This window comes from Colias croceus, chromosome 16, assembly GCF_905220415.1.
Source record: "Colias croceus chromosome 16, ilColCroc2.1".
Classification (NCBI taxonomy): Eukaryota; Metazoa; Arthropoda; class Insecta; order Lepidoptera; family Pieridae; genus Colias; species Colias croceus.
Window position 1 is genome coordinate 9547882 of NC_059552.1, and position 71546 is coordinate 9619427.

General features: G+C 34.1%; 4 protein-coding genes across 4 annotated transcripts; 3 read left to right on the forward strand and 1 right to left on the reverse strand.

Moving 5' to 3' along the window:
* Positions 1 to 715: 715 nt before the first annotated feature.
* On the forward strand, positions 716 to 14153 carry LOC123698479 (alpha-(1,3)-fucosyltransferase C-like). The gene is made up of 3 exons (XM_045645123.1): positions 716 to 1788; positions 12361 to 12453; positions 13618 to 14153. The coding sequence occupies exons 1-3, from the start codon at positions 869 to 871 to the stop codon at positions 13790 to 13792; spliced, it is 1188 nt and encodes a 395-aa protein (XP_045501079.1). The 5' UTR covers positions 716 to 868; the 3' UTR covers positions 13793 to 14153.
* A 5921-nt stretch (positions 14154 to 20074) lies between these two features.
* On the forward strand, positions 20075 to 37422 carry LOC123698389 (AP-3 complex subunit beta-2). Its single transcript, XM_045644998.1, has 23 exons — positions 20075 to 20346; positions 20719 to 20826; positions 21365 to 21503; positions 22069 to 22229; positions 22545 to 22688; positions 23059 to 23164; positions 23652 to 23850; positions 24379 to 24488; positions 24856 to 25123; positions 26347 to 26455; positions 27098 to 27209; positions 27801 to 28047; positions 29387 to 29535; positions 30802 to 30896; positions 31562 to 31627; positions 32050 to 32164; positions 32560 to 32722; positions 33175 to 33377; positions 33681 to 33819; positions 34615 to 34724; positions 35959 to 36062; positions 36371 to 36532; positions 37372 to 37422. The coding sequence occupies exons 1-22, from the start codon at positions 20240 to 20242 to the stop codon at positions 36516 to 36518; spliced, it is 3102 nt and encodes a 1033-aa protein (XP_045500954.1). The 5' UTR covers positions 20075 to 20239; the 3' UTR covers positions 36519 to 36532; positions 37372 to 37422.
* A 6076-nt stretch (positions 37423 to 43498) lies between these two features.
* Positions 43499 to 47137, reverse strand: LOC123698391 (putative nuclease HARBI1). Its single transcript, XM_045644999.1, has 5 exons — positions 46735 to 47137; positions 46248 to 46444; positions 45547 to 45679; positions 44698 to 44839; positions 43499 to 44265 (listed from the first exon to the last, which is right to left on the reverse strand). The coding sequence occupies exons 1-5, from the start codon at positions 47041 to 47043 to the stop codon at positions 43676 to 43678; spliced, it is 1371 nt and encodes a 456-aa protein (XP_045500955.1). The 5' UTR covers positions 47044 to 47137; the 3' UTR covers positions 43499 to 43675.
* Positions 47138 to 50525: 3388 nt separating this feature from the next.
* On the forward strand, positions 50526 to 63277 carry LOC123698547 (monocarboxylate transporter 14-like). Its single transcript, XM_045645207.1, has 6 exons — positions 50526 to 50631; positions 59081 to 60215; positions 60327 to 60914; positions 60997 to 61212; positions 62154 to 62439; positions 63077 to 63277. The coding sequence occupies exons 2-6, from the start codon at positions 59124 to 59126 to the stop codon at positions 63256 to 63258; spliced, it is 2364 nt and encodes a 787-aa protein (XP_045501163.1). The 5' UTR covers positions 50526 to 50631; positions 59081 to 59123; the 3' UTR covers positions 63259 to 63277.
* Positions 63278 to 71546: the final 8269 nt, after the last annotated feature.

Sequence of the window (71546 nt, forward strand, 5' to 3'; positions counted from 1 at the left end):
TAAAAAAATGTTTGTATGTAAGCGACTCCTTTAGACTCGATTTTGACTAAAACTTTGTACTCTTATCAAGGATCGCTAATAATACAATATTTTTTTCTTATTATAGCGTGTTTTTATATCTTTTGTGTTCGTGTTTACAGTTTATATTTTGTTCTGTATTTTTAATTGTCAGTGCTTAATTAAATGTTTAGTAGGTACTTATTTAAACGTTCTAGTAATTTTCATAATTAGTAGAACGTTGGAATTATCAATATATTTTTTTCCTTGTGATTGTAAATTTCCTGTTAATGTAAAGTATGTTACGGTTAAAGTGGCTGATTATGTTTATTGATAAATATCGTCATGTATAGATCTTTCTCGGAAATTCTACATACATATTTATTACCTACTTTTTCTATCAAATAAGTAAAGAAATATTTGCTCTACCTCTATTTTGGTATTTCTTCAAAATGGCTTCAATACCTTTTGGGTTTATCCATTTCAAACAGGCGCAAAATTTAGTCCTATTTTTGCTAAACGGTAAAGCCTATTATATTGTATCCTTACTTACTAAGCAAGATCGATGGCAAATGTGTCACAAGTTATACGCAAAAATATTTAAAATACTACCGCTTTGTTATCGAGACGTTTGTTTTCCCTCCTCTTGAATAAACAAAACACCCATGACATCAGTTTAACCGTAACATGTAATGTAGGCGATAACAGTTTACCATTGAATGCGCGCGCGCACCGACGCCTTGACGCCAAAATGTTAATAATAAAACGCGTGTCGTGCTTCTAAAAATACATTAAAGTGATTAACATTCATAAATAATGTGAACATGAAATAATATGACGCGTTCCCTCGGTGAGAATTACCTTTGAAACGATGTTAAAAATATTGACCTGGCCAATTAGAAGCTTTTCAAGGATACTCATATTTCTGATACTTATCTACGCTTGGTCGCTTCTAAGTCTATACAACACTAAGCTGTATGACATTAGAGCTAAGCGGAAAGAAATACTTTCATTCACAAATCACAGGGATTTTAAATATATTCTCCAATGGACGCGCCGGTTCAGCGCCCCTTTCGATTACCTGAGCGAGGGCAACGCTGCCTTTATAAAAAACAAATGCAAGCACAAAAACTGTTATGTCACAGATGATAAAAACTATTTCCTCGATCAAAGGGAATTCGACGCTATCGTTTTCAACGGTAGAGATGTGATAAACCTGTGGCCGTTCCAAATGCCGGCACAAAGGTCCCCGAAACAGAAGTATATATTCGGCGCTATGGAATCTCCGGATAATTTTCCGGCGTGCGACGAAAACTTAGATGGATTCTTTAATTGGACGTGGACGTACAAATTGGATTCGGATTTCCGATGGGGTTACATAACGATATTCGATTTGAATGGGACGATAGTTGGGCCGAATATTGGGATGGAGTGGCCGGAGCGTATGCAAGAAATTAGTGATGAATTGAAGACCAAATTGTCGAGCAAAACGAAAGCGGTGGCTTGGTTCGTGTCCCATTGCTCTACGAAGAGTGGTAGAGAGAATTTTGTGTCTGATTTGGATGATGAGCTGAATAGATATGGATTATCAGTTGATGTTTATGGTAGTTGTGGGAAATTGAGCTGTCCCCGCAGTGACGAGCGTTCGTGCTTCAAGATGATTGAGGACAAATACCATTTTTATTTGTCGTTCGAGAATTCCTTCTCAGAGGACTACGTGACTGAGAAACTGTTGACTGCTTTGAACAATTACGCAGTGCCCATTGTTTTTGGTGCCGCGAACTACACGAGGTAATACCTAATAGATTGTAGTTTATGTAAATCACCTCATAATAAGGAAGATTAGGAAGCTTATAAAACTTAGGGTGCAGGGGTCATTGATATCGTGTTTAAGGTATTTAATTGGAGGCAGATTAGGTTAACACTAGTAAACTATAATAGGTAGGTACTTAATATAACCTTAAACATTTTTTTTTATTTACTTAAACATCTTATTTAAATTGTGTTGTGTACGTAGGTACTTATTTTTCTCTTTTCAGTTCATTAATATTTTTATCAAGCTCGTTCGGAAAGCAATTTTATTATAGAAAGAGCCCGGCAAAAAAAGTACATAATTAGGTAGGCTACTCTTTTGAAATCATATCATTTTTGTACAATTTTTAATAAAAAATAATAATGATGCCAAAGCCTTCTTTATAGAGAACGACGTAAAATATTTTATATTCGTAAGAAAAATTAATCCTTTGACCTCTTGAGTATTTTTTTATAAAGATAATAAATTCTATATCCACGTGTACGAAGGCGCGACAGAACTTGATTTGTTCATCGCGTTTAGAAAACTTAAAAAACCTGCCTTCTATTTCCAATAGTGAATCTTCAAAACAATAACCTCTTCTATGTGACAACTGACAAAGTATGGTCAGTGGTCACCTTCTTGCTTATTAATGTTCGTTGTTTTCAATTATACTTATTCGTAACGAATTGAAATCAATCAGTGATACAAATTAAAAATTAATCTCTCCAAACACCCGGAAAACGAAAAGGAACGATAAATTATACTTAGTGCTTACCGAAATAGCTATACTTTTCTTTGTTATTGACTTCATAATAATTAACATGAACTATTATTACAAATATGCCTTTCTTTTTTTTTAAGTGGGGAAATCTTCCAAAGATACCCACGGCCCCCGGGGAAGGAGCCGGATGTCGGATTCTTACCGAATAAAACCCCACTGTGTTCCGTTGAGCCGCTTTAATGATGGGACCGAGGGTATTGGTTGGAATTCTTCCGCGACTATTACAAATACGCCTGCTCTATCAGCTCGCCAAAACTATATAAGGGTTTGATGAAACTGGGCAAAATTATTATTTTTTCGTTTTCAAATGCTAGAATCTAGTTTTCAAGATGACAAAACTTCAACTTACAATGATATAATATATAGGTCGTCTAGCGCCATCCCATTCACACACTGGTAATAATACTGCTAAAAGACATGGTACCTCAAAACCGAACGTGTTCTATGTATTACCTATTTAAGAGTGAAAAGAAACTATTTTATGCGTCAATAGAGGTCATAGATCTTTATTAGCATTAAATTCCTTCATTTGCATCAACACAGCTTTTAGCAATCGTGAATTTAATACATTCTCACACTTAGAAACAATACTCATAACATGTAATAAACCTGTGTAATAAACATTTTACATTTAACTTCGAAGAACAGTTTAAAGTAAGCATTAACACAGAATATAATATAACAGAATATAATAATAGTACTGCATTAATGGGAACCATTGTTCTTTATATTAATCACCAATTATAATAAATAAAATAAATAAAATAAAATAAATCTTTATTTCACCTTTAAAATATACAATATTGATTATGAGGCTCTGGCTCTCTTGCTAGGCATAGCCTGTGTTAAGAAAGCCAGTCCCTTCCCTTAATACATTGTGGTCTAGATAAAGGTTAAAACAAAAAGAAAATTTATACAAAGGCAAAAATTAAAAATAAAAGGGGGATAGCCAACCCAATGAATGTGTGGTGTGAGTGTTTGTGTGTGTGTGTGTGTGTGTGTGTGTGTTTGTGTGTGTGTACGTGTGTGTGTATGTGCATGTATATGAGTGAGTGTGGGTGGATGTGTGTTTGAGTTTTTGTGGGAGTGTGTGTTTAAATTATTTGGGTAACGAGTGAACATGTTGTGTAATCTGTATTATTATGGTGAGTTGAGTTACATTAATAATTTATTTAACTTATGAGATAAGGAGATTTTCTATGCCATCGTAATCATAGTCGTCTAGCCATGATAAAACCGTTTTCTTGAAGGCGTTCCTATTTAGCTTTTTAGCATTAATATTGTTCAACTTGTTGTATATACGAGGAGCTAGTACCCTGTATGATTTGTTAGCAAATTTACTTTTAATAGCAGGTACAGGGCATCGATCTATCCGTTTATTCGTTACTTGAAGCGTGGGTACAGTATTGATATGGCATCTCTGTAGAATATTTAAGAAAAATAATTTGCGGACACTAAGCACCTGTGCTTCTTTGAGAACTGCAGTGGTAGGACATCTAAATGGAAGTTTCAAGGCAACTTTAATGAGACAGCGTTGCGCTCGTTCAACTTGAATTAAATGCGTTTTTGCCATACCACCCCAAGTGCATATGCAGTAGCGAAGCAGACTTTCGCACAACGCTTTGTAGGCCAGAATCAAGATGTTCTTGTTGGCCACAGCATTAAGTGACTTAAAAATATACACCAGGCGCCGCATTTTTGTTGCTAAATAATTCGCTTGCGGTATCCATCTTAGGTTATGGTCTATTTGAATGCCTAAATATTTACAGTGCTCTACACGCGTTAAATTTATACAAGCACAACTACTGATATAGTGATGATGTCTGTTACACGGATAGGTATGCAATTTAATATTAAAATCACTGGTAGGCAATCCAAAAAGGTATAATTTATAAAGTTGTGGTGTGTAGTAATGGTTTTGTATAAATTATAACAATATCATTAACGCCATTCAATGAAACAAAAACTCTTTCAAAATATAACAAACAGAGGACTAATGAAGAAACATATTTATTACATTTGAATATAAGAATATTGAAATAATTTATTTTAAATTGATAGTCTGATAATAATTAAACTTTTTAAACATCTGATAACGCATTCGATAGTGCATCCGCGCGCCAATCTTTTAGAAGAAAATGAAACTTCTTAAGGCGCGTTGAGAGTAATTTCAAGGTGGTGTCATAGCAATACCGTTGAATCTTGCCAAAGAAGTTCCACTTCTGAAACGTGTGCTCGGCACTCACGCTGAAAGACATAAAAAAATAATATATTTGTTATTTAGCATAATATCTAAGTAAGTACCCATTTCCGAGATATTTCTACCATACAAATGATGAAACACACTATGTTTACACACGCACGTCTCGAGAGCAACTGAATAGCGACGAACACACTGGTGGCTTGGAAGTCACCTGAGTGGCGACAAGGTCACGCGTCGACTTCTAGTGTCTTGTTATTTAGATTTCTATGGCATCTAAGTATATTATGTTGTAGGTATTATGCGATCCAACTAAGAATAGGATTAATTCAGAGTCCATGTCAGCGTCATATTGTGAAGTCAAGATGTCAATATTGCCTGACAAATGGCAATCTGTAAAAGGCATCCAAAATGGCGTAATTTATGTTTTTCAAATGACATTTTACTAAGTCATTGACGTTTCTATTCTTAGTTAAAGCCGGCTACTCACATACCTGCCGCAGGGGAAATATTGGAATTGCATCATTAATAATTATTGTGATGTGTGTAGGCAAGCAAGGGCAATTAGAGAACAACTGAAATTGGTCCGATCGCCGTGCATCCGAGATTGTTCAAATATTGCCCCTGCGGCAGGCACGTGAGTAGCCGGCTTTAGAATTATTGCACACTTAATTGGCTCCTTAATTGTAATGCTTATAGCTGATAAGCAGCGGCAATTTTTAAATTGGACTCTTTGTCTGACTCTCGACTGTCGTGCAACCGGTATTGTCCCTTCGGCAGTTAGGTGAGTAGCTTGCTTTATGTGGTAGAATCCTTGACTCTAGTACAACACTAGTACCCTCTAGTCTACATACTCTCTAAGAATCTCGAAAGTCTTGTTTTATACAACAACTAATATAACAATAATCAATACCTTTGGTTAAAACGTCAAGTTAGGTTTAGTAATTAATATCACTTATTTGAAGTAGGTACTTACGGCACATTGTTTAAAATCTTATTGTTATCTGGGAATAATAATTAATACATTTTAGTCAATTAGTACACCTTTTTAGCACAGTTAATATGAAATGAATATAGAAATTGATAAATAAATTTTACAGACCTAATAATTTCTTGACAATATTTACCACACCAAAGAATTAACCATAAAATCTTTCTCTTCCTCTATTTGCGCTTCGTTTTTCAAAACAACGTTGAAAAGAATGCCGCATTCTATTTCCTTGAAACACGATACCTCAACTACGTATAAAAATACCAAGCAAGGGATATTTAGACACAAAGCTTTTCACAATATATATATGTATATACATAATATATGTATGCACTCTTTGCAAATCGGACTATGTGTTTTTTTAAATCATTGATTAGCAATTTGTTGGGTTCCGTAATCCGTATCCAAAGGGCAAAATGCACCTTATAAACAGACCTCGCTATTTGTCTGTCCGTCCGTTTTTCACCGCTTTATCTCATAGACCGTGATAAGTAGGTAAACAGCACAGATATAGACTGTAAATTTTAGGTATAAAGTATTCCTGTTTGCGCTATAACAACAAATAATAGGTAATCAAGGTAAAGCAACGATCATGGGTTGGATATTAGCAATTTTTTGCAGTTGCTCTTTTATAATTTATTTTTACGGAACCCTTAGTTCCGCGAGTCCCTCGCACTTAGCCGATTTTCATTCCATCTATTATCGAGAAAAAGGATTATGCAACCATAAAAAAGGAATAAGGTTAACCCAAAAGGTTTGCCCTTGTACTAAATTACGCGAAAACTTTTGACACCCATCAAAACTTCGTAGAATAACCGTACTATCTTAACCCTTAAATGCATGATTTTTCCTTTTTAAATACCATAAATTGAAACAGGTAGGTAATTAAACATAGATAAAGGGAAAAATAAAGAAAAAAATATTTATTTTGCAAAAAGTATATTTTTATAAAAAAAACTTACTGATGTAGATCTACATCACTATGCATTACAGTTAATAATAATAATGTAGCCTAAGTACTATGCTATTAGAATTAGAATTAGCCTAATTATGGAATTAGGCTTACTGCAGTGAATGAAAATCTTTGAAACAGTTGTTTCTCTGATTTAGACACAACGGTACATTACATTTGGTACACGACCATTGTGTGGTGCCCTTACAATTGGGCATCTTGCACCGTAATCGATTCGCAAATACAGGCCAATGTTCGAATCCATCTACGCGCACATCTTTTGACGGGAGCGGATGTTGCGGACCTTTCTGCCTTTTTATTTGAAGGTCGCGTTCTAGAGAGGAAGTACTAGGGCGCCCTCTTTTACTACCTCCAGACATACCTATATTACACAGTGTGTCAGCCAAACAATTACGAAACTCCCCAAGATTAGGCAGCTGCTTTTTTGTGACACCTTTAGCAATTAGATTTTTTTTCATAAGCACCCATGAGTTGATTGTAGTGAGGTCCAGTAGATGATAAAATAAGCGTAAATACCATTTCCGGCTCTTTACTCGAATTCGATAGCGTCCTAAAAAGCTGTCCATTAGATCGACTCCTCCCATATGCATATTGTACTCTTGCACAATTTTGGGACAAGCGATTTCAATTTTTTGTTTAGCTTTCTTGTCGTATCTTGATACTTTTCCAACAGGCTCGGCGCCAACGTAAGTCGATAAAAGAGTGACGACTTTATTATCTTTCCACACAGTGGCCGAAAAGTCTACTCCATTTGAATGGGCAACGCGTTCATAATATGTGCCTCTCGGAACAGAAGTTTTCATAAGTTCCTTTTTATCAGGGAGTCGACAATTCGGTAGCCTGTTTTGCTGAATAGTTCCGACACATTGTATACCCTGTTTATTCAAATAATTTACCAAAGGCAGGGACGTGTAAAAGTTATCGAAGAATACAATATGATTGTTCATCCTTGGTATAGCTCTCGCCAAACGTATAACGACGTTATTTGTTATTCCTAGATCAGGTTCATCGGCTGGTTTGTCTTTTTTTTCTTCTTGTCCAGAATAGATCTCAAATCTGTAAGCATATCCCATAAGATTACAGAGAACAAAAAGCTTATAGCCCCATTTGTGAGGCTTATTTGGTAAATATTGCTTGAGGAAATGTGCAATTTTAGTGGAACACATCTGCTCATCAATAGAAAGTCGTTGGTCTATTGCAACTGATGAAAATGTCGTATTTAGCTGTTCTATCACCGGCCGAATCTTATGAAGGCGATCGTGATCGGAATCGTCTCGCGGAAGATGTTTATTATTATCGTTGAAATGTAAGTAGCTCCTAATCATCTCAAACCGATTTACAGGCATCGCGCTCTTTACAGGATCGTACCCAAACTTGGAATGCCAGTATGAGCGTACACTAGGGAATTGCTCCACTGACATAAATAAAAGAATACCTATGAATTTTTTTAACTCCCCAACAGTAATATTGAAAGATACTGCAGGGTTTTTCTGTACTGCATATAAGTTAGTTTCATCAACAATTTTTTGAAGAAACTCAGGTGTGAAGTAGTGCAAAAAACATTTATATGGTGTATCAAGTTCAGTTATAGCAGAGTCTGTTGTGCTTGGTTGGTGAATTATTTTCGATTCGTCAAACAACAAACTGTCTTTTTTCCAAACGAGTTTCCTCTTATCAAACTCTACATATTGTTGATGACCTTCTTGCATGGGTAATGAAATAATAGTTTGACTTGATGGGCCAGGCAAATCTTGTACTAGTGGTGGATCACTATAGGTAGGATCTTCATGGTCCTCTGCATCCTCGTCTTCCAACTCTTGAATAATTTCTCTTGCATTAGCGAAAAAGGTTTCTTCATCTTCACTTTCATCTTCCAAGCCATCCTCAGAAATATTTCCATCTTCTAAAGCTGCCAGAAGTTGTTCTATGTCTTTATCTGCCACTTTACGGGACATTCTGGATAAAAAATCATAAAATTCGTATGAATATATTATGTATCTGTATACAAATAAGTCAAAAATAAAAAATATTTTAAAAATAAAAAATATTTTAAATTTTAAAAATACATATTTTAAAATATGTATTATCTATACCTACTACCCATTTTATAGCACTAGTATATAATTAAGTACCTATGTATTATTTATTTCTATTATCGTTATTTATTTTGTGCCTTCGCGTTCACGTTCAACATTCCGTGCCAACAGGGTTGCCTGGAAGAGATTGCTTTAAAGCAATAAGGCCGCCTTTTCGTACATATGTGCCTTTGTGTTAGTTTCTTTTGTTTTGAATTATTGTATCTTTTCTCTGTCTGGTATATATGTACAATAAAGTATAAATAAATAAATAAATAAAATAAAATATATATTATACCGTCAATAAAAATTTTTGTTGCCGATTTTGCATACTGATGTATTTCTACATCACAATTATGCCGCTGATATTTACAAAAACTGTGATTGTATTCTAAAAAAAAAATGGAACGGGATCTCCTTACCTTTATCCTCTCGTAAATCACTTTTATCACGTAATAATACTATTTAGTATCCACTAAAATAACATTTCAATTTGACCGCCAAAGTGTGTATTAGAAAATGTGGCACCAAGCTGTCAATTTATGATAAGTAAAAAAGTGAACTGTCATATTGTGAAAGCTTGCGTTCAAAAACTAAGATAAATATTTTTAACACCTATTAAAAGTAAAAAATACTGTATTTGAGTTACCGTTTAGAAATTATTTAAGGACGAAAACACCGATGTATATATTATTCTAGGAGGTAGCAACGTTGACAAGTGAGCATTTTAGTATAGTTGGTTCTTTGATATGCTGTTCCTCTTGCTATTTCGGTTACAGTCCGGGCTGTCTGGCTGGCCGCAGTGGTTGCGTTTATTAGTGCGCATCTTATCTGCACAGGAAAATATCCTTAATTTAAAGTCATTTTTTAACGCGTAATTTTTAATCGTTTGCCTTTAGATAGATCCATTAGACATACATTTTTTATTGCAAGACACGTTTTTCGTTGTTAAATAGGTGCCAGACGCAATTTTTATTTCAAAATAATTAAAATATCATCAAAATAAGTGAAATTCCATCAACATGAGTCGCAGTGAAGGATAAGTAATCACTGTGTTACTTATACTATATATAATATTCATTTTACTATTTACAGTTTTTTTTGCAACAATCTACCATATCGCCTCCTTTTTCCCAACGAACCTCAAATAGGACGTTAATGTAAACTTGATAAAAACCAAATATCATCAAGAAATTAAAGACTTTTTAACGGATTTTAAACGCGATTTATTCATTGTATTATTTTCCCAAGTCTTTAATTTCAAAATGTATAATACTCGCGTAAAATCAAACACTAGAAAATACAAATATCATCAAATTCATATTTATACCCAAAAGTGTAATAAATATGAAACCATCTATTAAAAATATTAGTTTACTAATTATTCAATATAAGTATTAAAAAAGGATAATATAACATAAATAATAAAGTTATTACTTACCTTTTAAGCGGACTCATGTTGATGTAATTTCACTTATTTCGATGACATTTTAGTTATTTTGAAATAAAAATTGCGTATGGCACCTATTTTACAACGAAAAAAACGTCTTGCAATAAAAAAATTATGTCTGATGGATCTATCTAAAGGCAAAAGATTAAAAATTACGCGTTAAAAAATGACTTTAAATTAGGGATATTTTCCTGTGCAGATAAGATGCGCACTAATAAACGCAACCACTGCGGCCAGCCAGACAGCCCGGACTCTAACCGAAATAGCAAGAGAAACAGTATATCAAAAACCCAACTATACTAAAATGACTTTTTTTTAAACGTTGCTAGCTCCCGTACTAATACATCATCATGCATTTAAGGGTTAAAAACGCAACCAAATCCTACATAAGTAATATATTTTATGTAAATTGAAATATGCATAGATTATAACCTACCTATATTTTAGTGCTATTTATTATTGATTTTTGATACGATTTTTGGGAAAAGGTAGGATTAAGGCCTTTCTTATACTGGTGTATCTATAGAAAATAAAATAAAAATAATATACAATACTAGCCGCGCTCCGCGGTTTCACCCGCGTGGCTCTGCTCCTGTTGGTCTTAGCGTGATGATAATATATATAACCTTCCTAGATGAATGGGCTATCTAACACCGAAAGAATTTTTCAAATCGGACCAGAAGTTCCTGAGATTAGCGCGTTCAAACAAACAAACAAACTCTTCAGCTTTATAATATTAGTATAGATTTACTGTACAAGATGACTTGTTTAAGATATATATTTTGTACCTACTTAATAAGTTATTAGTGAAAAATATGTTTTTTATTTATATTGTTATTTTACTACTAGATACTAATACTTGGTATATTAAGCAATTGTTCATGATGTAGGTATGTACGAGCTTTGAAAATTTTAGACACAATTCGCTAAAGCAATTAACTTTCTGTCCAAATTACGAAAAGACCCAATGAAGCTTGCTACAGGAATTTCCCCTGACCTATCTCTTTGTCCGGTGCTGCAATTTTGCCTGTATTAACATGGTATTAACCTTGTCTTATAACAAAGCCCAAAGGAATTGTAAGAAGCCTATACAAAAGTGATTGAGTGAATATGAAACAATATACCTACTTACAGAGTGGTTTTTATTTAACTTTTGCTTAGGCTGAGCTACTTAGCTAACTAAGCTACTTAGCTATCTTTTTCAAAATTACTGATCAGAAACTTCCGAGTATAATGTCTATTACAAACAAAAACAAATCTTTCTTTTTGGAATAGTTAAGTAGTCTAGAGAAATCTCTAGACTATAGATTATCTATACAATATGAGTAGTCATTGTATAGATAATCTATACTAAATTACTTATATTATAAAGCTGAAGAGTTTGTTTGTTTGTTTGAACGCGCTAATCTCAAGAACTACTGGTCCGATTTGAAAAATGATTTTAGTGTAAGATAGCCCATTTATCGAGGAAAGCTATAGGCTATAATATATCATCACGCTAACACCAACAGAAGCGGAGCCACGCGGGTGAAATCGCGGAGCGCAGCTAGTATATAATATAGACTACATAGTATAATATATTATTGTAGATAGAAGGTAATAGATAGACCTATTTTCTTTTAATTACTGCAGGGTCTATCAAACCTTAAAGCAATTTATGAATGAGTGTGACCTCGCTCCCGTGTGTAGGTTTTATTAAAATATATTTCTAACCTATTTTCCTACCAATACAATATCATAATACCTATACAAGCTAATTCACAGAACTTCATATATTCTTATAAGGATTAAAATATAATATTTGCTCACTTTTGTAAAAAAAATACACGTACGGTCTACATCTATACAGCTTGGTTTGGCGCTCTAATTGTCGTAGATTTATGCTGAACAAAATTGTATCTTTTTACTATTTAGATGCCTTGATAAATGGACTGTCCACTGGACTGGATAATAAGTTCAGTTTTAAGGATATTTTGGTCAGCTTTCACGCAAAAATGGCTGATCCGATCTGAATAAAATTTGACATAGAGCTAAATTATTACCGAAGGCTCTACTGTGCATATTATTTGTGATTAAAGCTAGTTTACTATTCTTTCAGATTTGTACCGGAAGGCAGTTACCTCAACGCAAGGGAACTGGGGCCAAGGAAACTTGCGAAAGCTATTAGTGACATTATCGCAAATAAAAACAGGTGAAGAACAGTCTTAATGCCTATTTAATTTCACTTTGTAATGCCAATATAAGTTTCATATATTGTAATATTTACATGATTTTAAAAGAGCAACTATGGAGTTTCTTGCCGATTCTTCTCCATAGATCACTGCTTTCCGAATCGGTGGTAAATGTTAAAATAATTATGTAATGACGATTCGAAAGTGCTACTAAATAGTAGTCTAATTGAATAAATGAATGTTTGAGTTTGAGTTTGAGTTTGGAATTTATTTGTGAAATATGGAGATCATTTTCACAATTATTTCATAAAAAACTTTGTTTAAATCGTTAAATTCGTTGTGATATTTCAATAAACACACAGTAGGTATTTTTAAAAGGGTCTTATCGTACATTTTTATAATTTGTTAGGTAATATATTAGGTAGTTTAGAGCTGTGGTTTAGAGTAGGTATCTAATGAAAATCCCGCAAAACGAGTCGAAATTTTATTTATATAGACTGCTTGACACATAGAGCGAGGTAATGCAATTTTAAACTTTAATCATCGGAAAATGGATGAACATTGAACAACTGTGGATTGGTTTTCCCATTTTAAATCACGAAACATTTAAGAAAATATTTAACAAACTATAAGATGGCTTAATAATTATTGTCTTATGTTCATTAATCTTACTTTAGTTGTTTTAGGATACACAGAAAACCAAAATAACCCTTATTGCCTTACTGGATCCTGTTTGAGTTAGCTTATTTACTCACAACCACTACCATTCTGTTGTTAACTTAGATTTTGTAGGGAGAAATACTTATCTATACTAATATTATAAAGCTGAAGAGTTTATTTGTTTGAACGCGGTAATCTCGGGAACTACGGGTCCGATTTGAAAAATTATTTCGGTGTTAGATAGCTCATTTATCGAGGAAGGCAGGCTATATATTATATCATCACGTTAAGACCAACAGGTGAGGAGCCACAGGGGTGAAACCGCGCAGAGCAGCTAGTTACTAATAATTTGGCTCCAAAAAATAACCTATTTTACATTGTTTCCAAAAAGATTTTATGAAATCAGTTCAGTAATTATTATTACCTTTAATAGTCGTTCAAAAATTCAAAAATAAAAATATTCTTATATAAATAGTATATAATATATTATTATAATGTATTATTATATTTATATAATGTTTCAGATACTACGACTTCTTTCGATGGCGCAACTATTTTGTGTATAAAGAAACAGATGAAGTAGATGTTTGCCATCTCTGTGACATGCTGAATAACGAACAAAAAGTAAATGAAATGACTGTGTGGCAGGACTTCCGAATCTGGTGGAATGGAGCTAGATATAAGGAAAACTGTTTTTAATAACATAACCTAAACAACAAACCTAAAATTCACACAATATCCGCGGGTAATCCACGGATGGATGCTGAGGAATGAATTTCAGTTCAGTTGAGTCAATTAGCCAGCAACCAAGATCCAGGCTTCTCACAAAGACTAACTTGAATTAAGTACCAACCTATGCTGATTGCCAAAAAAATCAAAATACCTGTATAGGTAATGGAGAAAGCCAATGCAATTTAAAAAAGTTACGATTATCAAGTAAAACATGAAAACTTAATTCAAAATAATTAATTAAGTCGTTACTTACCTTATTATAACTGTTATGAATTGTACCTATAATATTGTATATTTTTTTTAATTATTAAAAAAAGAATAACTTGCATGTATGTCATTTTATTTTATAGTAAATAGTAAATTAATGTACAGCCTACCTACCTGCCTATAGCACAGATTACTTAATGACAAAGAGTATACCGGGTGTAATCGTATAATCGTGTGCATAAGCGATTATTTCGTTACTATTGCATAATTTATATCAAAAAACTTAAAAAAAAACGCATTCACAAATTAGATTAGGTATAGAACGCATAGGTACATTTAGTTTTACCTAACCTTCCTTTTCTATGAAGAAAAATTTTTCCCGAAAAAATACAGTTTTGTAACATCGTTCATCGTAAAACAAAAAAAAAACGATCCTTTGACGTATGATGCAAAGAGGCTTCAAAGAACGGATTAATAGGGATTTTAATTGAAAAATTGCTGTATGTATGCAGAATTTTTATTTTTCACCGTATTCGTTTCATTTTGATGTCGATCACACGTCGAGCAGATTTTTTTTTATTTATTATCAGAAACTAAAAAAGGTTTACAGACATATTAGTGTACAGTTGTGAATTAAAAAACCACTGAGGTTTAGTAGGTTAGTAGGTTAGTAAAACCTTTAAATCTCTTCAGAGTTTATTTTTAAGCTATTGCATAGCTTTTATCTCAGACTTTGAGCGTGGCGACCGAATGTAAAAATTCACCCACTCCCAACCGGCAAAGCGATGCGATGCTACGCGATGCTATGCTTTACCGAGGAAGTCCTCGAGTGCCACACGTATTTTATTTTTTTAGTTTTAAATGCTCTTTACTTACCGCCACACTTATTAATATTTTACCTGCATAATTTAGTTATGGCAGCCCCGTATACAATAGTAGTCTTTGATGGTAGCCTAGCAAAGACACTAATCTTCGTAATCACATCTTAACATAAGTCACAGATAAAATTAAGAATAATAACTAGTAGTTAGCTAGTTTAGGTAGGTATAGAAAGTGTTTCAGAAAAAAATATCGATGACTTACAGCCAAAAAGGGATAAGCGCCATTTTTTGGAGAACGGACTTATATATACCGCTGAATTGCTCTTTTTTTTCTGCGTCGTTTGGTCTAGTTCACAAATCTCTAGGTTAAACTTTAAGTCGGTTAGGCGGTAGTAAAATCAAAGACTAAGGCCAAATTTCTTCGTCTTAAACGACAGATTTTTTTGTGTGGAATGCATTTTGGTAGTTAATCAAAAATATTTCAATACAAACAACCTTTATACTTTTTGGGCTTCCTGTAAAATTTTAATATTTTAACGTTAAACCATTTTGCCTGAAGGCAAGTATAAAAAAAATATTCGTTTAAGATAATTTGCTTCGCTGTAATTTTTTGTTAAATTTCATTTAGTACTTTACGCTCGTGCCTTCAAAAAACAAAATTGTCGTTTGATATAGAAAGGCAACATTTTTGAGACTTAATTTGGTGTTTAGCATTTTTTTTCCGGTTAGTCTTTAAACACTTAAATGGCGGATACTACATTTGTCCCTACAAATATTTAATAATAGTTTGTCGCTTATACTTTTTTTCCCTCCCGAAACAGAAGAAATTTTGACGCTTAGGATAAAATAGCAGAAATGAAAAATACGTTTATGCTAATTTGTTTTCATCCTATTTGTCGTTTATCTGTTTAAAAACAGTTTGGAATGGTGGTTATCGGTATCGTTTCCCCAAACCTACGAGCCCAAGCGGCTTCGCGATGAGAAGACTGATTTCATTAATCTTAATTAATGTTAAGAAAACTTTGTTTGTTAAAGTTGCAGTTCTTTTTTTTAAATTTTGTAATGTTTTCTATGAGAAATACCTACACAGAACAAAATTAAATATACATAAAAATTACAAAACGTTGAATTCTATTTAAAAAATCTAGTTATATTGGTGCACTTGGCGATAGACTAGCGCGACTTCCTTCGGGAACAAGGGCGTTTTGGTCCCTCGCCAAGGCCATCCAAGGTAACTTTTGTCGTTCATCCTTTCCACCTTTGCACAAGGACGAAGACTCTCTGGCCCATTCCGCTAAATAGAAAGCCGAACTCTTGGGCGCTCTCTTTGCTAGGAACTCGACACTTGATGACAGGGGAATGACACCGCCGACCATCCCGCGGTGCAACCATTCAATGGCGGATATACGCTTCACACAACGTGCCGTTCGAAACGCTCTCTTTTCCCTTGACATCCATAAGTCGACTGGGCCGGATGGAGTCTCCCCTATTGTGCTTAGGACATGTGCTCCTGAGTTGGCACCGGTTGTAACGCGTCTTTTTCGGCTCTCTTACGCCAAAGGCATTGTCCCGAATTCGTGGAACACTGCTCTTGTCCACCCAATCCCTAAAAAAGCCGATCGCTCAAATCCGTCTAACTACAGACCGATCGCCATCACTTCTTTACTCTCCAAAATAATGGAATCCATTATTAACTGCCAGCTCATGAGGTATCTGGAGGAGAACCAGTTGTTAAGCGACCGGCAATACGGTTTCCGTAGTGGTCGCTCGACTGGTGATCTTTTGGTGTACCTCACTCACAGATGGGCGGAGGCGGTTGAGAGTAAAAGGGAGGCATTGGCTGTAAGTTTGGATGTAGCGAAAGCCTTCGATCGGGTCTGGCACAAGGCACTTCTAGCGAAATTACCATCTTTCGGACTTCCTGCAAGGTTATGCGATTGGGTTGCCAGCTTCCTGGAAGAGAGGAGCATTAAGGTCGTCATCGACGGTTCTTCCTCTAAGCCTCTTCATGTTAACGCTGGTGTCCCACAAGGCTGCGTGCTATCTCCTACACTGTTCCTTCTGCATATCAATGATTTGTTACAAATCAGTAACATTCATTGCTATGCAGACGACAGTACGGGGGATGCTCTTTATCCCGGCCGTGCAAACACCTCAAAGGAAAGCCTCAATGAGAGTCGAAACTAACTTGTGTCTGAAGTCGAGTCTTCTCTCCAAGAAGTCTCGGAGTGGGGCGAACTTAATCTTGTCGAGTTCAATCCCCTAAAGACACAGGTTTGCGCGTTTACCGCTAAAAAGACCCCATTTGTCGTAGAACCTCGGTTTAAGAGTACTCCCCTTAGTATATCGCCGAAAATCGGAATCCTCGGAGTTGAAATCTCGAGTGTCCGCAGTCATTTGGAAGCGAAAGCTAAATTAGCCTCGAAAAAACTTGGTTTGCTCAGTAGATCGAGACAGTACTTCAAGCCGGCCCACCGACTTCAGCTGTACAAGGCTCAGGTGCGACCGCATATGGAGTACTGTTCTCATCTCTGGGCCGGAGCCCCACAGTATCAACTCCTTCCACTTGACCGCATCCAACGTCGAGCAGCTCGAATTGTCGATGACCGTAGGCTTTCCGATAGGCTCGATCCACTGTCAGTGCGGAGAGACGTTGCGTCTCTCTGTATACTGTACAGAATCTACTACGGGGAGTGCTCTGAGGAATTGTTCCACCTTATACCAGCCGCACAGTTCCACCACCGGACCACACGCCGTAAAAACCAGTTCCATCCGCACCATCTGGATGGTTGGCGCTCCACCACTGTCCGCTTTACCCGTAACTTCCTTCCGCGTACGGTGAAACTGTGGAACGATCTGCCACCTGCGGTGTTCCCGAACAACTACGACATTGGGGCCTTCAAGAAAAGAGCTTATTTGTACATTAAAGGCCGGCAAAGCACCTGTAACACTCCTTGTGTTACAAGTGTTTATGGGCGGTGGTGACCACTTAACATCAGGTGGCCCACCTGCTCCTTTGCTTGCTCTGACATAAAAAAAAAAAAAAAATTACCTTTGTTATTTTTAAGTTAATTTGAGCTCGGCTATGTAAGAGCCATTCGTCGGAGATGCTTTTTTTTATTTTGTTTTTGATTTTGTGATGCTTATGTTATGTGCTATTAATACGTCAAATAAAGACTGATTTGATAAATATTGATGTCTTCTAATTATTTACATCCCTAAAGCAAAATTTGGGGCAAAGCAAGTTTCAGTATCTTATGCAAAATATTTCCGTTACAAAATTTAACTTTATACAGTTTTGCATACAGTTAATTTTTATTCGGTAGCTCCTTACACAGTATTTACCGATATTTTTTCCCTAAAACTTTTGCTTGTGACATTTTTCTTCGATGTATATAACATTTAAATTAGAATTACGTCATTTATGCTCAAGCAAAAAATTCAAGTATTTACACTTATGCCATTTTTCCTGTTTACAAAATAAAAACCATTTGAGGATAAGTGACAGTAAATTGTATTTTGCGCTATATAATGGAAAAATAAAAACGTCATTTAATAAGTACTAAATTCAATGCTATATTGAATTCATCTCCAGCTTTTTGGGGTCTATACAATTTTTTTTATGAATTTTTTTTTTTATATTTTGCACTTTAAACCACTCTCATGAACAATTTTATAGGTGGCGGTTATCCTTTATTGGCTGTAAAGCATCGATATTTATGTAGGTAGGTTTTTAAAAACTTCAATACTAAATGAAGCAGGTAGGCATGGGCGTAGCCACGGTGGGGCAGGGTGGGGCGCTTGCCCCACTCTAGCTTTGACCTGGAAGGTAGGTAGATACCTAACCAAATCTAAAAATTGAAGTACCTACTAACTACTAAGCTTAATATCCGCAAGAAAATTCACACTCGATTCTCGAAAGTCTACAGGCGACACAGAAAATGCGACCTTTATAATTTTATTAGTATTATTTACCTCTAAATTGACTGACTAACAACTAACAAGTGTCATACGCCCAGCGACCAAACGGCTGATGATTTTTGGATCTATTTCGTGGTGTGGTAGGTGAACAATAAGGTGTTTTGAATAAGAATAATTCGAACAACGAATTACACACGAAAAAAGAAAATAGCTGAGGCTACATGAACATGAACTGTAAGAAAAATAAGTATAGTACCCCAATTATAGTTACCCCACTAACTTATCCAATTTCACTTTTGTTGTGTTACACGTTCTACAACTCACTGATACTTTTTACTTTACACTTTTTTTTTTTAGTGCCTACACTAGAAAAAATGCATTCGTGAATGCCTGCGCGAATGCCATCGCAAATGCCTTCGCAAATGCCTTCGCGAATGCCTTCGCAAATGCCTTCGCGAATGCCTTCGCCAATGCCTTCGCGAATGCCTTCGCAAATGCCTTCGCAAATGCCTTCGCAAATGCCTTCGCGAATGCCTTCGCGAATGCCATCGCGAATGCCTTCGCGAATGCCTTCGCAAATGCCTTCGCAAATGTCTTCGCAAATGCCTTCGCGAATGCCTTCGCGAATGCCTTCGCTAATGCCATCGCGAATGTCTTCACAAATGCCTTCGCAAATGCCTTCGCGAATGCCATCGTAAATGCCTTCGCGAATGCCTTCGCGAATGCCTTCGCGAATGCCTTCGCGAGTGCCTTCGCGAATGCCTTCGCAAATGCCGGCGGTACGGTCGCCGGCATTTGAAGACCTGGATATAACTTTGGGTACATACTTGGTACATACAGTTGCTAGTTATATATTATTTTTTATTGTTGCCCCACCTTGAGCCCATGGCTAGCTACGCCCATGCAGGTAGGTAACGTAGCCCATAGGCTATAACATGCCACAAACTTATAACACCCTAAAGGTCTAAAGTATGGAACCGAAATTGCAAATGTAATATAATGCAAGAAATATTCGTAAATTTCTAACTTACGTACCAACTTCAATGTATATCTCAAACAGTCAACACGTGCGGTTTGCGCAAACATAATATATTAGTGCAAACTTTTGCTGTTGTGTGGACCCGCCGTAATGTACTTTTATAAATTTAATTTTTTATAGAATTGAAACAAAATTATATTGAATTTTATGCAACCCAAGCTTCTTTTTCTATTACTCTCATACCAGCGATGATATTTTCAATTTCAAACATAGAACGAATAATAACGAAATAGCTACTATTAATTAGTATTCTGTGACGAAACGTTAATATTTATTTCTAAACGTGACTGTCAGCTGTCAAAACAAAAAAGATTGTCAAATGTCAGCACGGAACACGTCAAAAGTCAAAACTCGAAACTCAAATTTTCGGATGTTATAAAAGAGAAATTCTTTCTAATATTAATTGTTGTTAAGCAAAGTGTGACAATGGCTACAACACCGTCGTATAATAATGATAAAGTTGTTACCGGTGAGGTGGAGTATCCTGCGGGTGATCCAGCCTCTGGAGCTTTCTTTCAACCGGATTATAAAAAGTAAGATCGATACACATATACTTTCTATTCCATGTACCTATTTGATACGAAAATTCAAACTTGTAACTCATAATTCAATTATAAATAGATGCCTAATGTATCAGGTATTGCCTTTTGAATGTCTCACTTCTAGGCAAGTTAGCAGTTTTATGAAGTAATCCAATAGGATTATAAAAGCTTCTATCTGAAAGTATTATTTATTTAGAAATTAGAAATACATATATCAAGCCAATTATAGAAAATAGTTACTGTATTGTATTTGGGCTTCAAATACACTATGTCTAGTATTGTGTAGTGTGTGTTTGAATCATTATTGTTGATATGAACTAGAGATTAATTTTGAATACTTACAAAAGGTCACTGTTATTTTAGAAATGAAGATCTGAAATTGATGCTGGATGGATCAAAAGATTCTCTCAAATTGGAAGCTATGAAGAGGATCATCGGAATGATTGCTAAAGGAAGGGATGCTTCGGATTTGTAAGTTATATGTTATATTTATTCAAAACTTGTACTTAGAATTAACGATCATAAATAAAATATTGAAGTTTTATTAAGTTACTAGCTGTTCCCCGTGGTTTCACCCGCATTTCTCCGTTCCTGTTGATCTTAGCGTGATGATATATAGCCTATAGCCATCCTCGATAAATGGGCTATCTAACCGGACCATTAGTTCCTGAGATTAGCGTGTTCAAACAAAAAAACAAACAAATTCTTTAGTTTTATAATATTAGTATAAATTATCTTGGTTATCTTCTGTTATTTTACAACTTAAAAATTGGAATTGATAAATATTCTTTATTATGCTCATCTTGGTATTAACCAAGATCATGAAGTATTAACTTAATTCATCAACATCATTTATCAAGTAATCAATTCATCAGTCATCATCATCAAGTTTGTCAATTTTAAAATTATTTATTTTATCATAAATATTTTACAATTCTATCATTCACTCTGAATTGTTTATATTTTAAAAATGCACTTACCATTTTTATTAACCACGCCAAATTTTCAGATTTCCAGCAGTAGTAAAGAATGTGGTGTCAAAGAACATAGAAGTGAAGAAGTTAGTGTATGTGTACCTTGTTAGATATGCTGAAGAACAACAGGATCTAGCTCTACTGTCTATTAGTACTTTCCAAAGAGCTCTAAAGGTAAGCTTGTTTGATAATCTACTGTAAACCATTATACAAAAAGAATAATAAAAATGAGCGTGTGCCGAGTGCACGTGTCAGAAGTGAAACTTCTTTGGCAAGATTTAGCATGTTCGTTGTTAAGTAGCTTTAAAATACATAAGTTGTTAATTCATAATGTTGCCTACGTGTTAATAATAAGTTTTTGAAGAAAAACTTCGCCTTGCGAGTAAATTTTCTAGGTCACGTCATGGTAATACCATCACGTCATGGAGTAAGGCGACGATTTTGGTATATTTGAATCTTGCCAAAGAAGTCACTTCTGACGCGTGTGCTCAGCAGATGCGCTCTTTTTTTAAGCTATTGCATAGCTTCTATCGCGGGCCTTAAGTGTGGGGACCGAATCGAGAACTTCCGTAACGAAAAAACCTCAGGCTCCCCGCTCCGACTGGCTCGGAGGTGTGGCCTGAAGGCATGCTATGCAATAGCTTTACCGCGGCAGTCCCCGAGTGCCACACGTCTTTTAATGTTATGTGTACATAACACAATAAAGTGCAATAAACAAAAATAAAAAAATGTATTCCAGGATCCGAACCAACTAATTAGAGCTAGTGCTTTACGTGTCCTATCTTCTATTCGAGTACCAATGATAGTGCCGATCGTAATGTTGGCGATCAGAGACTCGGCGAGTGACATGAGTCCGTATGTGAGGAAGACAGCCGCACACGCTATACCTAAGTTGTACAGGTGAGAGAGGGATAGATATAGTTTTGGTTGTGTGGATTTGAATTTTATGTATCTTATCCCATTTGTACAAGAAAATGTACAACAAAGGTGAACATCTTGTAAGATGTGTTTGCCTTTGTATAATATTATGCATATGGTTGCTTTTGAAAACTTACATTACAATAAAAAAATATATTTCCTTCAAATTCGATAGATCTACAGCGTAAATAAAAAGAAATAAAAAGTAGTTTACATTAAAAACATATACATTATGGATATGTTTTATTATTGTTTTTTGTAATCGATAAACTAACACATAAATATTCTCTTCAACAGCCTAGATCCAGAGCAAAAGGAGGAATTAGTGGCAATCATAGATAAGTTATTATCGGACAAAGCACCTTTAGTAGTGGGATCTGCAGCCATGGCATTCTCTGAAGTGTGCGGAGATAGAATGAGTCTTATACATAGGAGTTACAGGTATACCACTATTTTTACTAGTAGGTGCTACTAATTAAATAAATGTTTATTATAATATTTTTATTGGGGTAATATTTTATAACTAAAGGTATATGTTTCTTCATATACTTCATATGAAACTTCATGATGCTAAGTTAAGAGAGATGTGCCTTGTGACTTTTTTCTGGTTGATTTTACTCTCAAAATTTGAACCGTAAACAGAGTATCAACATAATTATTTTATAATGTTATTGATTTAATCCGTGATCCAGCCAGAGCAATGGTATTTATTCTAATATTTCGGATTTTTATTATTTTCATAAAAACGAAATATCAAAGTCGATACTTTGTGTAAGTATATCGATATATACATTTTATTTCCCTTCTACAGAAAACTATGCGCATTACTAGCTGATGTCGACGAGTGGGGTCAACTAGCGTTGCTCAACGTTCTCACAGTGTACGCCAAAACTTGCTTTCCCGATCCTAATAATGATGTGAGTATTTTATTTCATCATTTCTGTTTTGGTCTTGTCATTTAGTAAACTTTATTTATTTATTTAAAGATGTATCCTTATAGTACATAAATGATAGTATAGTATCTTATAATAAACAACTAGACTCACAGGCAAGCTCAAAAACTGTCCCAACCAAAACTCTGCCTATGTGTCTTTTAGGTAGAGTTTTCTAATGAGAGACATTAAACATTACTGTAATTGTTGTAGAAATGTTAAAAGTGCTGATTTGTATGAAAATGTTATACAACGTCGGTTGGTTATTTTTTGACGAGCAAAATTGGCGATTGCATCTTGTAATAGTTTATAGTACGTAAAAAATTGTTAAACACTGTATTTGTAAATCTTAGGACTAATAAATGCTTACGATTTGTTCAAATTTTTTTATGGTTATACAATTTTGTTTTTTTAAACGAAAAAATATTTTCTATTAATAATGTGTGTATTTTCTATTAATAAACTCTTTCAGAACTATTCAAGCGAGAGTGAAGAAGAGAAACCGTTCTACGATTCAGACTCAGATGCAAGTAATCCAAAAAGGACATCATCTTCACCTACTGTAGATCCTGATCTAAGGTTGTTGCTTCGAGCTGCAAAGCCACTATTACAGAGTAGGAATGCTGGTGTTGTGATGGCAGTAGCACAACTGTTCTATCATTGTGGACCTGGTGAGTTTTTGTATACTGTGGCGATTTTATTGGTCCCTTTGTATATGTTCTCTGACTATTGCGTAGAGTTGTGAAGCCATTGATACAGAGCAGGAAAGCTGGTGTGGTGATGGCAGTAGCACAACTTTTTTATCATTATGGACCTGGTGAGTTTTTGTACTCTGTGGCAATAAGGTATCCTATTTCTAACTGTCGCATCAAGACGCTAAGTGACTGCTACATAGCAGGAACGCTAGTGTAGAATACGATTATTTGAGTATAAGTGGCTTAAGCTTTTTTTTCAGACCTCCACACAACTACAAAAAAGTTGTGTGGTGGTCTGAAAAAAAAAGACTACTATAGAGAATATTTCTACAATTTTGGAAATAAATGGTACTTCATTACAAGTTTAAAATATTGTACACTCTCTGACTTTATCTTCATAATGTTTAGATCAGAAAGATACATGCATTTCCAGATTTTGTCAATCTGAACATCATAACGAAAAATTATCTTAGTAAAAAATAACACAACAAAATTTGATTCCAGTACAAGAACTACCGCCAGTAGCGAAAGCGATGGTGCGTTTACTTCGAGCTCATGTGGAAGTGCAGAGTGTTGTTCTGAATTCTATCGCTGCACTTACTGTGTCTAAACGGGTAAGTTTTTACATAATTTTAATAAACATTGAGAAAAAAATTAACAAAGAATTAGCAATTTTTTTTATTGATTCGAATTCAGGGTTTTTTCCTTATAAATAATATCAAAGTTCTTAGGTTAAAAAATCACGATACAAAGTACACAGTATAGAACAGCACAGGAAATATTAAAAAAAATTGTCAGTTTTTATTGCAGAAATACTACTTAGTACAACTGTAAATTGTATTTATCACTTAAATTCAAAAGTAAAAATTTTTTTTCATTTCATCACTCCCCCCCTCCCCCCCATGTAAAAAAAACATTTCGATCAAACCACCAAAAGTTTTGAAAAAAAGCATTTTTATATACCTACCATGTCCCTTACAGGCGCTTTTCGAACCGTTCCTCAAGTCGTTTTTCGTGCGCAACTCCGACCCCACTCACATAAAACTGCTAAAACTGGAGATATTAACCAACTTGGCAACGGAGGGTACTGCTCCAACGGTATTAAGAGAATATCAGACATATGTGACGTCGAATGATAGAGCCTTCGTAGCGGCCACTATACAAGCTATAGGGAGATTGGCTGTCGCAATAAGTACTGAAACGGAGACGTGCTTGAATGGGTTACTACATTTGCTTTCGAGTAAAGATGGTGAGTGTTGAATATGTTCTTTAGATAATGTTATATCCTACTAGGTTTGCGCAGTCAAAGAAAAACCCGCATAGTTCCCGCTCCCGTGGGATTTCCGAGATTGCGTCATTTTCCCGGGATAAAAAGTAGCCTATGTCCTTTCTCGGGTATCAAAATATCTCATTACCAAATTTCATGACAATTGGTTCAGTAGTTTAGGCGTGATTGAGTAACAGACAGACAGACAGACAGAGTTACTTTCGCATTTATAATATTAGTATAGATTAATATTGTAAATGCGTGTGTATGTTTGTTACTCTTTCACGCAAATACTACTGAATCGATTACTAACAATGAAATGAAGCACACATATAGAGGGTAACTTGGATTAACACATAGGATAGGATTTATCCCGGATATCCCACGGGAACGGGAACTATGCGGGTTTTTCTTTAAAAACGCGGTTGAAGCAGCGGGCGGAAAGCTAGTTGACTATAATGCAAAAAATAACTTTTTTTTGTATTCCGTTAAAATGAGTAAATTGTTTAAGTACATTTTTTTTTTCGAGTTTTCAAATTAGTAAACTTGCTTTGCTAAATGATGCGATTGATCATTGAATTTTGTTTTTTTCTAGTGTTTGAGATTCGAGGCCTTACGAGGCCTTACGAATTGAACTACCGTTACTAAAGTAACGATATAGAAGATATGAGCTTTCCACCCGCGGCTTCGCCCGCGTTTTCAAAGAAAAACCCGTTCCCGTAGGATTTCCGGGATAAAACTTATCCTATGTCCTTTCTCGAGTATCAAAATATCTCTATACCAAATTTCATGCAAATTGGTTCAGTAGTTAAGGCGTGATTGAGTAACAGACAAACAGACAGACAGAGTTACTTTCGCATTTATAATATTAGTATGGATTGTGTAGTTAGATATAAGTTACATAATAAGTAATATTGACATAATTATAAAAGAGCAACTATGGAGTTTCTTGCTGATTCTTCTCCATAGATACTGATTTCCGAATCGGTGGTAAATGTTAAAAATACTTATGTAATGACGATTCGAAAGTGCTACTAAATAGTAGTCTAATTGAATAAATTAATGTTTGAGTTTGAGTTTGAGTAACGGTAGTTCAATTCGTAAGGCCTGTGATCGTATATTAAAACTGACTAGAATTAATAATTTTGCTTGACAGAAACTTAAATAATTTTACATATAATAAAATATTATGTATATTTTAACAGAGTGGGTGGTATGCGAAGCAGTGGTAGTGGTTAAAAGAGTGGTGGGTGGTGGCGCTAGTTCCGCGCGTGCTGCTGTATCTAGAGCCGCTAAACTGCTGCGCTCGGATCGGTGAGATTTTTGTCAAATTATAACTTGAGTTAAAAAATTGGATAGAATGTTTTTTATATATGTATTAATTAGAAAAATCTTTTTATTTCTTTTGCAATGCCCCATAAAAAAGGAAGTTTTGTTTGGCATCCGTTACCTCCCCGCGCGTTACCTATTGGTTACCTCGGAACTTGTGACTGGGTGAATCGATTTTGATGATTTATTTTATTTGAAAGCCTTTCCGTTGGTACTATTGAAATTTTGTTCACTTGAAAGCGATTTAGTTTTTTTTAACCGACTTCAAAAAAAAGGAAGAGGTTATCAATTCGGCCGGTATGTTTTTTTTTTATTTTTTATGTACGTACACCGATTACTCCGAGGTTTCTGAACCGATTTACGTGATTCTTTTTTTGTTCGATGCGGGATGGTGTCGAATTGGTCCCACAAAAATTTTATTCGGATAGGCCCAGTAGTTTTTATTTTATGAGCATTTTTGTCTATAGGTATTTGTGAATGTTGCAAGTGCAAGTTTGAAGTCGGTTGTTTTTAACGCAGTTATCACTTGTTTGAAAGCCTTCCCGTTGGTCCCATTGAAATTTTGTCCACTTGAAAGCGATTTAGTTTTTTGCGAATTAAATCAATTTTTTTTTGTTTGGTGTCCAGTCTGGCGGGCAACGCCCGAGCGGCGGCCGTGTGGCTGGTGGCGGAGCACGGGGCGAAGCACCCGCGGGCCGCCGCCATACTCGCGCACATGCTCGCTAGCTTCGCCGAACAGGTAGGGGCTGGGCCTTGGGGACACTTACTGACACACTCAGTACTCACTTCACTCACTCATTAACGCACACACATTTTATATTGTTACTAGCTGCTCCACGCGGTTTCACCCGCATTGTTCCGCTTCTGTTGGCCTTAGCGTGATGATATAATATAGCCTATAGCCTTCCTCGATAAATGGGCTATATAATATTAGTATAGATTTCATTCATGGGCACACTGATCTAGTAAAACACTTGTACACACACACATTTTTTTATAAGTTAGTTTCAATTTTTTGTCAACCTCACTGAGTTATTTACACGTACACTTTTTTATCGGGGTCGGAAAAAAAATTAGTGTAACATTTTTTCGTTACGCGTGAAATTTTTTCGTTACGCGTGACATTTTTCCGTTACGCGCCATCTTTTTCTTATCACTGCCATGCGTGATTCGACGTATTTCTGTAAAGTTGCATATAGTAAGTAAATTATTTTTTGAAAAATAAGGTCATAAAGAAGTTTCACTTCTTACCTACGTGTGTACACTAGTATACGCACACATTTTTTTTTATAAGCTATATTAATGTTTTTATAAAACTTTTCCCTTCCAGGACGAGCTAGTAAAGCTACAGCTTCTTTCTCTAGCCGTAAAGCTTTCAATAACGCAATCAGACACACTACCAATGTGCCGCTACGTGCTAAACCTCGCGCGCTACGACGCGAGCTACGACGTGAGAGATCGTGCGAGAATGCTACGAAAGTTTATTGAACCCGGTGATAATTCGTTACTGGCGCAGTATGCCGCGCATATTTTCTGCCCAGACAAGCCAAAACCAACCGTATTGGCCAGTTTTAAGGGTGAGTTTTGTTTGAATTAAGAATTTTTTAAGTATTTCTCGTTTATGCGCTACGATATCTCGCTACGTGCTACACTTAGTGTGCTACGCGTGAGGATGAAACCGACCGTATTGACAAGGATTAAGGGTGAGTTTTGTATGACAGATGTTTGTAATTTGAAAAGCGTAGCTGATTTAATGTTTATGCGCTACGCCGTGCTGCTACATGTGCTACGATGTGAGGGACCGCGCGAGAATGCTACAAAGTTCATTGAACCTGGTGATAATTCGTTATTGGCGCAGTATGCCGCGCATATCTTCTGTCCTGATAAGCCGAAACCGACCGTATTGACCAGTTTTAAGGGTAAGTTTTGTGTGACTGATTTTCCAACAGCATAACGGACTTTTTGGGTTATGATACAAGTGATTTTTAGGATAAGATTTAATGATTTAAGGTTTGTTTTAAATTGATATAATATATTGGTATTCTATTTGGATAATGTTCAAACTGACTGCACTGACGATTAGAGACGCTAATACAGTGCCACAATCTTAACTGACCCGGTGGCAAAAAATGGAAATACGTGCCACAGTTTTGAATTGTCACATTTTCACAGACTTTTCATACGGAATATTTTGTATAAATAAAAAGTTACTTATTAATGTTAATTTACACCATTGGCAATGACATTATATTTACCCTTGCATCCGGGGAAATACTATTTAGCGGCACTAAAATCGACATCAGTGACACCGTCACCGGGTCAGTTAAGTTTGTGGCACTGTACTTAATTTTCCCAATACCAAAAGCTACCATTCTTACAAAAGTGTTGCTTTTAAAAAACCATGTTGGTTCACAGACCGTGAATAATACACATTGGGCTCGCTGTCCCAATACATAGGAGTAGCGGCGAACTCATACCGCGCGCTACCAGCAGCCCCACCGCGTGCACAGCACTCCGACCTTACTTGCCAATCTTTAAGCGACTATAACAACCACACAGCTTGTTAAGCCAAAAACAACCCTACCACCCACACATAAGATCCATTCTCGCTTACAGACCGCGTTCATGTAGGCTCGCTGTCTAAATGCTCCATTCTAATAGCGACCCTACCACCCACAAATAATGTCCATTATCGTTCATTAATCGTGAGCAATACACACTACATAAAGTCTCCCGTTACCACCGAACTTGCCATTCTAAAAACAAGCCTACCTTCCTGACTATAAGACTCATTCTCGTTCACAGACCGTGAACAATACACAGTCGGCTTGCCAATCTATAAGCGACTATAACAACGACACAGCTTGTTAAGCCAAAAACAACCCTACCACCCACTCACAAGGTCCACTTTTGCAGATCGTGAACAGTACACACTGGGGTCGCTATCCCAATACATAGGGGTCGCAGCGAATTCATACCGCGCGCTACCCGCCGCCCCCCCACGCTCGCAGCACGCCGACTTGCGCGAGCCGCTTGCGCAAGTGCCGCAGCCTGTGGATACGCCGGTATGTGGAGATCTGAATATGATATAATATGAATATAATATATATTGAACATGCTTCCTGAATCTGTGTTCCCCGATGAGTACAATTTGGAGGTCTTCAAGGGGAGAGTGAACAGGTACATTCTAGGGAAGCGCACTCCATCTTAGGCCACATCTCAGCTAACCATCAGGCGAGATTGTGGCCAAGCGCTCCCCTATCGTACAATAAAATAATAATAGTTTAAAAAAACTAAAAAACACGCTTTTTATAGAAAACCGAACTAAAAAATAGAAAATTTTATCAAATTAGTGTATTGTCATCGGTCCTCAATAAATCTACAAAGTTTGAACGAAATCTGGCCGTTTAAAGTGGGTCAAAATCGCGCCCAAAGAAGTCGGTTACAAACATACAAACATACAGGTGAAGCTAATATAAAGCGTGTAAAAAAAGAAATACACTAATATTATAAAGCTGAAGAGTCTGTTTGTTTGTTTGAACGCGCTAATCTCGGGAACTACTGGTCCGATTTGAAAAATTCTTTCGGTGTTAGATAGCCCATTTATCGAGGAAGGCTATAGGCTATATATCATCACGCTGAGACCAACAGGAGCGGAGCCACGCGAGTGAAACCGTGGAGCTTATATTAGCTTGTTTATTCATTATTCATTTTTCGGAAGATCGACAAATCTTAGGTCTATTGTCCACGTGATAACTAATACGCACGTCAAGCGCTTTCGTGAATTGATGATTGCAAAACGAATGCTTGCATCTTGCGTCTAAACAAAACAAAACTGTTCGAGGAGTGGCAACGTCGCGGTAGCCGCTCGTCATTCGGAGCGGCAACGTCGCGTCAGACAAACTTACTACATGATTGTGTTGGTCGTGCGGCCATACGTATTATGTTGACAATTATTGACTTTACTCTTAAAAGTAACATCTATATATCATATTGACAATATTGACGTGACAACGTTTTATAATTCGATAGAGCCGGCTGCACGCACGAAAAACATGACTCATGCGGCGTTACCTCGCTCTGAGGCGTTCCATGTAAGGCTTGAAGTGCAAGCGAGAGCGCGGAAAGAACGACAAAGAAGCACAATCGGACGTTGTCACGTTCAACTATCGTCAGAAAACCCACTTTACAGACAACCAATTTTTATAATCTTCTGCTTAAATATTAATGCACGCACTCGTTTACAGTTTTTTGCGTATAATTAGAATTTTTATTTTTGTCTATGATTCTTTCAAATTTTCGTCGATGTAAATTTTTATCGAACGTTCCAGAAAAATAAAACGTTCTACTCGGAGCCGGAAAGCCATTCAGGGTCTTCGTCTTCAGGCTCGTCATCTTCCAGTGGTTCTGAAGAGTCGTCTGACGAGTAAGCTTTCTAATTTTAACATAAAGAGTATGAAAATTAGAGAGAAATGTTTTATGAAAAATAGTTGCGTAAATAAATTTTAAGCTATTGCATAGCTTCTATCGCGGGCCTTGAGCGCGGGGACCGAATCGAGAAATTCCGTAACGAAAAACCTCACGCTCCCCACTCCTTGGGGCGGAGGTGTGGCTTGAAGGCATAGCATGCAATAGCGCAACCGCCCCAGTCCCCGAGTTACACACGTCCTTTTTTCTGTATTTTAACGATTCAAAAGTGCTTTTAAACGAAGTCTAGTTGAATAAATAAATGTTTGTTTGTTTGTTAAGAATTAATTTTGTTTAAGCAGATACAAAAAGATTAAAATTGAAGTCAAAATCTTCTGTCATTTAATGTGTCACTTTTAAGAAATATTTTAAAACTAGCTTTCCACCCGTGGCATCGCCTGCGCAGTCAAAGAAAAACCCGCATAGTCCCCGTTCCCGTAAGATTTCCGGGATAAAACCTATCCTATGTGCTTTCTCGGGTATCATAATATCTATATACCAAATTTCATGCAAATTGGTTCAGTAGTTAAGGCATGATTGAGTAACAGACAGACGGACAGAGTTACTTTCGCATTTATAATATTAGAATGGATTAACTAAAAAATTATCTTTTAACTGTTTTAGAGAGGGAGATAATGAAAATGAAAACGACAACGAACAAGAGAAATCAAAGGAAACTAATAACTATAAGTAAGTTATTATAATTATTTTTTACATTGTTCTAAACAAAGCATGTGCTCCGAGCACACGTTTCAGAAGTGAAACTTCTTTGCAAGATTCAAAGATACCAAAATCGTCGCCTTACTCCATGACGAGACGGTATTGCCATGACGCGACCTTGAAATATTTTGAGAAATATTTTTAAGGGCCGATTTATCAATGCTTGGATAAAACTTATTCGTCGAATAATGTATAAAACTGCCATTTTAAAAACGTATTCTAATTGCCCGTATTTGACAGTTTACGTGACATTTTAATACTATCGTGTAATACTTTATTGGACGGATAAGTTTTATACAAGCATTGAAAAATCGGCCCTTAAAAATATTTCTTCTTAAAATTAGGTGTAAAACTATAATTTATTTATTTTCGATCATTTTGTCACAAATCAGGTCGAATTCTGAGACATCGGACAGTGAGTCAGATAGTGAGTCGTCCAGTTCTGAAGCGAGTGAGAGTGACAGCAGTGCGGAGGGTACGGACAAACAGACTAAACAGGAACGGAAGGTAAGGAAACACACGTTTTGATACTAGAATTTTATTTTTATTTTTTATTATTAAATTAAAATTAAAAACGAATATTGTCCTGCTTTATATTCCAAAAAACCGTAATAAAGTTTGAATGTATGTTTGTAATATCAAAATAACCGCTTTTTACTAAATGCGTATGGATCTAAACGCGGACATATACCTAAATTGTTGTCTGTCTGTTATTTCCGGCTAATATCAGGAACGGCTGGATCGATTGTGACGGACTGTTCACTGGCAGATAGCTGATATTATAAGGAGTAACTTATGCTTTTTATACTGATATTCCCATCGGATCATTAGGATTATAACCAACAAACACATTTACGCGGGTTAAACCGCGGGACGCAAGTAGTTTGGTATATTTTTTTCAGCCACAAGACTTACCAAAACAAGATGCACAAAAGAAAAACGAGAAATCGAACCTGGAACTCCTGCTAGAGCTGGACGAAGTGGCGAGCACTTTACCGACCATGACCCCCACGTGTGGGGGCTTTCTGTCACCGCCCACTAATAAACATGGCGGTTTTAATGATGGTGAGTGTGATTTTTTTTATTTTTTGTGTTTTTTTTTGAGAATTTTTTCGGGAAGGATGTTTTTTATTGTTTCGACATTGTTATACGTATGGTCGACACCGTTATAAACGACAATATTATACAATTTTCCTGCGACATAATATTATGTATGTGTTTTTGTCATCTAAGAATGAATTATACGTATTATATTATTTACTAGCTGCGCAGAGCGCAGCTTCACATTGCTTTTTCTTCTTAATTGATAATTTTTAGGAAAAGGTCTTTTTTAATTACCCTATGAAAAGTCTGTGTTTTTTTATGGTTTGCGAATAACAAAATGATGGATTACTATAAAATTTTCAAACTCATTAAAATCACGTACTAGAGAACACATTACTAACCACAAAGCAAAGTAAAAACATAACTATTTAAATCTATTATTATTAGTATAGATATATTAATTTCCCCCACAGAGGACACAATAACCCCCATAGGGGCTAGCATAATCCCCACGCGGGGAACCGAAGTAGTGTCCCGCGTGATGTCCGGTGGCCTGGCTGTGAGCAGCCACTGGACTCGAACCCCGCACCTCGCGGGGGCCAAGCTGTGCGGGGTCAGGTTGGAGCTGGTGAACCACACCGCTGATGATGTACTGGATCTGAGGGTTGGGAGGATGGTGAGTGATTTAAATTAATCCAGGCGAAAATTGTTTGGTAATAATCAACTAGCAGAAATGTGAAATAGCTCAACGAAAAATGAAAAGAATTCATTTTTAATATGTTATTTAAATATCATTGACGTTTAAAAATTGTCCACAACAAAACTCTGCCTATGCGTCTAGGAGGCAGAGTTTTCTAATGAGCGTATACAACATAAAGTAAAGTTGGAACATTAGTTTTAATTGTAATGAATATTTTATGCAACGCCTTAATGTGCGATTGTGTTTATTATCCTAATTAATTATTTATACATTTCCCAGTCCCTTTCGGGTGCTCGAAGTATACACCCGTTCCCATCGATCCCGTGCCTCGGTCCGGGGGCCACAACCACTGTGCTGTTGGGTGTAGACTTCGCGGATTCGATACAACCCGTCGAGTTCACTATCGTTAGCTCTTTGGGTAAGTGTGATAAAAGTATTTGGATGCCATGAAACCAAAATATCAAATTCAATATTATTGACTAAAGAGGTGGTTGGTTATATTTGTTTGTCATATATTTTGTAATATTGAATGATTAAAAAGAAATGGTATGCATATAGCGGAACCCATTGTGTATTTTTTGATCTCATTATATATCATAGAAAAAATATTAATTTGGAATGTGGACGTGTAAAAATATCTTCGTAGATAAAATAAATAACGTTCAAATATGACATTTAATATCCTACTCACAAAGTAAAATATGATGTAATAAACAACATTCGTATATTGTTAGCTAAAGTTAAAAATTCATTTATGGGCCAAGGTATACTTTTTTACAACAGGATTCCTCATAGTATCAAAGAGTTTAGTAGTACAAAATTTAAAAATTATGTCAAAAACGTATTAGTTCAGAGAGCCTATTACAGCATTAAGGAATATATGGAAGATAAAAACCCATGGAGGGTTGTCGCGTGAGAACCGCAGGACAGTTCTTTGGCATATTATGATAATATATACGTACAGTTACTTACATATTTTGTAAAATTAAATTGTAATACTGAAATGATTTTTTAAATCATAGTTCTCTTTTAGAGCAACTATGGAGTTTCTTGCCGATTCTTCTCCATAAGTAGATACTGCTTTCCAAATCGATGGTAAATGTTAAAAATATGTATTGACGTTTCAAAAGTGCTTCTCGAAGAAGTCTAATTGAATAAATAAATGTTTGAGTTTGAGTTTGTGTTTATTCTGAATAAACGGTTTCTATTCCAGGTGAAGTGTCCGTAGTGCTAACGCCTCCAGTTGGCGAATTGGTTCGAGCCGTCACAATGTCGGACACACGCTGGATCAGCGAGCAAAGGAAATTACGCGGCATGACTGAGGTATACACACAGGCTTTATAACTAACATTTTTAAATAAATAATAATAATAATAAAAATTCTTTATTGACAAAAGATTTTACATGTTGAAATATTGAAGTCTCTGACTCCCAAACTAAGTAAAAACCTGTATGTCAGGAGTCAGCGCCCTCTTCCAAAGAGTATTCAAGAAATAAAAATGTGTTATTAAACTAGCTGTGCCCCGCGGTTTCACCCGCATTGCTCCGCTCCTGTTGGTCTTAGCGTAGCCAATAACCTTCCTCGATGAATGGGCTATATAATACCGAAAGAATTTTTCAAATCGGACCAGTAGTTCCTGAAATTAGCGCATTCAAATAAACAAACTCATAAGCTTTATAATATTAGTATAGATGACATAATATACACAGACACACACACATGTACGCACTTAAATCACACGCACACATATTAGCTTTATAACTTACATACACACTTTATACATAGCTTTATAAATTTACTAGCTTTCCGCCCGCGGCTTCGCCCGCGTTTTCAAAGAAAAACCCGCATAGTTCCCTTTCCCGAGGGATTTCCGGGATAAAACCTATCCTATCTCTCAAGTTGGATCGAACTGCACATGGTGTGCGAATTTTATTATAATCGGTTAAGTGGTTTAGGAGACCATTGAGGACAAACATTGTGACACGAGATTTATATATATTAAGATTACGGCCATTTTACTCACTAGGTTAAGTACTTTCGATATCAGTTTAAAGTTTTTGATATCTGTAATAGTTACGGAATAATCGCCTGTGCACACTTAACGATTACACCCTGTATACATCTATAAATTAGAGATTTTAACTCCCTGTGACCAAGCTCGCTGCAGTGTGCGTAACGTCGGGAAAATAAAAATAATAAAAAATAATAAATAATATTATGAATAATTCGCGTTAAAACCAATCAAAATATTTAATTTCTAATATATATAAATCTCGTGTCACAATGTTTGTCCTCAATGGACTCCTAAACCACTTAACCGATTATAATAAAATTCACACACCATGTGCAGTTCGATCCAACTTGAGAGATAGGATAGTTTAAACATGTAAATAGGTACCACGGGCGAAGCCGGGGCGGACCGCTAGTTTCTATATAAATAACTGTATTTGTGCAAAGTTTTGTATATGACGAATTCAATACTAAGAAAATAATAATAGAGATTTTTTTTATTTTTTACATTTATTATGTAGATTAATATATTTATATGTATTACAGTGCGACAAAAAGGCGCCAAAAATGCCAGACGACCTGCTCGTGTGTCAGCGAGTGTTCGAAACAGCGAATGTCGGTTCCGTCGATTCTCCGGCTAATTTCCCCAAGTAATTACAACTATTTTTATTGTTAACTACAATTATTATTATTATCCCTTTTTTAATATTATCTAAAAAATAACTTCATTTCATAACACGCATTAAAATAAAAATAATAAACTCGAAATTTAGTCGTAACATCCTTGCAAATTGCATTCAATTAAGAATATTTAATTAATTTTTTTTTTTTTTCATTATTTGGTAATGAGAAGTGGTCTACTACATTAAAACAATGAAAACGATGTTATTTTTCTTAAATATTACTTTGAAAAAATCCTGTAAGTTTTAAAAATTTAAATACCTAACTTATTTTTCAGATTTGCCGGTCGCCTCTTATCATCTCAAGACTTAGTGCTCATATCAGTTAAAATCCAAAATGACCATAACGTGGTCACTGTGAATTGCCAAAACATGGCGATAGCGTCTATGCTTGCTAACGCAATCGCTAATTCTTTTTGTAAATAAATATTCAAATATATGTTATAAGCTTAGATTATGGATTGGTCTCCGCGCGCTACGACTAGATACCGCCGGCGTACTCGAAAAATGCGGCAACTAAAAGTACGCCGAAATCGGCGTACCCGAGCCAGTCGTGTCACAAGCTTTGTGTGGAGAGGGCGTACCGATAGTTTCTAAAGATTTTGGACAAAACCTGAAGTAAAATGCCTGTTTGTGCCATAAAACTGTTTAAAAAAAATACAACAAATAATAAGAAAGACACTGGGATCACGTACCATCAGAAATAATCGTATTATTCGATATTTCACCTGTACTTTGAAAATGTTGTTTACGAAAATACGACGCCATTTAGTGTTGCCGTACCCATATCCCAAAAACACACTTTTAATTTGAACTTATTTTATTCATAATGTTTTTTTTTCAATACTATTACTAACGCATATTATAAAAAAAATGATAATAACAATAATTTATTTCTGTTTAACCTTGTTTAACTGACTCATATAATATATGTTATTTTTTTATTACCGCTTTTTTACTTTTAAAAAACCTTTGTGATAGTATAGTGGCATCGCAAGTGGATTTGAGTCACATGTTCATGGGTTCGATTCCCGGCAAGGCCAAAATGAAATAAAAATATTCTTCAAACTTCTTTCCAAGATAGCCCATTTCCCATTTATGGGGTAAAATTTATGTAGCTGGCAGTACAATTCTTCACACACACTAGCGTCACCTAGCGTCCTTACAAATTGCCTTACACACACTACAGAACTGAGTTGCCGCACTCACGGAGCTATTGTTTTTAGGTGGAGCGGTATCTAGTCGTAGCGCGCGCGCGGAGACCAATCCTTAATCTAAGGTTATAAGTATATTCCATTTATCTATCGAATAAAGACTATATTGATCGAAATTTGTGTTTTATTTATACTCTGAATGGTTAATATAATGTTTGCATATAAAGAACTATGTAACGAAACTCATCTCTATATCTAATACTAAGGCCCGGCGCAGATATGGCGAAGGGCAGCGCAGCGCATTTTTCATTGTCAAATTATTTTCGACATTGTATTCATTGAAATAAAATTCAAAATCAAATAACAATTTATTTTGGGGAGCATCGAAGCGTCATACGCGAAAGGTAGCGCGCTGCGCTTTTTTGAACGTTAGTTAAGGACAATGCAAATGTCGATAATAGTTTGACAATTAAAAGTGCACTGCGCTGCGCTTGGTCATGTGGGCGCCGGCCTTTATAGCCTTCGAACTTAAAACTACAATCTATCCTCAAATGTGTTTGTAAAAATCTAATTGAAAAAACGAACGTAACAGCAAAATAAAGCTTTACATCATAATTTTAGTGTATTTAGAAAACGCGCCAACAGCAATATAATTTTTGCGACCTAAGCACAGAATACATAATAGTAGCTAGTGGCTAAACTAAGTTAGCCGGCAATCAAGAAATAAATTCAATCTTATTCGATCCGATAAATTATAGTTGGACTTGGACAATTAAAAGGCAAAAACACTTTATTAGTCATAATTATCCACTTAACATTTTCGCATTAGATTGATTGATTCAATAAAAACATATAATATTGAAATTATTTATTGGACTTGGACAATTAAAAGGCAAAAACACTTTATTAGTCATAATTATCCACTTAACATTTTCGCATTAGATTGATTGATTCAATAAAAACATATAATATTGAAATTATTTATTTTCCTGAGTAGTCCGAGTAGTAAGTAGTAAATCGAGTAGTAAACCTTATCACAAATACTGACCAAATAGTAAAATATATCTGATGTAATATTAATTTATTATTGTTCTTAAAATGTATTAACTAGTTTAAAGCTAAAATGTTGTATTTGTGATTAAATGTATTCTTCTTTCTCTCAAAATTAATTATCTCCGAAAATTTTGTGACTATTACATTGTGCTACCACGGTTCAGATACAAACAGACAGCAGTCCCGTTCCACCCAACCACTACAACAAGCACGTTTTTTTTTCACATTTCTTGAATCTATGCCGCTCTGATATAAATAACACTATATTGGTCCCGCAGGCGGCAGGACAGGCTTCGCTTAGTGCGGGAACCAATGAATTTTATAATTATATTAATATCAATTTATTAAATTAATTAATATAACACCATTTGTGCGAATAAAATAGGAAATGTTTTATTTGGGTAAGAATTATATTAAAGGTATCAATGGATGTTTTTGAGTTCATTCACAACATTACATAAAAATATAAATCTTACCTCTTGATATATTTATTTTTAGGGATGTAACGATACATGATTTTGCCGATACGATACCGATACCGATATTTGTAGTAATGTATCGGCGATACCGATACCGATACCGATATCGATGGCTTGGTAGAAAAATAAATAGTGAATTATTCATAAACAGTTACCAACATTTAACAGAGACTCAACTGTTAATCGTATTCTTTTAAATAAAAATGCCAAATTAAAAAAACAACAAAACCATTTATTTTAGTAGGTATTATTATTTTACAAAGTCAAAAACTTTAAGTAATACACATACAATCAGTACCTTATAAAAGTTTACTATTGGTAGATTTTTTCAGAAAACAAAGTGCGCACGCGCGGGGGTCCTCCCGCATCGTTAAGTGGGCGCGGTTTTTTTAATTGTTTGATATCGGTATCGGTTGTTTTATTATCGGCGATACCGATATATCGGCTTGCCGATTATATCGGCCGATGTATCGGTATCGGTATGGGTATCGTTACATCCCTATTTATTTTATTATTCTGTAAAATTGATACAGAATTATATTATAAATTTCGGAATAGCAGTTTCCGGATCAAAATGAGTCATGATTCTGCAAAAAGTTATAAAGTCGGTTTATAATTTTGTTAGATCGCCAATGGAATGTAATTTGAAAGTTATACTATACTGGTTTTGGTTTATAGTAGATTTATAAAATCGTCTCTTTATTCTTCATTGCAAAAGTTATTTTAAAATAAAACAAATATTCTTACATCAAATAATTTTATTATGATATTCACATTTTCATAATTCCATAATATAGTACCTATATCATATTTAGTTTCTTAAATAATATAATCCCATATATTTCTCATAATTTTGAGATTCATGTACGTAATAAAATGGACCTTCATCCTAAAAAATGCTTCTTATTAAGATTTGCACGCAAGATAAATCTGATACGCCACAAATATCTTATAAAATCTGAGATTGTTCAAGAGCAGGAGCAAAGAGACTTAGGTATCATTTTCGATAGTAAATTAACTTTCGTACCACAACATACACACCATATCGCTACACGTGCGGCCAAAATGTTGGGCTTTTTGATTCGCAACATGAAAGATCTACAAAACGATCTATACATATAATAAATCTGTAGAAGGGTCAATTCTGTACATTGAAAATATTGAAAAAATAAATAGCAGGGGGTGTTACTGGATCGATACTAAGCCCAAATATGTGATTAAAAAAATTTTTGTCTGTCTGAATGTGAAGACATCACGTGAAAACTAACGGTTCGATTTCGATGAAACTTGGTATAATTATACCTTATTATCCTGGGCGTAAAATAGGATACTTTTTATCCTGGAAAAATACGTAGAAAAAAAATTATCTTAATTTTTCAGTTTTATCCATAGACGTTGTTCTCTAGAACGTGTGTTCCCGACACACGTTGCGTATTATTATAGGTCGAGCCGTATTTGGTCTTTATAATAATTATTTATGTATATTTATAATGTCATTGTCAGAGTTACTCAAAATGGAGAAATAAACCATCCACACGAAGACCGACATCCGCGCGGACGGAGTCGCGGGCGGAAGCTAGTCAAAAATATATTTATTTAACAGCCTTGTCCGTAGCATATTGGAATAGCTTATGCTGATGCACTGATGCTGTGGAGTCTCCGAAAAAAAGAGTTGAAAAAAGAAAGAAAGGAGACGAGGAAAATATCGGCAGAACTGGCGTTAATGTGAATAATGATACAAATTAATATCGTGAAGTTGTTATGTCTGATGCTGTGGAATCTCCGGAAAAAAGAGTTGAAAAAAGAAAGAAAGGAGACGAGGAAAATATCGGCAGAACTGGCGTTAATGTGAATAATGATACAAATTAATATCGTGAAGTTGTTATGTCTGATGCTGTGGAATCTCCGGAAAAAAGAGTTGAAAAAAGAAAGAAAGGAGACGAGGAAAATATCGGCAGAACTGGCGTTAATGTGAATAATGATACAAATTAATATCGTGAAGTTGTTATGTCTGATGCTGTGGAATCTCCGGAAAAAAGAGTTGAAAAAAGAAAGATTGGAGACCACGAAAAGATCAGCAGGACCGGCGTTAAAATCAAGAATGCTAAAATTGTACTGAAAAGATTGTTCTGAAAGCTGTAAATTTTGATTGGGCCGATTTATGGGAGAATCCGGTAGAACATAACACTAACGCCACATGGTTAACAAAAACTGCAGATACAACTCACATCACATAAATGGAGTTTGATAACCTTCCCATAGACACTTTCCTTCAAGTTATCAATCGCACTCACAACTGAAAAGCCCATGGCACTGACTACATACACAACTACTGGTACAAGAAACTCACATGCACATTTTGTTAAGTAGTAAGTTAACTTGACTTACTACTTAAGCTAACTTCCGCACCACTTATAATACTGTTAAAATATACACAGAGATACTAAATAAGTCGTAACAATCAAACAATAGATAGGATCAAATCATGGCTATTTTCTTGAGAAATACACTCTGTTATCTCAAAGAAATACATCTAAATTGTCATGAGACATAATGGAAACAAAAATTGTAGAAAATTGTAAATCACGTATGCTTTTCTTAACACAATAAAACCAATTATGTCACTAAAATAAGCATTCTAGTTGTTTGTCACCCATTTGAATGGGTGATTGTTAAAACCACAAGTAACAGGCAGGCAGCACCCAAAAAGCGAAATATTATTAAAAAGGCCCGAGTATCTGGTGAGGCGTACGTTGCTCATAATGGCAGACAAGTTCCAAGGGTATCACATGGATCTGGTTGCAGGTACGTTATATTACTACACTTAATATGCTTAGTACAATAATTATTATATCATTACATTATTTTTGTTGGAAGGCATGGATCACATTTGTTTGTTACAGGTGCAAACGATAGTGCTATTCAAATTAACAAGAATTTGAAAGTATTGACATATTTACTCAGTTTCACGAATTATCTACGAAAAACGAACAAGATATATTTTTACAGCAGAATATTCTTCAGCTCAATGTCGCAAGAAGGCAGAAAAATGGTAATTTGTCAGTTTCAAAGAAGAAACCTCGAACTGCAACTTTCAAATATTTTGTAAGTACAGCTAAACACGGAAAAGTAGAAATATGTAAAGAAGCATTTTTGAGTTTGTATGGAGTTACTTCGGAAAGAATAAGATTGTGTAATCTATTAAAGCAGAAAAAGTTGCCTAGAGATCAAAGAGGAAAACATCCATGTAAGCATGCAATTTCAGGGGAAATTTGTAAACAAATAGAAGATCATATAAAAAGTTTTCCATTAAAAATAACTCATTATGGTTCGAAACAAGTATGTTACTTAAATGAGAGATTGGATGTCAAGCAAATGCATCGACTTTTTAAGAGTAAGTTTCCTGGCACAAATGTAAAATATGAATTCTATTTGAAAAGGGCATTGAAACTTTCTGGCATATCGACCCGCCGCCATTTTGATTTTTTTTTCAAAATCGCGGCGCACGATTCAAGTGGTATGTATGGATAGAGGACACGTATAGACGAACAAAAAATGTCATAACATAGTACCCTAAAGCGTCATGAAATGAAATTCCACCTAATAAAAAACATCTTTTATTATTTAGTGACAGTTGTGGAGGGCAGAACAAAAATCATACATTACTTAGGTATTTATCTGCCCTGGTGGAATTGAAAAAATTTGAAACAATCGAACAGTTCTACCCAGTCCAGGGCCACTCGTTTTTACCATGCGACCGGGCTTTTGGCTGTGTCAAGAGGAAATTAAAAAAAGTAGATAGGATCTATTCATTGAGGCAAATCATAAAAATTATTATTAGCAGCTCTCCATCAAAATTTCTTGTCCATCTTGTACAACCAAGTGACATAATCAACTTTAAAATATGGTGGAAGACATGGTTTAAAAAATCTTGTTTGTCAGATTGTTCTTATGGGAGAAATGTACCCAAAACTCAAAAGATAAATTTTTTAATCTCAAAGTATTCTCATTTCAATCACACTGCAGATCACAATCCTGGAAAAATTAAAGCCTTGGAATATATTGACAATACAATGAATGCTTTAAACTTCCATTTGAGAATGTCCAAAAAAAGTTGTTTGCCTGAACAGCTTACCCTTCCCATCAACCTTGCTTATTCAACAAAAAAGCCAATAAATTTTATGAAGATCTTCTACAATGGCCCACTACTAATTTAGAATGTACAAACGACATGAACAGTGATTGCGAGTAACTATTAGTGTTACTCGCAATCACTTTCCATGGTAATTTAAAGGTATTTCAATAAAATTGTTAAGCAATCCGCTGTGTTTCATTAACTTTTCCCGCTTTAACTGCCTTGATTTATTCCAGTTGTGTGTTAAAACAACACATGTAACACGTTGATTGTAAAAACAACACAAGTGAAAAACAAAACTGTTTCAAATAACTAGTATACTAAACAAATTTAAAAATTTTAAAAAAGTAAGCTATGGCTTGTTATATAAAAGAACTATAACATATAGGAATTATAAACATGTATATATAGTATATATTTAAATAAATAGATTGTAGTATCTCCTGAAAAATTTACTCAAAGTTACTTGTGGGGTTTTAACAAGCACCGATTCATTTATTAACACAAGAAAAAAAACATCAAAGATTCAATGAAGAAGACTGACAATGTAACCAGGCTAGCTGCCTTATTATAAATAAATTTTTTAAATGGTAAATCACAATTAATCAGGCAAAGTTATTTGCCAGTAGGCTAATATTGACTGATGCTCTGCTCAGATTAGTCACAGCAATGTCATATTATAGCCGATTCGAACCCGCAACTACTTCTTCTCTTCTACTACATCTTCAATTTTATACAATCAGTATATTATTATTTCTAAACTCAGTGTTGTGGATAATGTCCCCACCCGGGCGCCATCCCCACTCCCAAGCTGTACGGATTATTCATCATAATCCTGGCCCTCTTACTGGGGTCCTCTTGCATTTGCTGCGGCATCTGCATCGGCTGAGTTTCCCTCTCCTTCCTGGCCATTCTCTTTTTCGGAGGAGCACAATCAGCTACGGTTCGTTCATTCCATAGTCTCTCTATTAACAAGTTCCTAGCTGCTATTCCGTTTGGATCCTCTACTTTTTTCTTCGATATCGGTGCGTTTGCGACCTTCTGCTTCATGACTTCTAATCTCTCTTCAGCTTGCCCCATTTGTGGTGCGGCTAAACCTCTCTTATTGCAAATGTTGTGCAAGACGCAACACGCTACGATGATCATAGATACTGTTTCTGGATCAAACTGCTTGTTACAAGTAGCTTGTAAGCATTTCCACCGTGATTTCAACTGTTTGATTGTATCTGTGACGGCTGTGTGTGTTTGCGTGTGTAAGTCCGTGTAGTACTTTTCTGGTGATATTGGCGTCTTTTTGGTTATTTTCGGTAGCGGCGTCATTAGGTACCGTTTTACAGTGTAATGTGGACCACCTGTAATAAATAGAAAGTAATGAGAAATAAATATTTTCCAAACTCAAAACTCAAACTGAAACATTTATTTATATAATTAGACTTCTTCTAGAAGCACTTTTGAATCGTCATAACATATTATTATTTTTGACATTTACCACCGATTCGGAAAGCAGTATATATGGAGAAGAACCGACAAGAAACTCCATAATTGTTTTACTGAATTTCAGTGAAGGTACTAATATTATGTAGATGAAAAATTTGTTTGTATGGATGTATGCTACAATTTCATGTCCAATCAACTTTTGATGAACAAATTTTGATTTGGCAATGATGTAGCTTAAGTTCCAGATACTCAAGAAATATTTTTTTTATTGCATAGCACAGCTAGTTCTTCAAGCTCAAATGACATTTTTTATATGAATACATACAGTCAGACATTAAATATCTCACCAATAAGCCAGCACACAGCCCTTGAAAGATTAAGGCTCTCCAGATCATTCCTAACTGCGTGTTTATTCAAAATGGCATCGTGTGACAACGAGCCACCCGGTGATGCGTCTACGCTTATTATATTTTGGTCACTGTCGCATATCTGTAAGGAATAAGATAATTTTCTTATCTTTTTATAATCACTTTTAGTGTACAGTCACACCCCGGACACTCCATACAAAATTAGCGTTTTGACAGTCAAACTGTAGAGACTGCAAATGTGTGTGTTAACGTTTTATGGTTGGCACATATTTTGTAACTAGCGTAAAGAAATTCGCGTTTTTCTGATGAAATACATCCGTAAACAGCACAATATCTACGATAATCACAATTCCAAAATAATAATATTACTTTAAGTCAATTCGATTAATGTTGTCAATCTGCGTTGCGTATCGTCCTTGCAGTAAAATGCGGGCAATCTTTAGCGTGATCGTGCGGGGTGAGGTAAGTGTTTAATTTTGGCGGGAGGCAGAGAGTGTCCGTTCTGTAGCGTTTAGCTACTATCATGTATTCTGTACTACAGTGCTAAAAGTGTGTTCTCAAACTACTGAAACAATTTCATACTGGCTTATAGGATCCATGAGTGGAAAAAAAAATGAAATTGAAATACTGACAAACAATTGAAATATAACATTATACACTTAACATATATTTACCATATCACCATAAATGTTAAATTTATGCCAAATTCATGCCATACTGTGGCATAAAAAAATTCGCAAATCTCAACTTTTGGTTATTTTTTTTATTCTTTAAAAAATTTATCATACTACATGAAATAACTTATAGAATACTACTATGTCCACTCACAATTTGTACTTTTTTAGAATGATAAGACTTATTGAAGTGCCGTTTGTGGTCCTCCTGGTCTGGGCGAGCGATCGGCACATGCATGCAGTCCACACACCCCACTACATTTGGTATCCTATACTTCATGTAGAACCTGGAATAATACATTATCTAGTTAAAATAAGTCAGCTTGAAATGGTCAAAATGTGGTCAAACAGTCAAAACGGTCACTGATAAAAAATATTAACTGAATAAAATAATATGTAGTGAAAATTCTAAACATTTTTAAATAATATATCTATACTAATATTATAAAGCTGAAGAGTTTGTTTGTTTGAATGTGCTAATCTAGTACCCGACTACTGATTCAATTTGAAAAATTATTTTGGTGTTAGATAGCCCATTTATCGAGGAAGGTTATATGCTATAAATCATCACGTTACAACCATCAGGAGTGGAGCCACAGGGGTAAAACCGCGCGGAGCAGCTAGTTTATTATGTGAAGTGAAGCATCTATCAAGACTTTGTTGCATAAATTATAAATGCATACTGTAAAGCAGAAAATGTGAGTTTAAATATTGCTAAAACTGAATATTTTTGGCTTTCTTGCATTTTAAATGAATACCTATAATTACATTATAAAAAATTATTAATTTTAGGTAGGTTTGATATGCATAAAAATAAACAGAACATTTCCAATTAAAACTATTAACATATTCTACCTGCTTTTAATAACTTCTCTTTCATTTCTCAGATGTGGAAAATGTATGTATTTCTTCACAATAGTTGGATGATTCAAAGCCTCTGTGACTTGAGTTACTGCGGTGGCTACAAAATACTGTGTCACGGTTGGGTCTGTTTTACCCGCAATTGACTTTTGATATTTTCCTGTAGCATAGAAGGAAAGGGTTGCTAGAACCTAGAATAGAAGTTAAATTAACATAAGAAACAGTTTTTACAAATTTTTTGGGTTGCTAACACCTTTAAAGTATGATGAAATGATATAAGAAACATATTGATTTCTTTTTTTCTTTTATTCTGATGGCGATAATTATTATTCGTGTGTTTATTGATAGTTCGTTTTATTTACAATTATTATATTTACCCATTTATTAATCAGTGAAAATGAAAGTAACAATAAAAAATCACTTTAAAAGTTAGTACGTGCAATGAAGTAGGTAATTGTATCCAAAGTACAATTTTATATACCTTGCTCTCCACGGAAAACTCAATAGATTTAATAGAATCGGGCATTACTGGCTTCAATTCTTCACAAAGACTTCGCGCTATATCTTTTGGAACGCGATATGCCTCAATAAAAGCGGGATCATTCAAATCAAACGGATCTTCTTCATCTCTCGCTTGTGGCATAGTTTTCTCAGGACTTTTTGCTCTTTCCAAACTCCGAACCTCATGTTGTTTATGTGATTGATTCGAATCCCACTTCAATAACGCGAAAAATTCCGGATCCTCATCAACTACAGATATATACCCCTCTTCTGGTGGTTTTTCAGCCATTGTTATTGCAGTTTTATGTAAATAATTTTACAATTTAACTCCAATTTTTAATAAAGCAAGCGCAGCTTGGTTTTGCAAAACGTTTGGATGACGTCACTTATGTCATATTGTTGACATCACGTTGACATAACAAAAAATGTTGCTAGTTGTCAAATATGTACATATTTATTTTTCAAATTAAAAAATATGAACTCCTCATTATTATACCTATTAAAAATACAACTATTTTAACTGAATAAGCTGCTTAAACCAATATTAGATGCACTTATACATCTAATATAGTTGCAAATTTTGTTTGATTGAACACATTATGAGACCAAAGAGTATAATATAATTACGTCATATATGGTCATATACTTTAGATAATAATAATTTATACTACGGAACGTACGGAACCTTACTTTTCTGTGTACGGAACATCTATGGAACATATTTTATCGTACGTCTAGAGTACGACATAACGTCTTTCTCTGTGGAGTTTGATAAACCGGCTACCGGCTCCAAACTTCCCGTTGCGGAATCAAATGTAACAAACTAACACACTGTGACACTTCTCACACGTAGTATTATTTTGTATTCTCTTTGCTTCTCCTCACCTATAATTATTATTTCTAATATGAAAATGATATCAGCTGTAGTAATAAACAATGAAACTATTCGTATTTTTAAATTATGTTTAAGTAAGTAAGTAGGTAGCTATATTATATTAATTAATAAATTCTTTGAATTGGTATAATTTGCATGATTGTAAAAACAACAAAACTTGTTAAACAAATAGTTACCTATCTATTTTACCCACAATATGAACATATTATTTTCATTATCAGGTTAATCCCCTGTCAGTTCCAAATTCAAGATAAACAAAAAATGCCAAAAAATTGCAAGGCTGAAACAAATCAATTGCATCTTACCTATCTGTTATCTAAATTTACATTCTACACTGATAGACAGGGATACGTTAAAATCTGAGAAGATTTCGGTGTTTGAGATAGGAATATTATGCTAAATTTAGTGCACAATATCACAGTAAAAAAATACGAACAGTAGCGAAACTTCCTACAAAACGTTCGAAACTGGTCACTCACACAAATATACTAATATTATGCATCGACTTGTATCACAATAGACAAATCTATCTACTGAACTTATAACCGCGTATAATTAGTACTAGTAGGTACCTACCTAGGAGTTTAGACGATACGTATATTTTTGTGAGTGAGCCGTTTCCAGCGTATTGTTGCGCCACTGTTCGTGTTCTGTTTACTGTGACTATATTGTGTAGGTATTTATTTTCCGTCCACACCTTTGTTTTTCCAAAGAACCTTATCACGCGATGGCAGTTACCATGCAAATTGCAAACAACGTTAACATCCCTTATATACCTACATTAACGTTTTCACAATAAAATATTATTACATATCTACTACATTCAATATAATATGTGTTAGTACCTACCTACATACTTTCATTAATAATTATACTTTATTAATTGAGAGAGGATAATATTGGGTATACCGGTAGCAGTAATCTGTGCTAATGGTACCTACGTAGTGTAGGTAAATTCAAAGCGGTAAGATTTTAAAAGTTGATTAGGTACCTACATTTATTTTCTGTGATGGGCCGTCGTCTTTAGAAACGTCGAACAAAGAAAAACTTATTCAGGTAATCAATGTTTGGAAAATGATATTTTACGCCCCGGTTCCACCCGGACGTATTTAAGTAAGTTTTTCAAAATGTGAATAGTTATTAGTTAACTTATTTAACGTTATTTTTCTTATACAAACGAAAACAAATCCAACTACCTAACCATTATATCGTGTACTTTCCATATTTCAAGTAGGTATTTAAAACACAATATTCTTCCTAGGTATAAATAAAATATAATGTAATGCCTAGCTTTTCCCATGTTTCTCCATAAATGTTTGATCTTTATTTAGATAATAGACGGCGCAGTGTAATATGCCGTTTTTTTTTCTAATTTAATTATGAATATGTACAAGGAACAGGTATAATAGGCCACCCACGAGTCATATTTCACATAATAGGATAAAAATTACTCTCTTTAAAAGAAAAATATTAATATTTCATACATTTTAATCCTAATCACTTCAGTTACCTTGTTACATTTTCTTTTGTGATTTATTTTTAGTAAACTATCTATTGAATGCATGAATGCTTTTGAATGGATCCAAATGTTTATTTTTAATGGGACCAAATTATTTATACTATCACCTATAAAACAATGAAATATTGAATTGTTTTTTTCGTGCATTATTAGGTATCCTCTTGAAGTGCAGTATCTATTGATAAGATACAGTTTTTATAAGGAGCTGTAGAAAGAGTCGAATGATGTAGGTATTATTTAATAGAAGCATTGTGATTAAATTCACTACCTTTAGAAGCAGTATGTAGTTCTTTTATTATTTACCTTACATACGAGATTAACAACGAAATAATTTACAACCGCATGACCAGAAGATGTATAGAGTTTATTCAATCCACCATTCGATTTATTTATATCTCTAATTCCTGTACCTATAGCACAAAATACTAATTATTAGTAAGTAGCTAACCTATACTTGAGATTATGGATGTTGGTATGACTTTCTATTATGTAATTGAAAAGTATTGAAGAAACTTCTTGACAATCTGAAGGTTCTAACTGAAAACTCGGAAGAGATAGTATAGAGCTGTTATAGTAATGTTAAATATAATTATTTATTTATTTTACTAATGATAGCCAACAATTGTTAACACTTATTATAGACATATTTATGGGTCTTTTTAGCTATGACTCTCTTCAAGTACTCTTTATCCTTAATTCTAGGAAACTGTACAATACATCCATGGTTTACAATGTGTTTACTAGATTGCAAAATAACGGAAACTTTCAATACAATAAAAATAATAACTTAAGTAATGATAAAGATAATATTTTACAAGAGATAAACCTTTGTAGAATTAAATATTTCACCAGCTTTTGTATTGTATTATTAACAACAAATATTATAACAACAAGCATTGCCAGCAGCCAGGACGATTGATTTGTATTTAATACCGGTATAGAGAATATACATAATTATTTAGACTCATTCAAGTACCTACCTATTCGAAGGTATATAATGAGTTGTGAGTGTTTTAAAGTGAAACTTTTATTACATCGTCTCAAACTGTTTGGTCTGTGTAGCGCATGTCGCGTGACGCACGATACGTACGATAATTATCGTACAAATACGATAATTTTTGGTTTTAGTCTTATGTCTATAGTGTGAAAAAAGTTTCACTTTTACCGTGGTTTCATAAAACCACACAACATTTTTTTTAACAGAATAAAATACTTAGTGGTTTATTGAAAATGGTAGGTATTTAAATGTAAAAAGTGCGTGCCAAAAATTTTCGTGTTATCAGACAGCATAGTCACCCTACACAGAATCCAAATTCAGCAACAGCTGTATATAAGATGATGATGTTTTCCGTTAGTACACACACAGACTCCAAAGCAAACAGACGCAGGGTCAGCGTGTGATCAATATTTACAATTCATATAAAACCTTTGTAGTGCATATGATAACTTATTTACTTCGCGTGGTGAGTGATTTATAATTCAATTTTAGAACGCTTTGAAATGTGAAATTCCAATTTTAAAATGCGCGCGGTTTTCTTCTTTTTTTTGTCGGCGAGCAGTAGTGACTGAAATATGACAAAACATGACATTTTTCATTGGCTATGGAAATAATTAGAACAATGACTCATTGATAAAACTTTTGTTATGACTGACTGACCACCATTGTTATTAGAGCGATTCTTACGCGTTTTAAAACAATTTATTTATTCATAACTTAGTTAAATTATTTATTGAATTTTAATAAATTATGTGTTTTAGTAGAATAATTATTATTAAAATTAATATTTATACATTATAATGTTTGTGATGTTTTATGGTAAGTAAACTTTAATTATTTTCAAAATTCTGCACTTAAAATTGGTATTTGGTCCATATTTATTATATTGCGGTTTTTAGAATAGTTACCTAGGAATATTGTGGTTTTTAATAAAATAATTATTGTCGGTCTCTATATTTAGTCGTACAATACAAAAACTTTTAGTAACTTTTATATCCGTAACAGTTGAATAAATAATTTGACTAATTTATAATAACTAAGTAAAATGAGGCAAAACCAATTAGTTAGGTATCAAAATTATCAGAATCAAATTTCGATATCGGTAACCTCGGGTCAATTTTAATACATAATATTGTATTTTTTTTAAATAAGAAACTACCTAAGTACATAGGAATAATAAAAAAAATAATAATTAAATACAGTTGACTGACTAAATTTTTAAAATATATACCTAGAGTTTTTAGTTTATGTAAAAAACCTACTAAAAGAAAAGTATAGTTAAATAAATAAATGGATCGGTTCGAATCAGTTTTTAATTTTTATGTACCTACCTAGCTTCACAAGTGACTGCTGCCTTTTTTTTTTTTTTTTTTTTAGTGGGGAAATCTTGCATAGATACCCACGGCCTCCGGGGAAGAGGCCGTGGGTTATGTCGGATTCCTACCGACCAAAACCCCACTGTGTTCCGTCAAGCCGCATCAGCGACAGGGCCACGGGTATGTGTAGAATTCATCCGTGACCCCATCAGCAAGTGACTGCTGCCTAATAAATTCTCCTCATATCTCTATTAATTTTTACAAAGCATTGCAACAAACCTTCGAATTAATTTATATAATTTTATTTATAGCATTTGTGGAATTTCACTGTACAATATCGAACTAAGAAAATATATGATTATATGATGTGTACTTAAACTAGCTGTGCTCCGCGGTTTTACCCGCAGTGCTCCGCTCCTGTTGGACTTAGCGTGATGATAATTATTAATTACCTATAGCCTAGTCTTCCTCGATAAAATGGGCTATCTAACACCGAAGGAATTTTTCAAATCGGACCAGTAGTACCTGAGCTTAGCGCATTCAAACAAACAAACTCTTCAGCTTTTTAATATTAGTATAGATAATATAAATACCAATCATCTGTTTTATTTTTAATTGAATTATATTACTAATGGAAATAATAATTATCCATTTAAATTACTTCTAATACGCGCACAGTTGCGTTTTCAAGTGTTACTGACCTATATAAAAGTATTTTTGGACAAAAATGTATTCTCTGAAGACAGTTGAAACACACGGCGGAATCGCGTGTGGTAGAACGGTTAATAATACAATTATGTTTGACATAAACGTAAATATTCATAAATGTTGATGTTAGTTGATTACCTTTAAGGATAGTATCTTTAGCTGACGAATTCTGTGGCTATAGTTAGGTATAATAGGTAAAAGGAATGGAATAGATTCTTTTTTGTAGAGTTTCTTCTCTCTGAATGTTACTAGTCTGCTTAAAATATTGAAGTAATGTAGTTACCTATATATGTATATACATAGTTACTTTTTCATGAGTTTTGGTTTTAATTATGTAGGCAACGTGTTTTTATTTATATGCATAATTTACCGCAAATTTTAGATTCAAAATGTGATCTAAAGTGTTCTGAATTTTGAATGATTGAAAAAACTGGTCTAAACAAAATTTAAGTTCCTTATGTTTATTTGTTTTTTTTATGCGAGTGTACAAGCAATGTTTTAAGTTAGTCTTAAAAAACAATCAATAGTACCTAGGTATATTGGTGAAATTTAATTTCCTATTGTATTGTAAACAAGACGTCTTTCTCAAGCGTATTAGGTACCTACGTAGACGCTATGTGACAATGAGTAATAAAAAATGAAACTGTCTATTTTAGTGACAAAACACGAAACTATGATTTTTATTAATTAACATGACGCATTTAACACATCATAGTAGGTATTGAGAAATTTAATAATGATTTAGATTTTCAACTTCGGGTTTTATTATATTTCATACAAAATCGTCTACTTACTTAAAAGTAAATACTTAGGTAGCTAATTTTTTCAGTATCTCGGTATATCGGTATACAGTAGCTGTTATTAAAGAAAGTGACAAAAAAGAAATTTAATTACACGCAACTATTTTTTTTTTTTTAATTAAGTAGGTAACAGTGGAAACTTTTAAGGAAGATAAATAAAAATTGAACAAATACGGGTTTTGTTTATATAGGTGTTATTCTAATTTGCAAAAACAGTGACCTCGTCTTCAAGCACAAATTACACGTTTGCAAACCAAGGATAATATATACCTACTAATATTATAAAGCTGAAGAGTCTGTTTGTTTGTTTGAACGCGCTAATCTCGGGAACTCATGGTCCGATTTGAAAAATTATTTCGGTGTTAGATAGCCCCACAGATAGCCCATTTATCGAGGAAGGCTATAGGCTATAATATATCATCACGCTAAGACTAACAGGAGCGGAGCAGTGCGGGTGAAACCGCGGGGCACAGCTAGTCTTGTATAAAAAAACTAAAAAGATCTGAAAACTGTTCTTAATTTCTCAACTGAATCTATATTAAGATGTTCGTAAATAAACCGGCAGTTAATATTGTCTGCAGTGTAACAAACGCCACGCGGGAAATATCGACGTGTTTTTTTCTTAATATGTAAACAAAGAAATCTGTAAACAGAGAGAGTTTAATTTAGTGTGTTTTGTTTAGAAAATAGGTAGATTTTACATAATACATTTTAGATTAAAATAATTGTTATTGTAACTTCATAACTAGGTAGTTTGTTGGTTTGTTTCCTGAATAAGAAATATTCTAACTATGTTCCAGACTATAAAGTTAACAATCTCTGTGCAAAATGTATACCTACCATAATACGCGCAAAAAATAGTTTTTGCGAAAGAGTTAAATTATAAAATACAAATAGGTATTTATGAAGCGTACTGTTTATTTATTCATAAAAAACATTACCTATTAACGAGCACACTTTCATCAGTGTTCATAAATAAAAATAAAAGCAGATATATTTCTCAATCCGTGATATTTATCTTATCTCTTTCTCTTCTTTCTGGTCTTTATTTTATTTTGCTGAAGGAATCATTCATTATTGGCCAGACGGAAAATCGAGACAAAGATGAAAGAACCATTCTACCGTTGTACGAGATATGAAACAGATAGGTACGTCTTGTAAAACACTCTTTATCCAGATATGTGGGAAATTTCATGAATCATCCCACAAAATGTAATATTTATTCAAATTGGAGAAGAATAAATACTTATGTGGCTATGAAAAATGCAGTTCCATCAAAATTTTAGTGACAATAAAAGAAAAGAGAAGAAAAACTTACCTACATGTACCTAACATTAAATACCTAATGCAAATTCAATGCCGAAAAAATGACAATCAATTAGAATTACAATCAATTAGTTGATAAGAATTTTAAAATTATTTAAAGACGAATATTCTCTTTGTTAATACCGTGTTGCGATATCTTTTTTATTCCATAATTCGAGTGGACAATTAGCTGAGTTATTTTTGTCAAAACATCGTGTCCATCTCACTTTACTCACTTATTATTATTATTATGTGTATCTCATTCCATAATACTCGGGTACCATCATAAGGAAGGTACCCGGTCCTTTGGAAGGCTTACGTGGGGACACGGATCCAACACGCAGAGGCCCTTTAGAGAACTTTACTGTGTTGTGGGACACCAGCCGCAGCCTGCCCATGACTGCACTATAGAGATACAGTCCTAGGCAGTCCGCGGCCGATGTAGGACTATTTCGAGATATGGAAAACAAAATAAACTGGGCTATGGAGTGGGATGTTAAATGGGCCGGTATTTGGGGACTATTGGAAACTATGGCACCTGCCTTTCTACTAAAAGAAAGTAAAAATATGTTGGCAGGTGGTGACTCGCCCTCTCACTGTATGGGCCCCCGAAATAAGCCGCTGCAATAGTGCGACAAGGGGGCAACATATTGTGAGCAGCTAAGGGTGGAGAGGCGTCCCTGGACTTTAAACTACGATCACGCGCTCCCTGAGGGTCCAGCATCACGTGCCCACTCGCCACTTATGATTCGCATCCACCCTTCGAGCTAAAAGCTCTCGCGACTCCACTCTGGCCGGCCGGTTAAGGCAAGCCAGAGGTGGGGGTCCTGTCCTCGTCAGACTTCACTCCGACCGGCCGGTGAAGGCAAGCCGGAGATGAAGACAGGGGCCTCCCCCGGGAGCACTCGGTTCCCGCGGGGTCGCTACTCCCCGACACCCCGCCACAAGGTGTCCTGCGGGTTGACTGACTGCACGGGTGAAATATCTATTGTCACGTAGACCATAGATATTTCAACCGTGGGCGATGGGGTCGTCACATCCCTACGCCTTTATTATTATTATTATTATTTTAATAGGCAACATTTGACAGTTCAACAAAATTCAACAACGTAACTTAGTAACGACGACATAGAATAACATGATATTTCGTTTTGTTAGAACTGCACATTTGCTTAACTTTTTTCAATTACGATTACATATTTATAATAATAATGACCGATACAAGTTATTTTAAGATTTCATTTTACTGATAAACCATCCTAAACATAATAAACAATTTCTGAATTTAAGAACTGACGTCGCTACAATTTTGTGTCAATAAACCTTTTTTCTTTTTAAATGCTAGAGACGTTACTCTAAAAATCGAAATCTGACATCTAGAATCGAATGCATTGATTACTTGTGAATAAAAATCATCATAAATTAATAAATTCGATTGACAAATGTTTCAAATCCGTATCGATTAATACACTTTAATCGATGTTTTTAAGCAGGTTACCTCTCTTCGAAGATAAAATTGATAGACGTCAAATGTTGCCTATTAAATTGGCTCGACTATAATAACTTCATCTATGAAACATGAGTCATGTAGCTTGTAGATCAATGGAGTCTTTCCATAGTTCCTGTTAACACTAATAAGGTCTAATAAGTGATGGCTATGTTTAGAAGTGGATTTATTAGAAATCTTTACATTGACTAGACTTCTGCCATTTTAAAATACTTCGATCAAAAGCCTCCTTCATAAAGAAATGGAGATAGATTTTTTCACTTTATTTTTATGACAACACTTGCTGCGCTTCACGGTTTCTTCCGCGTGGCTCCACTCCTGTTGGTTTTAGCGTGATGATATAATATTATAGCCTATGCCCTATAGCTTTCCTCGATAAATGGGACCCGAAACAATTTAACACCGAATAAAACGAATAAAATAACACCGAAACAATTTAAATTGGACAAACAAACAAACTCTTCAGCTTTATAATATTAAGTATTGATGTTTGTCACCCCAATTCCTGAAACCCTAAAAATTCAGCTATTTATCTACATCTTTGCTAAAATTCATCTCAGGTATTTAATGTAAAAAGAGAAAATAGTTTACAAACATACATACACGCACACATAGATTTATAATTTATAGGCAGAGTTATTGATCCACTATCGTAAACAGCTGGCCAACATCAATATTTCTGCATAACACTATCAAACATCCGTTTAGAAATATACGAGATATTATACATAATATTAATTACCATTTACCGTACACAGACGATTGAGGTAAATAAACTCGATATTAGTCTATACTATAATATTATAAAGCTGAAGAGTTTGTTTGTTTGTTTGAACGCACTAATCTCAGTAACTACTGGTCCACGTCCGATTTGAAAAATTCTTTCGGTGTTAGATAGGTAGCCCGGCTATAGGCTATAGGCTATATTTCATCACGCTAAGACTAACAGGAGCGGAGTACTGCGGGTAAAACCGCAGGGCACAGCTAGTTATAAATAATATTAAATTACCATTTACCGTACACAGACGATTGAGGTAAATAAACTCGATATTAGTAGGTAGTTATTTACGTTTTTATTCAATACCTACTAGTTGCACGCTCTGGTTCCTCACGGATAGATACACAATAATTTTTTATTATAAATGTCTGTATCTATGTTTTTAATATTGAATTGGCTTACCTATTTCAATTTGTCATATTATGCAACAAAAAAAGTAATGAATTTATTATAAGAAATTAATATTTTTGATCTTTCGTCTAAGAACTCTATAAGTAGACCTAACTATTTGTGTTTTGTTTTTCTTTCACATTGACAGTAGTTAATGAAATACGTAACTTTGATGTTAATTGGATTCATACAAGGAACATAAAATTTGAACAATGGTTTTTTGGAATATGAAATTATTAAATTATCCACACTCTCTTCAGTTGTTTTGTTATATAAGATATCAAAACCACAAAATATATATTGTCTCTGTATACATATTATATAAATGAATGTATCCAAACTGTGGATAATGTTGTTGGTTGAACAGTTATACCTGTATTTAGATTGTACAATAATTAACCACTGTTCTGCTGTTTATTATCCCTAATAAATAAAAATTAAATAAAAATAAAAATAAAAATATATTTGTAAGTTGTTCGTAATAAGCATTGAATAAAAACACTAACAAATAAAGCTGAGGCTAAAATTGTATTTATTTGTAAATATATTGTTCACATAGTTACTTAATGATCTTAGGTCTGAACGGAAATACATCTACTGTCAATAAGACATCCTAAGGCGGCCACTGAAAATCAGTGATAACACACTGAGTGGTTGGCCTAATTATGGCATACGTACTTATATCTTTTAAGTTCCTTTTTTCTTAACTAAATTGTATCTTTTTTTATGTGTCCATAAACTTATTTCATTTATTTCATTTCATTTCATTTCATACTTGTTTTTATTTATGGTATCATAACGAGCGGTTCTATTGTAACTAATTGAAATGGCCTATATTAAATGATTCTGTCATTACAGTCTGTTAAAGACAAACGGATAAAGGAGAATGACCACGGGTGGTATCGGTAAAATTTTAGTTGTGCCACGTATTCGTCATATTGTTAATTCCTATTTTTATTTATAATGGTCATATGTATCAATATTAAGTCTTAATTATACCGGATAAATTGAAATAATAGTAAAAGTTATTCTTTTGAAACATGTATGACCACGTATGGAATCGGTAAAATACTAGTTGTGTCACGTGTTCGTGATATTGTTAATTCCTATTTGTATTTATAATGATCATATTTATCACTATTAAGTCGTAATTATACCGAATAAATAGAAATAAAAGTAAAAGTTTTTGTTTTGACACATATATCTATCTCTCTTGCAAGCGTCCTGCGTCATATCTCATAGTTGAATGAATGTGTTCGACGCATTGTTCGACGTTATTTATTTTGAAATAATGTTTATTACGATTTACTTTTCACATTTATCTTGTAAATTAAAATATTACCTATGTAATAAATGTAAAACTTAACGTTCATCGTTAGTTTAAACTCGATAAAGTATTTTTTTGAAGCGTTGAATAAAACTTTTGTTTTATTTTTATTGTCGTGAACTGCGGCTTATTTACATAAAAACTTTAATCGTTTCTAAAAGTACTAACATCAAGCTTCAAATTGAGCTATATTTCATCTTGACACAATAAGTTTGATTACGATACCAAGTGCCATAGTCACTTGGGCAATCTCCTTTTGCTAACGATACTCTTTGATGTTAATCTTTCGAAGAACTCGGAATTGTTAGTATGTCTTTATTTTTCATTGAAATCGTAATTAGAATTTCGTTCGTGATTAGAATTGTAGTTTATATTTAGGAGTTAGTTACTAGCTGACCGAATAATTATTCTGCCTTACCGTTATCATTTACTTAGGGCTATTTTAAAAATATGATATGTTTGCCGATTCTAACTACCATCGGGTAGTTGCAACTTGCATGCATACAAAATTTTCATAATAATCAGTCCACCCATTTCGGAGTAGTTTGATAACGAAGACACAGCACAATTATTATGATTTATTAATATTATTTATATTTGTCATTCTATTATTAACCGACATAATATTATCTTAGATCTATCTTTGGCGATAGGCCAATAGCTGTAGTGTTACAAAAAAAAACCAAGAAGTCCCATTTTTTATCCTGTACATAATATTATAGTATTCCGAATTTTAATTTAGACTGAAATGAAACAATATTTCTATAATATATACTTTTTTCAGATCTTTATGAACAAGAGATACCACGTTAAGAGATAAGCAAAGAATGGTTGGAAACGAATCATACAAACCCAACGGCGAGGCGCACATCGAAAACGGCAACGATCTAAAACATGATATAGACAAAATTAATTCGTTGAAATCAAAAGAGAACAACGAAATCGTAGCACATTACCTTAATGAAGGTTCACCCCCCGTGGAAAGGGTGAAGTTCGAAGGTTTAGATGATGATAGTATTTATTCACATGAGACTGATGAAAATAAACTGCCGCCAATTCCCGATGGTGGCTGGGGATGGGTCGTTGTATTCGCCGCTTTCCTTGTCTCAGCCTGTGCTGATGGCCTTGCGTATTCCTTTGGCATTCTACACGAGGAATTCACCAACTACTTCGAAGCATCCCAATCGAAAACCTCATTGATAGGAAGCTTATTTATTTCTATTCCACTTATTTCTGGACCTATTATGAGTGCGTTAGTTGATAGATATGGATGCAGAACGATGACTATGATAGCTGGAGTATTATCAACGATCGGTTTCCTTCTTGCTGCTATTAGTGATTCAATTGTTATGTTGTGCTTTACTTTAGGAACATTGAGCGGTCTTGCCATGGGTATTTTGTATGTCACTTCCGTCGTCTCTGTCGCTTTTTGGTTCGACAAAAGACGGACTCTTGCCGTTTCATTGGCCTCATGTGGTATCGGTTTTGGTACCCTAATATACTCGCCTTTAACTAATTTCTTCATTGAGTTATATGATTGGAGAAATACTCTAGTACTTTTAGCTGGAACAATATTGAATATGTGCGTTTGTGGCGCTCTAATGAGAGATCCAGATTGGTTAATTATAAAGGAAGCGCGAGAAAGGAAACAAGCTAAGTCACAAAGATCGAGAAGACCTTCAAGTGCTGGGTCTATTTCATCAAAGTCATTAGGAGGAGAATCGGCCTTTTTGAGTGCTGATGAATTGAACGATTTATTGAAAAGTGGTCAAAGCCCAGAATATATTTTAGCAACCCTTACTACTACTTTAGCTGAAGCAGAACAATTGGAAGCTACAACCCAAATGAACGCTGAACAATCTCGCAAACGAACGCATTCTGCTATACAACTACCTACTTTTATTCAAAGGCACGATGAGGTAAACTTTCATTTTCTAACGATTGACTTCACATTTTTACACATTAAATTTAATTTCTAAATTGAAAGTGGGAGTTTATAGCTTAATTTAACAATGACAATTATTTCACAGGTACCAACAGAGGTTATAGAGAAGCTGATGAGCAATAAACGTCTTTACAACATAATTTTACAAAACTATCCGCACTTAATCACCCGTCGCCGTTCTGAAGTGAATCTGCACGTTGATAATGTTGATACATCTAATTTACCTGAACCAGCAACAATGAAAGTCACTGTAATAGCGAAGAGACCGAAACAGCCTGAAGATGCTAAAAATAAAAAACCAAATGACGTCACCGATAGCGCTGATAAGGCTAAACCTCATGAAGATTCTCATACGCTTAAGCATAATTCTAGATCTGAAACTAAAATGTCGTCTACCCATCATGGGAAAGATCATAGTCATTTAAAACCAGAAATTAAACATGCACATCATAGGGAGCAACTAAGACAAGTACCAACTACAGCAAGTTGGTTGTCCAGGCAGATCTATACAGACCATCACTACTTACGAGATATGCCCTTAATGAAAAGTACAATTATGCATCGAGGTGCCATGATGAATATTCCTAGGTACAAGCTAAGAGCGTCCTCACTGCCTGATATCTATAAGAATTCATCGTGGTCCATATATTCGTATTATTCGGATGATGAAAGGGTAAATATTCAACATTAGTTATCAATGCCAATCAAGATATTTTTTTCTATCGAACGAAAATTAAACATGTTTTTTCTTTCAGAAATGGTATGACAGAGTTCTGGATACTATCAAATCAACGTTTGACATGAGAATGTTCGTGGAGTTCCATTTCATAATGTTCAACATTGGCTCTCTTATTCTGTTCGTCTGGGCGATCATACCTTACTTCTTCTTGAAGTCCTATATGACTACAGTGGACATGGAAGGTGGTGCTATGATGATAAGCATTATTGGAATTGCTAGCGGTGTTGGAATCGTAAGTTTAATTTTTTTTTTACAAAAAACTAAAGTGCGTCCAAATTGTCAGAACTAAACATAAGAGCTGTCAACTTTCAAATAAATAATAATTATCAAAATCCCTTCATCCAGTCGAAAGTTCTTCCACCTTTTTTGAAGTCGGTGGAAACTTATGATATTATTTATCTATTATGTTAAGTATCTATTTGTTATGATCTATATTATGTGTAATCTTACTGTCTTTGAGAACTACTTAATTTGTTTTTCCATGATGATAACAGCATCTTATAAGATTAAGTTGCATGCGAAAATAGGTACGAAACTTATCTTATCAACATAATATATAGATGAAGGTCTGAGGGCATTGTTTGTGCAGAACTATTGTTATTGTTCTAATAGAACCTTGTATAATTGTATGGTTCAAATTAATTATATAACAGGCATATACGAAATGAGTGATTATTTTTTAGATTGTTTTCAATAGAAAAGTAGAAAAGAAAAGTAAAAATCAACTAGCTAGAGCGCACAGATTCACTCGTGAAAAAGAGACCATTTGCTCATCTATACTATAACCTATCTCTATATAAAATTTCTTATAATCAACTGTTTTTGCGTAAAAGTTTTCCAAACATAATATGTCTACATCCATCCATCCTCTATACTTTCACATTCATAATATTAGTTATGATCCTTTAGTTTCTGTGATCTGTGGTTATGATACATCTGACATCATTTCTAAACTCAATAAGGAACCAATATACTCATCTTATATATAAAAATGAATCGCAAAGTATGTTGGTAAGCGCATAACTCGAGAACGGCTGAACCGATTTCGATAATTCTTTTTTTATTATATCCCTTGAAGCACGAGGATGGTTCTTATGTAGAGAAAACGTAAACATGTACCCGGCGAAGCCAGGGCGGACCGCTAGTTTAAAATATTTTTAACTCCTTATTCAGGTCGGCCTTGGCTGGGCTGGCGATCAACCCTGGATCAACGTCACAAAGACCTACGCCATCTGTCTGATCGTCTGCGGCATCTCCGTGGCTGCTTATCCCCTCTTTATCACGAATTATTGGGGCCTTGTTGTCATCTCCACGATATTTGGCCTTTCCTACGCAAGCTCGTATTCCTACACACCGGCTATATTGATGGAACTTATGCCAATAGACTATTTCACTATTGCATATGGTTTCATTTTGTTGAGTCAGGGTGTTGGACATTTGATTGGACCGCCGCTTGGAGGTAAGATACTTTTGATTACTAAGATTACTTTAATTCTATCAGGTAATTATGTTGTTTAAAACGCCATGTGAAATTTAGTTCAAAATTTTCCATCACTATTATGTATTTATACATATTCTACGAGATATTCCTGTTATTTATCGTATCTGTTACCATCCTATCTTTCAAGTTGGATAGAATTTTTTATTAAAATTAATTCAGTGGCTAAATATTCCATAGCGGATCAACAGCATGATATTTATATTGAGATAACATTAGATAGTACATTTTCCTCTTATTTTTGATATGATAAAATTTGGTTTTATCATTAGATGCATCTTGCTTTATCTAGTTACAAGATCAATATTTATTTTTATAGCATTCAATTGCTTTATACCTATTTACATGTCTGAAAAGACATTCTATTATATTTATATTCTTTAAACTAGCTTCCCGCCCGTGGCTTCACCCGCCTTGTCTAAAACTTAATAAATTATATACAAAAACCTTCCTCTTGAACCACTCTATCTCTTATAAAAAACCTCATCAAAATCCGTTGCGTGGTTTTAAAGATTTAAGCATTAATAGGGACATAGGGACGGAGAAAGCGACTTTGTTTTATATATACTATGTAGTGATTTCAAATCGCTTTATACAGGGCTCCTCTATGACGTCACCGGTAGCTGGGAGCTAACCTTCTATGCGGGAGGAGTATGGCTTGTCATATCAGGAATCAGTATTGGCATCATCCCCTACACTAAGAACAGGCGGATCTGGGGCTCCGGGGCTCTTTTGAAGGATACAGAGGAAGGAGAGAGTAAACACTCGGTGAAAGTGTAAATAAATGTTTTATGTGGTCTATTTTGTTTTATTTATTATGTTTACGTTAATCTAATTTCGATAAAAGTGAAAATTAAATATAAATAAATATTTCAGGACAATTTCACACACGGCACGATCTGATCCCATACTAAGCTTTCGCTTGTGTTATGGAAACCAGATGGCTGATAAACATATATAATTTTAAATAAATACTTGTTTAGATAATTAACACCCAGACACAGAGCAAACATCTATGTTCATCACACAAATATTTGCATCGGGTGGGAATCGAACCCACGACCTCTGGCTTGGAAGGCAGGGCCAGGCGGTCAGTTAAATTTTACATTAATTCTTCGGGCGAATAAGCTGTAGGCAATGAAAAATGAAATGTAGTAAAAGCAATGTGTTAAAAACAGCTTTGATTCTATTAGTGTAATGCCTCCCTCTTTCTCTTACATCTTAAATTTAATTATAGTCTGCACTCGTACCTAAATATAATTTACATGATTTTTACATCGAGTCGTCATGTTGTTTGTACATATTTTAGTGTTTCCTTCAAATATAATCGTGATACGTAATATTTGATGTGTAGCAATGCAAATTGGTTGAATTATTTTTTTGCTCTTAAAATATATGGGATGTTAATTTCTATACAAACTCACTCCTCTTTGAATCAACAGTTTCCTAAAAAATTACACATAAGTAACTACCTACTACCTATAAGTATTTATCTTTCTGAATCCCTAAATAAAGAAACCGTAGTTTACCAAATTTCGAAAGGAATTCGTCAATTCCAATTAACCTTTAATTCACATATACAGATAAAACTGGTGACATAAAATTGAATATAGGGCAATGTCTGGCGCCTCCCAGTCACAATAAAACCCAGCCTACCAAGATTTATTAGCTCTAATGCCTTAATAAAACATCTGACGTCATTAGGCGTCACGGCGTGACAATATTTATTTTTGCATTAGGAAATAGTCGACGGTGATAATTTTGTTATAAAATCGTTTGTACCGTAATAATCATAATATAGTAGTCGTGAACTTCGAATATTCTATTTTTCCATTTAGTTTATGACGCGTAGTGCGACGTTCTACTTTTTAACAGACGCTCAAAAATTGTAAAATATTGACATTTATTTTTATTTTAAACTAGCGGTCCGCCCCGGCTTCGCCCGTGGTACATGTTTACGTTTTCTCTACATAAGAACCATCCTCGTACTTCAAAGAATATAATAAAAAAGAATTATCGAAATCGGTTCAGCCGTTCTCGAGTTATGCGCTTACCAACACATTTTGCGATTCATTTTTATATATAAGAAGATAGATGCGTAACTATGTAAACTCTGTCTATGATATTATGTTTCTAATGGATCTTGTCACACCAAAGCGGCTAAAGTGATTAAACTGATGAATGTGATCTTGTACAATTACCTACACTATAAAATCGTGGTCGCAAAATAGATTTTATGTTAAGAAATGAAACGGTTAATGGTTTGACTGGGTTTGACATAGTGCAGTATAAATTCCACGCAAAGCTGCGGGTGGAAATAATTTAAGTAATACTGGTAAGTACGGCATCTGTGTCATACTATTTCTATACTGCTTTTAATTCATTATTCCGCAACGCCGTACAAAAATCATGGAGACAAGAGGAAAAAATCTCTACCTGAACTTTCGAATTCTCATCTGCACTCAGGTGGACAGCTTACAAGTGACGTAATAGTGCTGAATCTTATTATGTATTTTATGCTCTTATATCGTTCTAGATAGGTCACCTGGTGGGTCAAGTGACCCATAATTTTTTCAACACGGGCTTGTAGTCTATTATGTACCTACCTATTTGGATTTCCCATGTAGGGAAATATAACACAGAAAATCGAGAACATTCAATAATTCGCAGTCAACTCATACTCATAATAATATAATAATACGGTTATTGCTCACTATAAATTATAAATAATGAAGAAATTTAATAGTAAGTAGGCACTTAAATTATTAAAACTAAATTCAGTTCACATTCCAATTGATAATAATTTGAAAAAAATCTTCGTTGAGCTTCTGTTGTTGCAATAATTAATAATAAGGTAACTAGGTAAGTTTTTTCCTATGGAAAGGGAATAAAAAGTACCTATAACGTGTTAGTTACCTTCAAGTTGTAATTACAGTGAAACTTGGTTAAGTGGGACCTGGATAAGTGAGAAACCTCCATAACTGGAACTCATGCTGAGGTCCCAACACTTTGGCACTGAATTACCTCTGTTAGTGGGACGAGTAAACCTCTATATCTGGGATTTGTTCTTTCGATTTATCATCATACTTACCTCTATAAATGAGACAGCGAGTAAATTTTGTATGCATAAACCTCTGTTACTGATATAACATTGTTTGTTTACTCATTCTTATTCTATCCACAAATTCCACACGTAATTCCAAGAACGTAAGTACAAATTTTGAGCTTCAATTACCTTCAGTTTTAGTTTCGCTTTACTATCATACAGATGTTTATTTGAAAAATGTCAAAACGAAAGCTACAATCGTTATCATTAGGTGAAAAACTGAAGTTAATATCCATTTATGAACCTGTATTCTCACCTCTATTAATGGAACCCTCTGTAAATGAGACAGATATTTATTTATACCTGTATATCTGAGACACTGGGTAAGTGGAATACCTCTATAAGTGAAACGACATTGCAGGTCCCTTGATGTCTCACTTAACCAGGTTTCACTGTACATGCTAAATAAATAAAACACAAATAACTTTATACAACTTTATTATGAAGAGACAACAATTGATAAGTCAAGTCAACAATTTTAACATAAAATAAATTATTTATAGGTATTATTGTGACAGCGGCATTAATATTGATATAAAGTTTCAGGCCACGAAGTTAAGGAAATCAATTTTGAAATAAAGACGATAAATTAATAGATGTTAATATAATATGTATCTACGTACCTACTATTAAATATATGCATTTGTTGATAAACCATTTTATAATGCCACTTTCACACTAACTAAATATTAAAATAAATTAGTAACGGCAAACCCTAACAATTTTCCGTTCTTTAACACCAAAAAGTATTTATAAAGTTAATTTATAAAAGCATTATGATATTATTAGTGATGAATTTAATAAAATAAAATTCTTTCCCGCCAACACTTCAAATTTTCCTGCGTTTTTGAAGTGAAACTTCTTTATCGGGGTTGGACAAAAATTTTGTGTAACATTTTTGCGTTACGCTGTAGGCGTGACATTTTTGCGTTACGCCGTAGGCGTGATATTTTTGCGTTACACCGTAGTCGTGACATTTTTGCGTTACGCGCCAACTTTTTCTTATCTCAAAGTTTCACTTCTTACGTGTGTACTCTAGTACACGCACACATTTTTTTTTAATTATGAAATAGATATGCATCACCGCATCACCACGCATCACAGACACTTTATGATTTCACGGCTAATTTAAAAAGATTCAAATAAGCATTCAAATTGTATTCGACTCTATGTATATTACTAGCTGAGCCCCGCGGTTTCACCCGCGTGGCCCAGCTCCTGTTGGTCTTAGCGTGATGATATATAGCCTTCCTCGATAAATGAACTATCTAACACCGAAATAATTTTTCAAATCGCACCAGTAGTTCCCGAGATTAGCGCGTTCAAACAAACAAACTCTTCAGCTTTATTATATTAGTATAGATTACATGAAATATTATTAGAGCCGATAGATACTTGAAATTCATACCTGTTTGAATCAACGACAAATTCAAATATCAATATGCACACAATTTTAAGTCAAAATATTTTAAAGTAATTTTTTTATCTTCAAATTAAATATCCTAATATATTGAGATATAATTTTACCATGATTGAACTTTATTATTTTTTATCAAGCAACACTGGTCTTGAAAATTTTTCTATGAAATCGAATCTTAAAGTATCTTGATTAAGCTTCAACAATAGTCTAAACTCTAAAGTAAACTCATTATTTAATGATAGCAAAACAACAATAAACTTAAATAACAGTCGACAAATTTTAACAAATATTTGGATTTAACGAAATAATGACTAGTAAACACATCTTGTTAGTTATTATTTATATAATTATTACATTTACTGAAAACACCATAAATAGAGAAAAAAAAATTTGCTTACAATTATTACAAATGGCTTGGCTTGATAGAATTATTGGCACATCAATGTGGACAAAATCAATTACAAATGTATGTATGTGTAATTTCACAGGCAAATTGTACAATTTCCTCTGTTTACAAACGGCGTCTGTCACTTTACACTTTGCAATAATTTCTGGGTAGTTTTAAAAACAAGAACCTAACCTAACCCACCCCCTTATCCTAACAAAAAATTCTCGACATATTACAAAATGCCGCGAGTTTATAAACGGCGAGATTATACAATTTGCTTGCGACATATACAACAGACAAACAAACTCAAATTATAATTAATCTGGATATCTTTACAATGTTATATAATATAAACATGAAAATAATTTAGGTATTAATTACGATAATTGCATTCCATTAAATTTAATATCACGGAAATATGAGCTTAGGGTAGGATAAAATGCAATACCATGACTTATGAGTATACTTAAATGGTTAGTATAGAAAATACGCACCGAATTCTCGATCGAAAATTTCGATCTAATTTGATAATACCATTCGATCTGAATATAAACTTGAAGTGGTTTAAGATTTGATTGAGGTTAAAGTAAGTCAAGCTTTTGATATGGTTTTCGTTCTAAAACTGTTAAATAATTGATTACCAATAATTGGAAAGTATTGCATAACACCCTATTCAAAATATTTAAAACACAACCAAATTTCATAACTAATTGTTCCTTAATTCAGTACGAATAAGTAAATAAAAATTAAAAATGTTGTGTGGTTTTATGAAACCACGGTAAAAGTGAAACTTTTTTTCACAATATACTTAGACATTTAACTAAAAATTATCGTATTTGTACGATAATTATCGTACGTATCGTGCGTCACGCGACATGCGCTACACAGACCAAAAAGTTTGAGACGATGTAATAAAAGTTTCACTTTAAAGAATATTTTTATTATAATATACTTATACGATTTGATTTCTGCGATAAAAAAACTTAAATATACTTACATAAACAAATAACAACATAAAAACTTTCGTCTATATCTCTTAGATGAAGAAAATACCATGTAGACAATTTCCACACTATAACAATGTAACATAAAAATAAATATCTATCATTCGACTTGAGACAAGAATTAAACACTGAGAAAAATATAAAATTATATTTTAATAATTACTAATTTCTAAATTACACATTGAACAGTCATCTAACATTTATATTGTAATACTGATAAATTAATATACAAATTATATAATTATTATTATTAAATACTCATTCTGTTAAAGTTTTACGCGTTTTGTAGATTTGAAGAGGTAGATAGAGACCATAGAATTTAGTTTTATCATTACATAACTATCTATCATAAGAATTTTATAATTTGCAATAAAGGGGAAGACAAACATACTCTTAGGCGGTCTACTCACATACCTGCAGTAGGGGCAATATTGGAATTGCAGTTTACACCCTTAATTGGCTCCTTAATTGTCATGTGTATAAGCAAGCAAGGGCAATTTAGAGAACAACGGAAATTGTTCCGACCGCCCGCGCCGTGCAACCGAGATTGCCCCTGCGGCAGGTGTGTGAGTAGCCCGCTTTATTATATACAATTTGAAAAATAAATATAAGGGTAAGAGTAATGTTAAAAAATCGTGCACAAATATAATATTGGATCGTGGAAAATATAATTATTTATATTAAGTGTAACATTCTTATATTATTATATAACAAGTTTATAGTAATCTGTTTACCCATAAGAACTTTATACATAAGCGTCAGACACAACACACAACCAAGACGTTGTGTAGGTATATCATAAGACGGCTCAGCGGTGGGAGTGTTTAAGTTTTAACGATAGCGGGGCCTAGCTTTTTCATCTGTGCTAAATAAATGAGTGAGAAAAGAAAGATTTTTTTTCAAGTTTTAATAACTTATTTAATACCTAAAGCTCAAAGTAGGTAGAGTCTTACGATTTATGCATAATTTTAAAAGTTTGGACTGATTTTCAAAGCTGAACACGAAAAATTAAATTAAAATTTATGTATCGGTGGGGCAACAATTATTATAATTTATGAATCGGTGGGGCAACAATTATTATAATTGATATTTCAATGTATTTTTTTCTGTTTTTATTGCTTTAAAATACCTAAGTATATTATAAATAATAAATAAATGCCATAATTTAAATAAAGCTACACTTATACGAAATAATACTATCACAACGCTAGGGAGATATGTAAAGAATCGCTTTCGAAGTAGGTTAAAACTAAACTAAAAACACTAGGCCCACGCGAGGTGCCATAAGCCCCTAACAATAACATTAACTATAAACGACATAGAAAAGACGTAGAAAAGACCTAAGACAGCTATTCTCACTTGAAATCACGTTAGGTTCAACATTTCTACATTCATACACAAAGGTTCATTTTAGGCGGCTGAAATGCCGTATTGTTAAGCTAAGTTTTCACATTCGGGTAACAATGAGAATTTACCTTTATTTGCCAATTTTTATATTTTATTCATTAGCTCAAGGGTCTTGTTATATTATGTTCATATTAAATTGATGAGGTTAAAAAACAGATATAAAGTTCTCTTTTTAGAATTGAGTTAACAAGTATTAATTATCTGTTTCTTTAAGCTCAATTTAAATCAACCATCCACGAAGCGACCAATGTGCGCTGTTAGAATATGTGTATTTTCAGATAATATTTTTAATCATTCATTTGCACACTCAGTATTGTAAATAACAGGATATTAATTGTAAATCTATACATGAAACATTTTTAATGCCGATAATGTGTGAACCTAAATAATTTCAATAAATTCAGTAGGGTTCAGTAGAAAAAATAAATTACTACAGTAATACTGTAATATAGTGTATGGTCGCAACGTGAATAGCACACATTTTTTTAATAAAGCATTTCCATATTTTAAACTCTAGTTAACAAGAGTATAATAACATGTAACAGAGTTAACAAATATGATATTTATGGATTTAGTTATTAAATTTAGAAATTCACATAAGAATAGATTCATTCATAAGTATGTTTTTCTTAGTCTAAAGCGAAACGTTAGAATTTGTTTTGGACTGTATAAAGTTTAAAATCATCTGAAATAGTTTAGGTTTTATATTGTTAAAGCACCTGTAATAATAATGGTATTGATTTAGTGTTGGTAGCTAACATTTAACATCCACCTCTTATATTATAGTAATAACATCATTTTTTATTAGCTAAGTACTAAAATCGAAGATATGAAATATGAAACTAAAAAGAAATATCCGATTGTCAACGCAAAATAAACTGTAGTCTATTAAATTAATTTAGTTTATGGCTAAGGACCTGTGTAAAATCATATATAAAATACTGTAGATATTTGTACTTTTTATATCTATTCTTATAACTACTTAGATTATTTGATGGTGGTTTTCTACTTTTGGTAGGTAATTGAATTGACTTCAATTTAAACACGCCCATTCAAGGCGTGACAAAACCTCATAAGTTAATCAAAGCGTGAATAGACATGCCAAGAAACTGGTACAGAGTAGAAAAATAAATATTGGAAAATATTAATATGTACTTAACATTATTTTAATACTTTTAACATTATAAGATAATTTAATATCTTTTTACAAGAAATAAGTCAGGTAAGCTACTTATTTCTGAGATTTGACATTGATTTTATTTGAGTTTAACTCAGAATAGGCATGACGACAGTATCCATAAATGATCGTATTAGTGTTTTTAAGGGAAAATGTATAATAAATAACTTCAATATAGTGACTTAAAAATCTTAAAAACACTAAGATTAATGAGATTATCAATAAAATAAAACATTGAAATTCTGCAGTTGGCCATTTTGACTAAAACACGCGTGACGTCACGCTTAAGTAAACAACTCACGTCAGATGTATTTTGTTGTTATGAATATGTTGAGAATACGCATTTTTATTTATTTTCTATTGTTTTACGTATGCTTTATCGACTCAGAATAGAAATATAATTGCGAATTCACGAATACGAATATAAATCACGGTTTCGGGGTTCTCCGTACCAACTTTATACAATCATTTCTTATTATTTTCTCGCTTGAAATAATTACTCACACATTTTTGAGCATTATTTTAATGTGGATTCACACTGCAATACTGCACACCACTTATAAACT

Coding starts and splice junctions, on each gene's coding strand:
- LOC123698479 (XM_045645123.1), top strand. CDS start 869: ATGTTAAAAATATTGACCTGGCCAATTAGAAGCTTTTCAAGGATACTC. Junction 1,789..12,360: donor GGTGCCGCGAACTACACGAG/GTAATACCTAAT, acceptor CTATTCTTTCAG/ATTTGTACCGGAAGGCAGTT. Junction 12,454..13,617: donor ATTATCGCAAATAAAAACAG/GTGAAGAACAGT, acceptor ATAATGTTTCAG/ATACTACGACTTCTTTCGAT.
- LOC123698389 (XM_045644998.1), top strand. CDS start 20,240: ATGGCTACAACACCGTCGTATAATAATGATAAAGTTGTTACCGGTGAG. Junction 30,897..31,561: donor TCTGAAGAGTCGTCTGACGA/GTAAGCTTTCTA, acceptor TAACTGTTTTAG/AGAGGGAGATAATGAAAATG. Junction 33,820..34,614: donor CACTATCGTTAGCTCTTTGG/GTAAGTGTGATA, acceptor TTTCTATTCCAG/GTGAAGTGTCCGTAGTGCTA.
- LOC123698391 (XM_045644999.1), bottom strand. CDS start 47,043: ATGGCTGAAAAACCACCAGAAGAGGGGTATATATCTGTAGTTGATGAG. Junction 45,680..46,247: donor AGAGAAGTTATTAAAAGCAG/GTAGAATATGTT, acceptor GTATTATTCCAG/GTTCTACATGAAGTATAGGA. Junction 44,266..44,697: donor GGCTGTGTGCTGGCTTATTG/GTGAGATATTTA, acceptor TATTTATTACAG/GTGGTCCACATTACACTGTA.
- LOC123698547 (XM_045645207.1), top strand. CDS start 59,124: ATGGTTGGAAACGAATCATACAAACCCAACGGCGAGGCGCACATCGAA. Junction 60,216..60,326: donor TTATTCAAAGGCACGATGAG/GTAAACTTTCAT, acceptor ATTATTTCACAG/GTACCAACAGAGGTTATAGA. Junction 62,440..63,076: donor GATTGGACCGCCGCTTGGAG/GTAAGATACTTT, acceptor CGCTTTATACAG/GGCTCCTCTATGACGTCACC.